Below are 68694 nucleotides of genomic sequence, written 5' to 3'. Positions count from 1 at the left end.
ACAAATACTTAGTTAAATGTACAAACAGAACAGGCAATTACCTACCCAGATGTATAAATAAATTATCAATTGAGTACATAAATAGACAAATAAATAATTCTGTAAATATGTAGTAAGATATATAGTAATTTAGATAAATATATAGATAGAGAGAACGTTTACTGTAATACAGACTAAACATGGGATACGTAAAGAGATAAACACATAGGTTGATATAAATAGAACAAATTGTGAGAAATAAATTGAAAAATTGACAGTCGGACAGACATTATCATAGGCCAACTACACAGCGAAATCTCTGACTATAATTAAAATCCATGATTGGTCCATGAATTTATGTATCAACCTTTGTCCACTGTAAATTCAGCTCTTGAATTCATTATGTTTGAAACCATAATTTGCAATATTGTATGTAAATCTTTGTATTTTTTAACCTTGTAAATTATTACAAATACAAATCTTAATAGTCAAATAGACATGACGATAATTACACGGCAAATAAGAAAATATAATCGATTAGAATACAATAATATCTATTTTAATTGTTAGATGAATTTACGCTTAAATTTTTATATTTTCTAAACACTTAGTTCAAATGCGAAATAAAAAGTATGCTAGTGAACGTTTACATACATAGAGATTAGCTAAGAAATTGTATATTTACATCTGTTCAACAATGCGAGCTGAAGTGGGCCAAATAGTGCAAATGAGAGACATTCCAAATTGACAATACGAGAAGGCCGAATTGAGAAGAATGAGTGTAAATACGAAGAAAGGAGTTTTAAAAAAATACGACCGAATAGGAGAAGAAAAGAGTCTTCTGTTCGGAATTAAATGTAAATTAACTGTGTCCCAATTAAACCCGTACGAGGTCAGCAGTCATTAAACGCCCACGGCGATTTACGGTACTGAATAAAAATTAAATAACCGGTGGAGATATACATACATCTATTATTTGCTCAAAGTTCTAAAAAAAAGACACAAAATAAAAACATTGCTATTTTAATATACACGTTTATTTACAAGGTAAATGTAATTTGTAGTTGTTCCTTGCTTTTTACGATTTCATGATCCGCCATTCTCCTGAACAATTTTGTTTCGGATAATACAATACTGTTCATTTTAATAATTCTTTGTTAAGCCGGTCTGAATAATTAAATTAATCAATTTTAATATTTAGGGTTAAATCTCTCTTTTTAAATAATTTCTGAGACATAAAAGCTTTATTATTTGTCTATAATTGATAACACTTTTCTCAAAAATTGTCAATATCGGGTAAAACGACTATCGATTTAAATTTTATCATCGTCACTATCATAGTTTTTAGCTTGATGCTTAATACTAGAAAAAAGATTCTTTTCTCTGGTATGATAATTTTCGGATTTTTGATGCACAGTACATGCAAAAGCTGTAAGCAACAATTTGAGCCTAACAGCCTTCTCGCAGTCCATCCGTAATTCCAGCTTTTGTAATTTATAATAAATTACTGGCAGGCATCGAAAATCACCCACCCTGGCTGTTAGCCAGACATGTGTCTTAATGTCGATTCACAAAAATCATTGACGTGACAGTGTCGCGACGGCCCTTATTCCCGGCCAGTGTTTCATCCGTGCCATGCAATGGACTCGAGCGGCAAAAATGGCAATGTTTTATGTGATGAACTTTTGATCTGCATGATTTTGGATGAAGAAGAGGAACACAACCGAGAAAACGGAAATGGGTCTATCCAGCATGGAACAAGTGAAGGACAGAAGGGGAATTTGCTACACTTTACACAGAATTAGTGGGCGATGGAGCAAAATTTTGCTTGTTGCATAACTTAAGACTTAATTTTCTTATTACTTTAAGAAATACGATGCACGCAAGTATAATTACGTTACTTCCCAAGTGGATTCGAGGAGTGAAAGTCGAGCACTAAAAAATTTACATTTACATGGAGGGAACGCAACGACAGATGCATTTCGTGTATGAGAAATATTCACTGATTATTTCAAATCTGATGCTGGATCTATCCCGCGGTTATCAAATGTACAACAACCTTAAAACAAGTTCTAATTGTAGCTCATAATTTATTGACAAATTACATAGGACATGCGTACTACATAAATTTATAATTTAGGGGAAAAGTATCAGGGCTCTGTACATCGTAAAGCAATCATCCGAAAATTTAAATACTTTAGGTATATATTGTAGAAACCTCGGATTCAAGTGGAGAATACCCTGTTGCTATTCATAATGTAAACACTACTGAAATATACAAATAATTTACTCACCATCTTGTTTTCATTCCTCCTCCAGAGAGTATTGTTGAAATCTGAGTCCATGTTTTTGAATTTACCTGATCAAACAACAGGATTATTTCGCACCCTCAATGACTTTTTCGTCATTCATGATGTACGGCCGTACAAAAATATAAAATAACGTCAACAAGAAATCCGACGATCGCGGTCCGGTGACGATGGAAGCACATTTGTTCAATTTTAAGCAGAATATTTTCAAACCTGCCGGTAATAAAATGCCGGTCCCGGTACTGGTGTGTGTGAATCGACCATTATCCGACAAGGTTGGGCTCTGGGTGTTGTCAACAGCTATGTCATTTCAGCTTGAACGCATGCATTTCCCAGATCCAAACACATTCACACTCTCGCTTCCACTTAAAATACATCCCTAACCATTCTTTCTTATTTACATAGCATTGACTCAGTTAGGGTGAATACGAGGGAGAGCTCGTGTATATAATCCTCCAATCACCCTTTACACCTGTTGTACAGGGTGTCTCGCTTCTGAATGCAATAACATCACCATCATATTCTACGCATTCAAATGAAAGAAAAAACACTTTATAAACCATGGGTTAATGAAGTAATTCAACTTTTCGGGTACCGCGGTAGACTACTTGTTGGTTTTGTCTAGACCCGCGGTCATGGGTTCGATTCCCACCGCCGCACCTAGCCAGTCTCTTCACACAACCCTCCCCCCCCCAAAAAAAAAAAAATCGGATCGCAATATATATATATAATATGCAAAGTTCTTAGGACCATTAAAAAAATGCACTGGGCAGAGCAAAATTTATTTATTTATTTCAAAGCTTTAACTTAATAAACAAGCACAAAAAATATGTGTTCTTTTTATGAAGTTAAATTTGGTATATAAATTTTACACAGGATAAAAATTAACCTCCATTCCCCCTTTTTCACACCGTCCCCACTTTTTTACCATTTACCATAAAATTTCTGCATTTTGGTTCGATTTAATTAAAGCAAAGGTATATCGCTAGAAAGCTTATTAAATGAAGAAGTTGTTTTTTTTTCTTTTTTCAAACAAGGGTTCGCAACAGCAGAGGGCATATCAACTCTTAGGGTGCCGGTGTTTTTGAAAAAAAGCCTATTTGTAAGAATGTTGAATTCGAATTCAAGGCCGCAGGATTCGAACCCGGGTCCTTTATCATAATAGAAAACGTGTTTATGAAATTTGAACCTCTACCGCTCTACCGTTAATTTTTCTATTGAGGATGCAAATTTAGTTTTTTTACTAATTTTAAATTTAGCAGTTTTTGAAAGATTAGGTTTTTAACAAAAATTAAATTGAATGTTCTAGAAGGATGCTAAAGAAAATTTCAATGTTTCATTGTTTGTTTTTTTTTTGCAAAAATTAATACTTCAAGAGCTGCGAGTAGATTTATGTCTAAAACCGTAGATAGTTTAAAAAAAAGTTGAATATCTGCAAAAAGTTATAGCTTATGCGATATTTTTCTTCCATTTGAGACGTAGAATATGGTGGTGAAGTAATTCATTCAATAAAGAGAAACCCTGTGAAACTCATCTAAGTGGGGGGGGTCAATGGGTACTCAATATTCCGCCATTGGCCCTCTCACACATTCACGCTAATAAATACATTTACTGTCAACACACGATATTGGCACAAAACTATCGGTATTATATACAATCAACACCTCTATGTCCTCCAAGAATCGGAACAGGGGACCCGATATTCACAATGCTTTATTTACTTTATTTTTTTGTTTTACTTTCATTTACTTATTTTCTCGTTTTTTCGCTTTATTGTATTGTGCTATTCTTTTGTTGCTTTATTTCTGTTTTAATTCACCTCCCGTCATTCATCCTTTGGAAGATGTGAGATTACCACAATGAATTGGCCAGCACGTTCTCCTGACATGAATGCTATAGAACACTTATGGGCTTATGGGACATCATAAAGAGACATCGGTTAGACATCGTTCGCCGCCTCAAAGTTAAGGCCCTCAGCGATGGTAGTGAATGTTCTTTCAAACCATCATAATTATATAATTTTTATTAAAATTCATACATTTCTGATTTCGTTTAATTTGGTTTACATTAGTATAAGTATGTTGTAATTAATATAATGATAAAACTTCATGCAGTTTAAATTAAACAACAAAATACGAGTGTTTTTGTAAATATATAGTAAATCATATAAATGTAATTTCAAATTGAAAAAAGTTTTTAAAAGTGGTGCACAAGTCAACATTTTGGTGATAGAATGAAAAATATTTTAACAGAGAAACAATAACTACAAATCTATTATCGACCAAGTTTACGTGAAATATTTTATCTCTTGATTAGGACTTTAAATTTAAAAGAATTTTACAGAATGATCCTCTAGAAGTAGTAGCTTGATGAAGACATAAAATGTATGGTTTTTATTTTTTTACGAAAATTTGATCTTACAAATAATACATTAATGGCTTGAAGTTTATGTTTTTCACCTACCCTCGTGTTGCTGCTGTTTTTGAAAAAAACAAAAACATTTATATGTCGGGTTATCACTTATACACCTATACCTCTAGATCTGCTAGGTAAACCATTAACTTTAAAACAAGTATCACAAGAAATACGACACCTTCCTTTTTAAAAAAATCGCCTGGTCATGATTTGATTACAGCTGAAGTTCTTCAAGAACTTCCCAAAAAGGCCGTCGTCTTTCTGACTTCTTTATTTGAAGCAATTTTGAGGACTACACATTTTCCCATATAATTGAAACTTTCTTACATCAAAATGATCCCAAAGCCCCATAAAATTTTAAACTCCCCACCTTCCTTCTAAATTACTCGAAAAATTAATTTACAAAAGAATTATCTCTATCGCTACTTCAAATAACATCTTACCAGACCATCAGTTTGGCTTTCCAACCCTCATTCTACTATTCAACAACTTCACAGATTTCATTACTACATGTCTCGAGCAGAAACTGTACGCCACTGTAGTGTTTCTAGATGTTTCTCAGGCCTTCCAGAAAGTATGATATGAGGGATTATTATACAAATTATTTTCTTTTTTACTCCAGGCCTATTATCTGTTTCTACCTTAAGGAGAGATTTTTCGCAGTAAACCAGAGATTAAAGACTTCTGAGATGGAAGAAGTGCTTGAAGGTGTGCCACAAGGGTCAATACTCGCTCCTCTGTTGTACACAATTTTTAGTGCTACATGCCCACAAATGAGATGATACACTTACCGTCATATACGCAGATGACACCACCATATTAACAAATCATCCCTCTACAAGCTTCACTTATGTTACAAAACCATGCATCAACAATTAAAAAAAAATAAAGCAATCTTTGGAAAATAAAGTTTAACACCTCAAAGTCACAACATATCATTTTTACGCTGTGATACTTGCCCTTGCATATACTTGTACAATGAACCTGTTCCTCAACCCGACAAAGTTAACCATTTAGGACTTGATAGAAGGCTAACTTGGAAAAAAAACACACTCAACAAACGATTTAAAATGCTTTATTACCTAATCATCCGACAATCAAAATTACCATTAAAATCAAAACATTCAACATACTTACTCAAACCTATTTGGATGTATGGGTACCAAGTTTACGAATCGGCCAAATATTCCAATATTCAAAGATAACAAAGTTTTCAATCCAAACTTTTAAGGCTAATTGGGCATCTTCACATGCCAACAGTTTTTTCATCAAAACACGTTATAGACATTTTCATAGTAAATTATAAAATCATACTACCACTCCATTCACTACAATTACCAAAACGAAAAGACGTACAGACTGAAAATGTGGATAAGAGACCTCGTAAATGATTAATAAGCCATGCAGGATGGTATAGGTCAGGAGCTTCCGACCCCAGTCTCAGATTTTAATTGCCAAATGAAAATGCGGAAGAATAAAGAATGGCAGGCCTACTGTGACTCCGCTCCGACTGGAAAATTTTATTTCTCTTTAAACCCAAACTTCAGGAAAAAGCTGTGGTTTACAATGACAAACATGAATAGGGAGGAATCAAGGGCAATCAACAGGCTTAGGAGAAACCATGGGATATGTGGAGTATATGTTCACAGAATACATGTACGTGATGATGATCTTTGCGAAACGTGTGGAATATCAGAGGATCTTGAGCACCTCATTACGACCTATGAAATATCTAAATAATAGAAAAAACTCTAATGGGGCGATATTAAGGGCTTGGAAAAACCAGTAAATTACAAGTCCCTCTTGGGCTGTGAAAGTTTAGAAGTTTATGAGGCGATTCTGGAGTATCTTCGGGCTGGTAAAATTCGAATTTAAGGCATCACCGTAGGGCGGATGCAGGGCGAGCATCCTGGGGTGGTCGGTTCGGCGAGTGCCGGCGGACGGTGGGTGGGGGAGGGTTTCCTGACCATATTGGCCTCCGTAGGTCTGGGAGATGTGAACTTTTCCACGTATCTCGATGTAGTGGTTTTATTCACATCTCCAGACGGACCTCCGTAAAAGAGATAATAAATAAAAGGTAAGCCTTCCTCTTCCCGGAGCTTGTCGGTTGCGGCTGGGCTGGGCCTCCTGGAGTCCCTATATATGCACCCGTCCTAAAACTATCTAACTATCAACTAATGTCTGTACAACAAGGCCATGTTATAGAAAAATAAATAAAATTATTAATATTTTTCAATTAATTAAGGTTTTTAGTTGAGATAAAAAGTCAGTGTCACGAGTGGGATTCGAACCCATGACCTTCGGCTAGATACGCCGCTACTCTACCACTTGAGCCATCGTGACTTCGAAGTTCGATCCACTCTGATACTAACTTCCCATCTCAACTCCACCTTTTGAATTGTCCCTCCTTTTTGCCATTTTTCAATCTCAATTTTTTATCTCAACTAAAAACCTTAATTAATTGAAAGATATTAAATTGGTCAAGCGGACCACGAAAACTAGCGAATTATTAATATCGTTTTATTAATCTAGACCGGCTACCAATAGGTAGCTTTCTCTATAACGCCCGTAATGCCACAATCATAAATTGAAATCCAAACTGCTGGTTGTATATAATACATATACAATTGTAAATAAAAATAAAAGAAGCAAAAAATAATTCGGGTTCTCATACAGGGCCGCTGGATTCGTCCCCTGGAACTTTACCTTACAATGATGAGTACCGTGTGAACGCCTTAACCGTTGCGGCCACCGACACCCTAAAGTTATAGTTAAGTTATGAATTCTGGCATATGTCGGCAGTAAGAATCAAAAAGATAAATTTCTATTTTTAATTCTCAATTTTGCGGAAATTGTATCAATACAATTTTACTGTATAAACAATCCAAGATATTTTACAAACAGTGTAAATTTTAATTTGATTATGATCCGTTTTTAAATCAACAAAATTTTTGTAACTTGAATTTTTTGATTTTGCTATCCTCGCTGTTTTGGTCTGTCAGACACGTTTCAGTGTTACTCGTGACAGTTTGTGGTCAACCTGCTTTTATCCCTGACCTACCATTGAACATGGTGAAAAATTGAAAAGCCACTGATCGAAACAACGAGGAAAAGCAAACCTCAAGAAGAAATTTCAGTACTGCTTGTCTTATATGAGAAATCTCAGCAAAATGACCGTAGATTTATTATATTTGTTAAAATCAGTCTAAAATAATTAATAATGTTTTGTATATAAAAGAAATGAATATTTTTAAATCCATTAGATTTCGTGGTCCGATTGGCCAATTAACCTCTATCAATTAATTAATCTTTATGTAAGGTATTGGTTATATATGGTATTATTTTTAAGGATGTACGTTGAGTAATATAGTAATTGAGCCTTCCGTCTCTGAAACTGAGCAGCTGTACAATGGATCCTACGTCGTCTTATGCCACGGTGAAGATACTTTCAATACAACGTGGCGAGGACCCGACGGCAATATCATCCAAAATAAATACGGAAGGTATATTTCAATTTATTATGTAAAAGTCAAATACCTAAGTGAATATTTTGTAGGGTTCACATCGAGGAGACGATGATCGAATTCGAACACCATTCACTTTTGGTTTTTCAAAACGTAATCACAGCCGACAGAGGCAAATACACCTGTACGTCGAACGTCCGTGGTGAATTGCAGCAGGCATCGTTCACCATGTCTGTTGTCAGTAGGTATCATTATTTCCAAAATACGTCTTTAAATTTCGTTAAATTTAGAATCCTTTTGCAAATTAAATCGTTCACACATCACACTTACTATAAGATGAATGGAAGTGTCTATATTTTATCAATCGTACTCGTCAGCTTTTCTGTCTTATGTCTTGCTTGTTTTTCATTATTACCCGGCAGAACCAGCGAGATTAAACGGGCCGATGGATCATTTAACATCCAATCGTTATTATTTACGTTACTTGCTTTTGTTTTTCATTTCCAGAACGTTTGTATTTTAATGAACCGTCGAGACATCAAAAACTGATCGAGGGCCACAACATGATGGTCATTTGCGACGCCCACGGTGACCCAACACCCAACGTCACCTGGTACTTCAACGACTATCCTTTATTTAAAAAACGTGGAGGTAATTGACAAAAAAATATTAAATTAATTTTATATATACGTTGTTTAAACGCAGCATTTGACACATTTTCTAAGATTAATATTGTAAAAAATATATAATTCCCGTCATTAAGGAGGGCTTAACACGATGTGTGTCGCGGACAAAGGGGTCGGAAACACTTTAAAATTAATTTTTTCATTAAGCCCTAACCACTTTTGGGCTTTTCTTTATTTTCACTAAAAGGTCAAGAATATAAAGAGAATGAGAACAAAGTGACAAATTACCGAAACTCGTTTTCCTGACGCGAAATGGTCAGAAATTAAATGCCAAACCGGTTCATCACCCCGTATACCCCAAGAAAAATCTCACAATATATATCAAATATAACATATTAACTTAATAATATTTATTGAAAATGGGTAATTTTGTTAAAACATAAATAACATACCTTTGGTATAAAGTAAGTTTTTTTCCTAGCATCCTTGGCAAGAAATCTGTTTGTCTTTTCTCTCCACCAAAAAAACCCCTGCATTTGTTTTAATTTTTGAACTGAACCTGAAATTTTATTTATATCAATTTGGGAAATAGTTTGATTAGTTCAAGGTAAATTCCCAATTCAATCCCAGGAAATTATAGCAGTACCTTCTTTGGTGTGCTCTTGGAAATGATTTTGGCTTTCCCCATGATCAACAAGCTTATTACTTTAATAAGGAGTCCACTTTTGTCCCACGTAACTGAACTTCAAAGAAATGAACCTCACTCTATAAACATTTATTAATTAATCTTTTATTTAGTGATGATTTTATATTCAAATTGAGAACCTGTACTTGTTTGTAAATTTTTTTCTAGTATAAAGCCAAATATACGAAACAAAATAGATTTATTTTTCAAATTAAAGTTAATTTGAACAGTTTAGTAAGGCTAATTAAGTAGTAGAAAATAATCTTAGTATAATTAAATTGTAGATCTACCTAAACATAATTCATAATTAATATAATTTTGCTAATATCTAATTCTGTGGCTGTTTCTGTTTTTTAAATTATATTATACAAGTAATATTCTTGTACGTACAGTAGAGTACACATGGACTTGGGTATTTATTCATAAAGTTTTCGACCCCTTGACATGAGTCTTCTTCAGTATTGTTGCAATTCATCGGGTAGCATTCGGGACATTTTAACGCCTCGGATAAATTTTAACAACTGAAGCGCTCTCTCAAATACCAGGATCTTAAAAATTATTGCACTAAGATTTAAAATAGATTAGTTTCTAATTAGTCCAATGTAATTGTTCATTGTTTAATAAATAAAATTAGCCCCAATCGTAATAATTATCGTGAAGTAGTTGAAATATATTTATTGAATAAATTGTTCTTCCTAGACGTAAAATTGTTAAGAGAAGTTTGCCACCGCATCGCATACATTTTAATGATTTTACGTGGTCATGGCGAGATTTTTATCATCATAAAAGCAGCAATAATTATTCGTAATTTTTAGGAACAAAACGATTTTCCCAGTTTCACCAAGGTCTACAAATTAGAAATGTCTCCTTGGAAGACGAGGGTTCCTATCTTTGCCAAGCCCTCCAGACGACTTTGAAGTCAACATTCGTCGAATATTTGCCAATATATGTTGAGGTGTTGTGTAAGTATTTAGTCTAACAAATCTAGTTAAAATAATCACGAATAATCTAGATTTTGATATTGCCTGGAAGAAAAAACAAATTCAATTTTGTAATTTTGGGTCATAATAACTAATGAATAATAGAATAACTAAGGTTAGATGGATTAGAAATTAATATATTTAAAATCTTAGAGCAATAATCGTTGATTATGACGCATAGCATCACTCAATCGGTCTTCAAAGAAATTAAAAACCATCTATTACAAACTTAATTATGCCATCTTTCAGATTGTTTTGTCATGATGATGACCCAAAATAGGTCGCAAGTTTGGCAGAACAATTGAATTTATTTTTTCATCCAGACCGTACCGAGATCCAGATTATTCCTGAATAAAAAAGTGGTCGATACATCTAACACGTGAAATGTATCATGACTGTCACGACAAAAATTTAAAACCTTTTATTGAAGAGTTTACAGAATTTATGAGAAATAGTCAGTTAACATTCTACAATAGCGTTATTTTTTACAGGCATATCTGATGTTTGTAGAAATCGTTACTTAATCTATTATTAAAATTTCATTTATTTTTTTGAAATTCTGTTTTTGTAAAGCCTAAGCAAAAGTGAATAAGTAAATTTAAAACTCAGTAAAAGATTTTTTTTTGCAAAAGCTGGTTCCATGCTAGCAATTCTTCGATTGTTTGACCACATACAACTCTTAGTTACGCGTTATTTGAACTAAAACAAAACTAAGATATTTCCTAACAAACTGAAAATTGTGTTTAATTTAAACAACCAGTTTTTAGAATGAGAATTCCTTTTGTGGAATTTACAAATACGATAGTTTGAGGTTTCAGTTCGAACCGAGATTATTAATGATAAATTCCTTGCTTATTAATTGACACAGGCTTTCTTCATCTTCATGTCCTTCAGATTTAATTTTGCTACGAAGAACGGGCAATATTTAATTACCCTCGCCTACATCAATTAGCATAAATTATAGAAAGTCAGAAAACGGTCGAGAAATACGGCACGCAAATTCATGTTAAAATTTCTAAACAAAAAGGGATTTGTAAAACAATTAATGGTCAAATAAACAAAATAGGGCTATCCAAACTGATACCACTTGCACGCAAAAGAACGGACCAGGCACGATCCATTTTTTTTAAACAGCTAGAATCAAATGGAATATGTGAAAATTAGATTATAATATCAAATAAAACGTAATTGTTTTAGCGAAAGATAATTTGGAAAAAAATTGTGAAATACAAACTAATTTTCTTCTTACACAATTGTAAACCTTAACAGGTTATTAATTATTAAACATTCTCACACTTTCAAATCGTAATTATTCAGTCACAATGTTTTCAATTATTTTCTTAAAGACGTAAGATAAGGAAGTGTGAATAAAAATTACGTCTACAGTGCACACTGCATGTTTCACATTACTATTACTAACAAGTATGCTACAAGACTACTTCGTATCGTATTTTTTTATTATTCAATGCACATTTTGTAATTAATAATAACCAAATAGTAAAAATATAATAAATATGTTACATTATTTTTGTATATTTATTTATTGTATATGTATTTATATATACCTACATACATTCATATTATATATATATATATATATATATATAAATCGATTAATATTCAATGCACATAATGTAATTAAGTATATATGTAAATATGTTACATTTTTTTTATATTTTACATTTTATATATATATATATATATGGAAATGTATGTACATACATATCTGTATATCTGTATCTTCACATCCATTTAGCCACCTCTACCTACATCTACTTACTTCTCCTATTTTCCGAATAGATTTTTTGATTTTTGATCCCGAAAAAAAGGAGGTTAAAATATGAAGACAAACAGATACATTCTAGATAGATAGATAAATAGATATATATAAAGATATGGATATGTAAGTAAATAGATGCAGTTAGAGCTAGATGGAAATATAAATAGACAGACAGGCAAAAAGGTAAACAGACGGAGACTAGATATGTAAGACAGATAGATACGTAAATATAGAGGCGAAACGACATATAAATACATAGACAGATAAATGAATGTAGAGAGAGATAGGCAAAATACCTTACAGATATTATATATATATATATATATATATATATATATATAAAATCAAATTGATAGACAGACAAGTAAATATACAGATAGCCATAATACTTATAGATAGATTTGTAGATATATAGACTTAGATATGTTTCTGAACATACTACCCAAACAAGGAAGTATGGTACCTCAATCTTAAAATTTGTACGTACAAAGAGATGGCGCTCTGTAGGTAAATTTATACATACGTTGATAGGTATATACACAGATACATATCTATATAAACACATAAGCAAACATAGACATATATGCATACATAGACAAATCGACAGTTAGAGAAATAGACTGAACTAGGTTGATATATAGATAAACGTATATGTAAATATGAATACTGAAAAACATACAGATCCATAGATAGATAGAGGGACAGAAAAAGAGAGAAATACATAGACAAGTATCTCACAGACAGATATGTAGATATGTAGACATAGACAGGGAGGAAGATAAACAAACAAATTCAATAAAAAAACAGTGAAATAGACAGCCGTACATGTGGATAAAATTGTAGATAAATAGAGAGTTAAATAGATAGACATACATACATCCATTTCAATATGTAAATAAATGGAAAGGTATTCACAGAATGAAGAAAACCACGCATATTTAAATGCACCGACAGAAATGAAGGCAGGTAGATATATAGATAGAGATGGTGATGGACAGACGGAAATATAAACAGGCATTCAGGTTTATAGATAGTAAATAGATAGATGATGGCAAACATAAAGGAAAGCAAATCGTCAAAGAGATATCTATGTAATTAACTATATAGATAGAGTAATAAAAATTGCTGCTTGTCAAATTTATGTGGGCTTGGGTTATTGAATGTTTGTATCCGTATATGTATATATATATATGAAACATAGAGGTACAAAGAAATATAAATAGATAGATAGATGGAAAGTAAAAAGATTAGCAGACATAGACATATAGGCAATTAGATAAATAGACCGATAAGTACATATTAATATATATATATNATTTGAACCTTCCTTGGCCAGGCTGTCCGCCTCCTCATTGCCATAGTGCCCCTTATGAGCAGGTATCCATATGAGGGTTACCCTATTCTCATACCTGGTGATACATATTAATATAATAGGCATATTAATAAATAAGTAAATATAGAAACTAAACGGCATAAAAATACATAGATAGTTGGAGCGAGAGAGAGAGAGCGAGAGGGGGTGAGGGAGGGACAGAGAGAGAGTGAGAGAGGGGGGAGAGTATCTGAGCCTGACAGGCAGAAGTATAGATAGACAGACAGATAGATAAAGAAACAGATTGATAGGTAGACAGTTAAATGTACAGTAAAATCGATAGGCATTCGTGTAGATGATTATTAGGTATAGAGATAGATAAACGGATAGACATATAGATATGTATTGCAATATATAAATAAACAGAAAATTATAGTCTATTAAGATAAAAGAAAGGTGTGCACAGACAGAAATTAAGATGGATTTATAGATTGCATGCACCATGCAAAGGCAAGGTGATTTACAGAAATGCACTGACCTACGGATACATACAAGTATGTAGATTGTAAGCAGATAGATGACATGATGAAAACATAAAGGAAGATACATAAATCTTCAAAGAGATATCTATATAGTTAGAACTGATGCCGGGTGTCGGCACTGCTACAACTGTTAAAAAGTTTAATTTCCCTACTTTCGAGTTTTTTCACTAGAGTTTGGAATAATTTTAAGTGAGAAAAATAATAAAACATCTCATAAATAATAAATTGGAACATTGAAATGCATGCAGAAAACCGAAGAATTCACACACAAATATGATTTCCTCGTCTACTAGTAATTGACAGAGAAATACTCTGAGGCGTGTCTAATATTTTTCCATCTACCACATATCACGAAAAAAGTTTCATTAAAAGCCCAAATTCCACATCTGTCGCCTCCCCTTTTAGACCCATTATCACAAATTTATTGTAGGTAGTACAATAAAAATTGCTGTTTGTCAAAATTTTATTTGAGCATAGGTTATCGCATGTTTTTATCATTAAAATTAAAAATTAAATTCATTACTTAATTAAATATTTTAAAAATCAAACAATATGTTTAAGAAAATTACTATACGTTTTTACTTCTAATAAAATTATTTAAACACATTTTCTGTAACAAAAACGTATTTTCTTGTCAGTACAGTTAAGGTTAACTATTTTGAAATGAAAAAAAAAAAAATCGTTAAATATTCATGAATCTTATGATCCAACTCTTTGTGTGTACAATGTTGTGTATGCAGTTCTCTTGGAGATTATATAATTTGGAAAGTTCTACTCAGGCTAAATCATTTTGCGATATACACGACGGTTTTAACTTTTTCCTGCTTACATAATGACCATGAAATTCAAGCCGTGATTAATATTATTATTTTGAATGTTGGGTTATGAGATTCAACTAGCCGATAGCGTTTGGCCATGAAAAAGTCCTTTAGATGGATAATTCTCTCTATTGTTAAGAGAAAACCAATTATTCGACAGATAAACCGAGATGGCCTCAGAGTTGGTCCAGCCGAGATAACGAAGCATACGGCTACCTAGGTGGAACGACCAACATAACATGTCATGCGGGTGGAAACCCTATACCGGGATACGCCTGGACTAAAGATAACCGGACATTGGACTTCTCCTACGCCCACGTTATTCAAGAGGAAAAACGTTCCATACTTCAAGTAAGATTGATTATTTTCCACTTTCATCCTTGAATAATTTTTTGCTTTTTGCACCAGGTGAGATTATTCCACAAAAGGGTGCTGGGCAAATACGAATGCATGGCGGACAACAGAGTAGGGAGAATATGGAAAACGTTCATACTCCGTGAGGGAAGAAAACCGGAAACCCCTATCAGGGTGAGGATCGCCGCAGTGACTGGGAACACAGCGCTGGTCGCTATCGACGCCTCAAACGAAAGAACGGCGATCGGATTTAGATTTGAGTTCGTTAAAGTTCACACTTTGGATTTCTCCCCAGCCTGGATACATCCAGATTACCAAGACGTCCCTATCAGTAAGTATGAGACTGCATATGTCGACTAGATGCTAAACACCAAGCAAAGGTTATCATTTAACCTTTCTACTTATTACTCTAACTCAATTTTTTACTTTAAAAATAAATGGGTGGTGATTAGTGACCGTTAATCGATAATTATTCAGAAATCGTGAGATGCGGTCTGGTGTGATGTAGGATTCAGAAAAACATTTTCTTTATCGTGCCAACGTTTCGATCTTCATTGAGATCATCTGAGTGAGTAGAAATACTTCGACTGAATATAAAAAATATATTTTGCATTGTATAAATTCACTTTTTCCACATCCTACATGTATTTGTTATATGTAAACAATGTTTGTAAATCTCAGGCCCTGAAGATGATCTCAATAAAGATCGAAACGTTGGCACGATAAAGAAAATGTTTTTCTGAATCCTACATCACACCAGACCGCATCTCACGATTTCTGAATAATTTCCAAAATATACTTTAAGGTAGCTAGTGAAGTGTAAATTAGAGAAAAAAATAAGAAGCCAAGAGACTCGGTGGCCGCAACTGTTAAGGTAATGATCCCGGGTTCTTACAAATGGGCTTTTTTCAAACACACCGACAGTCCGGGGGTTAAAACGACCTCTACTGTTACGAAACCAAATCATAAAAACCTACAAGAGAACTCGTAACTCGAGTTGCTAGGTGTGTACTTCAACATCAGTTACATGATAACAGTTGTATGAAATTATACAAAACTATGATAATATGACACTCGTGAAAAGAATGATGATAATGATGAATATGAATAGTAGGAAGTCAGGTTTTTTGTTCCCAAGCAATGCAGCCTTCTGGCTTACTATCCGCTAGTTCAGTGCAATCGACTCTTTCCTTCGCCGAGGGAGTGCTAATTGATTAACTGTTATTGCTGCAATTTCTTTCGCTGGGTTTTATATATATACATATCGCAGGATATGTTTCCATTGAGCGGTTGCTTCGCATTCGTAGTTGATATTGGTGGTTCTTCCTCCTCATTGCATAACCTACAAATCACGTCATCATTATACCGGATATTTAGTCAGATGCCGGTAAGTAGTCCTATCACTGCTCTGAGTTATAGTAGATGATGGGTTTTGTTCTGCGAATCGATGAATTCATGTACTGGGTCTATCTTCACTCGCGGGTTTTTTGTTTGCGTTATTCAAACTCGTTTCGGCATTGCACCATCTTCAGTGAGGAACTGTCTGTCACTTTGTCTGAGTATGGCTTATATAGTATTTGGTCTGTTGTTGGTCGCTGGGGGCGTTGCGTTGGGGATGTGGTGCACAATGGCCGTGCGCCGGTTCAACACGACCCTCGCTAACAGTAATTAAAGTGTATACAGACGTTGCATATCTTATACATTTTTGTTCTTTTTTAGGTCATTGGGTGACTATATTCCACTCCATTATTCAATTGAAGATGATATATTTTATTTTGTTCTGGTCTTGATGGTACATTCTTTATTATTAAATACAAGTTTTTACAGCTTTCAAACCGACCTCTTGAAATCACAGTAGATGATTTTCTCGTTTTTCGATATCGGCTTGGGCATTTCTACAGGCAGAATCAATGTCGAAATTGAACAATTTGCAACTCAATTTTTTTTCTTCCACGGAGACTCTTAGAGACCAATGAACAGGTGTCCTTTTCTTTATTCTGCTTTAGCGATGAATAAAATGATGCTATCCCATGACAATTTGATATTATTGTGACAATGTTGTCATCCACAAAAGGGGTTTAGGGTCATAAAAAATAATAATAATAAAATTTAAAAAATAAAATACACTAATGCCAAAGAATTATGGCTTTGAAGGTATGAAACATAAAATATTTTACAATTTAAAGTGAACTGTTCAAGATCCTTTTTTATGAACTAACACATTATCCTCTTGGGATTTCGTCATGTAAACATCTAATACTCATACGTAAATAGAAATTATTCAGAAATCGACTAACGGTCACTAATCACCACACACGTAAATAGAAATGTTGATTAACGATATTAAAGTAATAATTAATGAAAAACAGCATGAATTTTTATGGTTACCTGGTGTATTATCAGAGAAAATTATGAATTATATTGGCCAGTTTTCCAAAAAATCAAATACTCTTCGTCCTATCTATGTAAATTTGAATTACAATTCCACAATCATTCCGTAATAGTAGCTTTCCTATGGAAATTAATTGTTGTAATTATAAAGTTTTTCATCCTTTCAGCTGACGATCGTTATATGATAGTCGACCTGATACCCAACACACACTACAAACTGCGCGTTGCGACCAAATCCATTGCAGGCCTCAGCGACTTCACTGAAGAAATCGGTTTTACAACGTCAAAAGGTCCAAGACTATCTACGTCGTTTGCCCTGATCATCACATCAGTTATACTTAAAAAAATATTTTCCACATTGCACACCAATCCAACAATGTAATATAAAGGGAAATCGTGTAAATTTGTATTATAGTATACTTGTTTTTGTATGTTTTACACAAATGTACTTTATTCCGTAACATTTATAAATAAATTGTCGTATATGTATTGTAATAAATTTATCAATTCGCCTTATAATTACCTATCTACTTCAAGATAAGCTTAGCCTGTTTATGTAATACTTAAAAGGCTGTGAAGTTACTAATAAAATAACTTCTTAATGATATGTAAAACAGAAAGAAAAATTGCGTTTTCATAAGTCGGTGAGTACATTATCAACTAACGCCGTAAACATTTGATATAATAAGACTGATTTTGTGTTGAATGACGTTTTATGGAAAATAACGCAACTTTGGTGAAATCCCTGGAAATTTTGATGGAAAAATAATGATTTTTGCTAATGCTCGAGCCACAAATAAGAATTTTAAAAAAACGTAGGTTTGGTCATTGGTCATTCTCTGAGCGGCTACTGTGTATTCGAAAGCGCGAATTTTTCAACGGAAATTTTATTATCTTGACGAAAATTTAAAATAATTTGCGAAATAAAGGTCAGATTTGTATTTTAATGAGAAATTACGATTTTATGTGAAAAATTTTGATTTTCGTCTAAAATCACAAAAATGTTAACATCTCAAGAGACAAGATGGAAACCTCGTTCTGGAGGCTTTAACCTAGATTTTATTTAGTGAATCCATCAGGACGGTATTGACATTTAACCCTGTAACACCCTGTATAGTGTTTGTCATGTGTAACTTTTGTGTTTTTGTTAATTTATTATAATGAATGTAATTTATTAATAAAAAAGAAAGGAGTTGCTTAACCCAGAGGAATACCCTGAGGGAGTGGATGTGAACACTCTTCTAGGTTTGTGGTGATATATATTTACAGTAATCTATGTCTACTAGTGTGTAGTTAACAACTTAACAAATGGGGAAAAGCGGAGTCAATAATAGATTGAGACGCTCGAATAGCCGTAGGTTGAAAAATACGCGTGCAAGACCAGAAAAAAGGAGTAAAGGGGGCAAGCGATGACCTCAGCCGTTCCTCCGACCCTAAACTGGCCACATTATTATTACACCAATTTATTATTCTTTTTATCTAATATTTTTGGTTGAGATGAAAAATTAGTGTCACGAGCGAGATTCGAAACCACGACGTTCTCGGCTTAATACGCCGCTGCTCTAATCACTTGAGCTATCGTGTCTTCGATCCCCTTCGATATCAGCTCCTCATCTCAACCTTTACCCTTTCGAATTTTCCCTCTTTTTTGCCATATTTTTAATTCGAATCCCGCTCGTGACACTTATTTTTCATCTCAGCCAAAAAGCTTAGATAAAAAGAATTATTAATTAGAATATGGTCAATGGTGACCACTAAGCAAATATGGATTAATTTTCTTATTACAAGAAGTAATTACTTCACTCACAGCTCCCCGCGGCCATTTCATAAGTCGCTGAGAATCAAATCATGATTACAGACATTTGAAAACATGGTAAAAAAGCGGGAAAAATCGAAGGGTAGTGAATTGATATGAGTTGGTGTCTAAAAGGATTGAAGTCATGATAACTCACGTGGTTAGAGCGTGGGTTCGAATCCCGCTCATGACACTAATTTTTCATATCAACCAAAAACATTAGATAAAAATAATAATTAATTGGAATAACTGATATCGTCAATTATGACCATTAAGCAAATATGGATTATTATTATTACAATACACTAATAACAATTCAAACGGAATTGACGAGAATTCGGATGAAGCTTTGTGGGGGTTTAATGTCGATCAAAATACACATCATGATATCAAGACGGTTACTGTTTACGAGGCAAAACGGTTAATAATTTTTTAATTATTTTTCTTTATATTGTGATGCTAAATAATTTGAAATCGTATTTTAAAAAAAGCTGTGCATTCTGTGACAATGGCCGTCGCACATGGGTTAACCAAACGGCAAAATGTGACGACACGAACTTGTGGAAAGGTTTCTAAGTCGAGACGACCTTGTCGAAAATGTGGTTAACAAGAGGTAAACCGAGTGATTAGTTGTGTAAATATTATCATCTTTTTTAACGTCTGCTTAAAGAAAGAAGTTTCTTTCAAAAATTGTGATGCCGTTGGCCGCCGTTGGAAAATGAAAATGGACAAAGGCGAGAAAGTGATGATGCTGGACGCGATGCCTGATGATGGATCGCAAGCTGACAAAAGGTAACATTCAACGTTCATCTGTTTTGGCTTCTGTTGAGCTTCTTTGTTTCTGACGTTGACTGATCATCACTCCCGGCTTCAGATTCGTAGCCTGCGAAGGGACACTCGAAGAGGGAGACGCCGACTTGAACGAATTCCTTTCAAAAAGGATCAAACTAGAAGTGGAGAGCGACTGCGAAAATGGTAAAATTAACAATTTAATCAAAACCGGCGGACATTTAGACAAAACAATACATAAACTGCACCCAAATAAAAACCGAACACTTATATTTGTGTTTATTATACATAACAATTAGGCATAAAAATTAATAGCTGACTTAAAATGTAAAAATAACATTAATAACTTGGTGTTTCTCTTTATAGAGTGTTACTTATTATTTTACTCTCTTTCGTTTAAAAATAAAGGAAATGAATTCATGTTTATCCTTTGCAATGGTCTGTTATTAGCCCAAGTTGGTTATGCCTCACTCTACTAACCCTGATGGTCGATAGCAGTTTAAGGCCATCCAATTTTATTGGTCTTACCACATTGTGGAGCATACATTTAATGGCTAACTTGATAGGTAGTCTACTTAATGGTCCATAATGTAAGGAATCATCAAAAGGCTTTGGGAGAAGGGAGGCGTCCGACATCAGGTTCTCTACTACTGGAGAGGTATCGAGTACAAAGGCGCCTATTCACAACTGACCATCTCGCTTGGAACTTGAACAATGAGGGCTTTTCTCTTCACAGAGTGCCAGTTTAGTTTGTGATAACCAGATGGACTGTTTGTGATGCTTTGCTTCATGTGCCATGCGGGAGTCACAGCCCTTTCAAAGTCAGTTATGCTGTGGAATCAATGTCCATGCCTGTACATGGATCTTTACCTAAAATACATTGAGGAAGTAATAGAATCTATGGTCCCATTCAGACCATTTATCTGAGACTACTTCAGGTTAATGCATGGCACCTCAAATTGTCACTCCTGGAGGATGTAGCGTTTACAACAATGAATTGGCCAGCTCCTGGCATGATTACTATAGTACACTAATGTAGTTATATAACATGATATTTTTATCATCTTACATACCTACATAAGTGTGAGTTACAAGCATTGACAACTTCAAACTGTTCTTGCTAAAGAATGGGATTCTGTTTCACAAAATGAACTCCGATCACTTATTTATTCGCTTCCTAGGAGTCTTACCACGTATCTTAACCCTCCAAACTATATAAAAGAGTTTCAGCACTGGCTGGTTTCTCTCCTCCCTGTGTCCTGATCCGACAGATGACTTAAAAAGATGAGGCCATCATCTTTTTATATGGCTTGGAAGATTATAAGGCTGGGATGTTGGGAATAGTCATGGCTATTGTGTTGGTATGGAGGGATCGTTCAGAATGTAATTTAATTAGAATGCGTGTATGTATCAGTTGTTTGTTCATAAATGGAATTTTTAGATCTTCATAGATCATTTGTTTATTGACATAGCGTTGAACAACAGAGAACTTTGGATTGAAAAGATTCGTTGGATGTTGGAGGATATAATCAAGCCCCACGGTTTGACTCGTAAGTCCAAATTGGTCTGATAGGTGTTTTGTGCAGGGTTAGTTTGTTATATGTGACTGAGTAGTCATTAACTTTTATTGTTCTTGTCTTTATAATCTTATATGTGAGTTCCATGTACGTCTGCTATTTAAGTAAAGCCCAGCATAGAGGACTTGGTTGGTTATAGGTATTACCTTTTTTGAACCTGGAAGGCAGGTCTGTCTACTTTTTGGCTTTTATGCTCATTCAACCTGATCGCCACTGAGAACACCAGTTGGTAATGAGGTTCAGATGTTTCTAGGCAGGGGTTGGTGTGCGTAGAGATGATTGTGGTGTTGTCTGCATAGGTTTGGAGGTGTGTGTTTAGATGTGAATGTCAGCAGTGTATATACATGGTGTAGAGGATTGAGCCTAGTATACTTCCTTGTGAAATACCAACTCTGATTGGTGTGATGGGTAAAACATCAGTGCCAATTCTCTTACACTTTAAACCATCAGACAAAGGAATTCAGGATGAGATAGTATGTGTAAGGGAGTATAGTTTGAACTGATAAAGTAGGCCAGGGTTCCACACTCGGTCGAATACTTCCTTAATGTCTAAAAATACATTTGAGAAATATTGTTTTCTAGAGCCAAGGATATCGTGTTTACTACTCTGAAGCACTGCTGAACAGTAAAATAGATGGATTGAAATCCAAATCAATCGTTAGGAATTCAGTTTTCATAGTCGAATTAATCTTTTAAGAAGATTTAAAAATTTTGGACAGAATATGAATAGGGATTTGTGTGGTTTTGGTAATAAGATCGTGGCTCGGGGATTTCCTTTTTGGGAAGGCAGAAAATCTGAGACAAGACTTCTGTGGAGTAGATGGGCTTAGGAGGTAGAGCGAGAGGAAGAGAAGAGTCAAGGAAAAACAATGTACTACTTGCTTAAAAGGACACTAGGGCAATTTTCTAATTCCAAGTTTCCGGACAAATTATGGTGCTATCATTAATATTTTTGTATAATCTCATTAAAGTTAGACTTCTTGAAGAAGGGGAAAAATTGCCATTTTATTGATTTTAAATCAGCTTTTGATCTAGTTGATCATTCCTTGCTGAACCTCAAACTCTCCAATTTAGGCATTTCCTCGAAATTTATGAATGGCATTTCTAAATATTTTAAAGCATGTGCTGGTATGATGATCGATTGTATTTTAGATGGTGCACATCGGAGGTGTTAAATACTACTGTATGCAAATGACAGTCCTCATAGCAGATTATTTTCTTCCTATTATTTTTTTTTATTATATAAACTTTTTAGCACAGTATTTGTCAATAAAAATACCGTTTTTTTTTTATTTTTTAAATTTTTTTTTTAATTAATTATATTGTAGCTAAATTAGCTACAATAATGTAATACAACATAGCTACAAAGGTTTTTTTTTCTAAACACCAGCACCCCCAGGAGTTCATATGATCCTTTCGGTTGTAAACTGTAGTAAAAAAAATATATAAATAAAAATAACTACAGTTAAGGGGATACAATAACAATTACAACCATAAAATAACACTGAACTCTTAATTAATCAACCACATGAATGTAAGGACTAAAACACCAGTATAACAAGATGGTTTGTTGAAAATTTGGTCTTTTTTATTTTATTATTTATTTTGCTTGCGATAATTGCCATTTAGAATTGTTTTTAAGATTAAAAGTTGCATCTGGTTCCAGACATATCAGACCAGTTCAACAATGAATTTATTTCTGTTAATGGTGGTGTCTGCTTAGAAGAGACTGATTTGACAAAGTGAGTCAACAGTTTTGTTTTTTCATTTTCACGTTTATATTATTTTCATTATTAATCATTTTTATAGAGATGAAGGGATGATTATGCTGCACATGGACATTAGGGAGCCTTTATCTTCACTGAAGTATCTTCTAGAGGAGAAGCTAAAAACCGATCTAACCGATTACACATTTGCACTTCAAGATTCTCAAATCGTATTAATAAATTGTATAGTTAAAAATTTAATATGTTACTTGAATTTTTGATATTTTCCAGTTGGAAGGGCATAAAAACCTAGTCGACCAATGTGTACAAGGAGAGGGGCTCGTACAGGTAAATGTAGAGATTAAAAATGACTCAAAAGGAAAGCGTATAAACATAGCCGATGTTCTCAAACCCGCAGAAGAATATGTCGAAATCGGCCAAAGGCGTAAGAATTCATGACATATATTTTGTGTGCAGTAGATGATTTTATTGATATATTTTAGATGAGGAAGAACAGGAAGAGGAAGAAGGCGAAGAGGAAAAGGACAACGAGGTCATGAGGTTCATTGTCGACCCAAATTTCAAAAAAGACCAAATCAAACTTCAAATCCCTGAGGGTATTACTATTATTTTATTTTTTTTTTTTTTTTTTTTAATAAATAAAGTATTTATTCAGGCTTTTTGTAGACCCTATGAATTGGGACAAGTCACATGTACGACACTGGCTGCTTTGGGCCGTCAGGCAGTTCAACTTAACTGGAATTCAACTCTCTGACTGGGAAATGACCGGCGCCGAGCTCAACAAACTCACATCGACACAATTCCATGCCAAAGTCCCTAACGACCCTGAAAACCTTTTCTGGACACATTTTGAACTTTTAAGGAAATGTAAAATTGTCGGTGTGTATTTAAGTTTATTTTTATTTAAATGATAAAAGTAAAACATTTACTATTATACATGTTAACAGCGGTTAAGCCAACACAGAAGATTCCAGTGAAAATAAAACAAGAACAAGATGACGATGAAATGTCAACTCCAAAGAAAGAAGCTTTAGTGATTGGCAAAAATGAGAAAGTGATAAGAATGAGTAAAACACCAAAACTTTTTTACAAGGACTCTATTCTTCCTTATTCAGCTGGAATGTTCAGCGGTAAATTTCAATACATCATTTTTACGATTTCTTTCTCTGATTTAAATCGTATCAACAGGCAACCACAACGGTCAAATACAGCTGTGGCAATTCCTCCTGGAACTTCTTACAGACAAATCGCACAGGGATATTATTCAGTGGTTGCATGTAGAGGGCGAATTTAAGCTGATCAACCCCGATCATGTTGCTGCCCTTTGGGGCATTAGAAAAAACAAACCACACATGAATTACGAGAAGCTCAGCCGTGCTTTACGTTACTACTATGACGGTGACATGATCTCAAAGGTATAACTTCAACAAAAATTCAAATTATTGTTTCAAGCTGATTCAAAATAATGTTTTTTCAGGTCCATGGAAAGAGATTTGTGTACAAATTTGTCTGCGATTTGAAACAGCTAATCGGCTACAGCGCTTCCGAGCTGAACGCCCTGGTCATCGAAGCAGAAATGAAATCAAGGCAAAAATCGCTACTCAATTCCTTTCAAAACATTTTACCCCCTGATTATCTTTCATTGCTCACATGATATCCTTTATATTTTATAAAATTAGAAAGCCAAGGTTATAAACTTTTTTTCATATTTTAATTATAACAAAGTGTTGATTTTATATTTTTAAGAAATAGGAAAAAGTTTAAAATTTCATTTTAGCATTGAAATGTCCATCCAGAAGAAAAATATATCGTACATTTACAAAAAATGTAATTAAAATAAGTCAAAGAACATGTACCTGTTTTAATACAAATATATCTTTTGTTCTTTTTTTACATTTATTTTATTTTATGTTTTTGTTTTTTTTGTTTGTTTTTTTTAAATATATATTGGTTGATTTGAGTAAATAGCATGGCGAAATAAAAATATTAAAAAACGGAAAATTTCAACTTTCAAAATTAAAATTTTGTTGCGAAACCAGTGCCTATTCACAAGAAGCGGTGTGATACCAATCTCGTTGTCCCTTTGTTAGACTTTTTCAAATCCCTTCTGGTCCCACCCCTTAACTCCAGTGTACAAATCTATAATATTTAAATGCTCACTTAATAAAGGTAAAAATTATTGGGAAATTCATTATAGAATAAATGATATAACACAACAAGCAAATTTTTTAAAACTCAGAAAACCATGTTTGACGTGTAAGAGCATTGGAATGAAAATGAGAGTTAATAAATTATTTGATCTGGAAATCATCTTGTGATGTTCTATTTTTAAAATAAATTATACTCCTTTAATGCACCAATGAAAAGAGATTGTGATCAAATATGGTAAGTTCGCATCAATAAAAATCGATTTTTTTTTTTAAATAGCAATCGTTGATGGATGCTAAAATGTTTGCTGGAACACCCCACGTGAGATTCAAGTCCAAAGTATTTTTAAAATGGGCTTCCGGTAGATCCAAATTATACTTCATAGCAAAATAGTTGACTTTTTGCCCTTTAACAGGTGCATTGTTGAAAAACATTTTCCAGACATTAATTAAGACAAAAAATAGTAAACTGCAGTAAAATTCATCAATCTGTTAAAACCTTCTTTTCTCAAAAAGAGAAACTCCCATTGATTTACTTGTAATTTCCAAATTTAACAAAATATCAGATAAAGTGCAATTGTTGTTTTGTAGTGTTTGTTTTCTGTGTAAACACTTTGCGTGAGTACAAAAACTTTGAATGAGTCAAACATTTCTATCATTGTATAAATTCATTTTTTCACATTCTACGTGTATTTATATAATTTAAAGAATGTTTGTAAACCCCCGGCCCTGAAATGTCAATAAATATCAAAACGTTGGCACTATAAAATGTTTTTCTAACCTGCATAACACCAGCATCTCAGGATCTTCAAATAATCAATTATGTTTGTTTCTTAGTGACCTGTTGTTTCATAATTTGTTGAAGTTGTGAGGAGCAGTCAAGAATGAGGCGGTTTAGAAAAACACCTTTTTCATTTTTTTTGCCCACGTTTCAACCTTTGGGTCAACTTAAGGGCATAAAGTGTGGTGCAATTCTTGTGGTGTCATAATGGTTAAAATCAATGACACCACAAGAATAGCACCACACTTTATTTCCTGACGTTGACCCGAATAAAGGTCGAAACGCAGGCAAAAAAAATGAAAAAGGTGTTTTTCTAAACCGCCTCGTTTTTGACCATTCCTCACGACTTCAACAAATTATCAGTTAATTATACACAATTTTATTCACAAAGAAAAATTTGTGACACCTGCGGTTTTCGAACCCTGTTAAAATCTTATTTTCTCGGAAAGAGAAAAACTCCCATTTATTTAGTTGAAAATGTATGACATGACACCAAAAAGATTGTGTAACTTTGGCGGGAAAACTGGGAATTCAAATGCTACGCGTAATCATAAACAATGCTTGACAAAAAATAAAATGAAACAATAAATTATTGAATCAAGTGATAATATTCTATATCAAATTTTGTATTTTTTAATATAAAATGAATTTAAAATACAAGAAAAAAAAATTTTTTTGGTATTGATTTTTTGTGTAAATGGGGAAAGTTAAACGACCTGAGTATTGATTGCAGAACGTATTCTATGGAGTAGAAAAATCGGCTTTTTCCGTTGGTGTTTTTGTTATTATTCAGATTGTAATTTGTTTTTAAGGGTTGTTTTTTGTTGTACTTTTTGTTGAAAATCGTTGTTTTGTCGATGCTCGTGCTGACGGCGTCCCGTTCATGCAGGCCGTGCCCCGTCCCGTAACAGCTGGGCCTTTACGTCACTTTGATGAAAGTGCTAAATGCAAAACATCCTCTCAAGGGTGACTGTCTTGTGTGGTTAACATTTTATTTACTCCGTCTTTGTTTTTTTCCCCCAAAAGCCAAATTCCCAGTCTGCAAACGAAAATTGTTATACCAACGGCTTTCGAGATCCACGTGAGACACAGACAGCCGAGTCTCGTCCCGAGCCGAGAGAGACAAAAGGCCAAAATACGATCAGAATGAGCGAGCTGAGTCAGGAAGAGGTGAGTCTTTTACAACGGATGTTTTCCACTTATTAAAAAAAATCGGGAAAAACCAAAAATTGCCTATTCAGAATTGTACATTTTCATATTTATTAAGCCCCTGAGAAAATTTTTTCCCTATTTTTTTTTAACTTTTATTTTTTCCAACCCTTTTCTTTTAGTCTAAAAAAGACTCGTTTCTAATTTTCTTTTGTTTCGGGCCAAATAGATACGGAAGAAAAGGTTGGCGCGTTTGGCCGTGGTCGAGGCCTCGCCAGGATCGTCGAACGGAGCGCAGGTGCCGACGTCGCCGAGTTCATCGTCCTTGGCCGCGTCGCCAGTCACCCCCGGGCCGATCACGCCGATGAAGGGTGAGTACTTACCATTTAAACAAAATAAATAAATAAAAAAGCAAATCATAAAGGATAATTACACTTTCCAAGACCTTATTAATTAAAAAAAAAAAATTAGGGTTTATAATTTTTACCACATATACCTTGCCTGTTGCTCAATGGGCGCCCTGAGAATCGATTTTATCCTTATATTTTCTTTTATATACCAAACAAACAATCCAGACTGTTCAATAATTAACATTTATTCAGCTTATTGGTTTTAATCAATTCAACGGACTATATAATACTACAATAACATAGAATTTAACACTGTTAAAACGAAATGAAATTGCCTCGGATCAGGGTTTAGCCAATTTCATCAAATCCAGAGCTAAAAAATTTTTTTACAATCCTAAATTTCATAAAATTATTCTCTTATTATGACATTACTTTGAGACTTCGCCGTACCAAGCATAGCTTTACATGCAAGATTTATTTCTACCTTAATGACCTAAAAAATAAGGTATTTTTCTGATTGTGACGTTGCATTGAACATTTCGTTTGTTTTGATCATTGACATTTGTTTTAATCATTTTCTGGGCTAGATTCAAGTACCAAAACTTAAAAGTCGGCCTTTCAATATCAGCAGATATTTTTAAAAAATACTAACATTAAGACAGCTCACTTTTTGTAAATATGGTAATACATGGTAATTCTCACAGATTTATTGTTTACAACTTGGTCATTGGTAACTTTAGTCATAATAACAAATCTGTGACTAGAACCATCATTTACAAAAAGTTGATTTACATAGTTTTCACACCTCATTTCTGTTAAGACTACACCGTACCTAACATATCCTTACTTTTGACATTTATTAGTCAACTAAGTTTATTAATGGTTTTGTTTTATTTTTTAATTTAAATTTTTTTTTGTCACAATCATTGACAATTTATTCTTATCAATAAATGATAAGAATAATCATTTATTATTATTATTTTTTTTTTTTTTTTTTTTTTTTTTTTTTGTAACTGTGGTTGTAACAACGAATCTCTGAGTAGAACCAACATTTCCTAAAAATGAATTTACATACTCATCACACTTCATTTCTATTAAGACCCCACCATACCTAGCATAACCTTACCTTTGACATTTATTTCTCTGTTGCTAAACTATACAAAATAAACTATAAAACCGTTTTAATACTTTATTTTGATTTTGATTTTTTTTTTTTTGCAATCATTGTCATTTGTTTTAATCATTTTCTAGGTAGATTCAAGTATCAAAACTTGAAATTCGACCTTTACAAATCAACAGATATAGTTATAATTCAAAGTATCTAATGTTACCTTGACATTTATTTCTTTGTTACAAAAAATATACAGAATAATAAACTATAAGTTAAGTTTATTAATGGTTTTATTATTTTGATTTTTTTTCTTGCAATCATTGACATTTCTTTTTATCAGTTTTATTCATTTTCTGGGTAAAATTCAAGTATAAAAACTTAAAACTCGACCCTTCACAATCAATGATTTGTTATAATTCACAGTGTCCAGCATACTACATTGCGACAACTCACTTTTTGTAAATTATGGTTCCACTCACAGATTTGTTGTTTACAACTGGTAACTGTGGTTGTAACATCAAATCTGTGAGGAGAAACATCATTTACAAAAAATTAATTTACATAATCATACATCATTTGTATTAAGACTGTACTGTACCTAGCATGCTTTACCTGTGACATTACCCTGATTTTGACAATATTAGATTACATGTAAATACTACTTTACGTGAGTAGAATCTTCACTTAAAAAAAATAATGTACATACTTATTCGGAAATCCTGAGATGCAGTCTGGTGTGATGTAGGTTTCAGAAAACATTTTCTTATCGTGCCAACGTCTTATCTTTGTTGAGATCATCTTTAGGGCCTGGGATTTATAAACATTGTTTAAATTTAACAAATACATGTAGGATGTGGAAAAAAGTGAATTTATACAATGCAAAAAATATTTTTTTTAAATATATTCAAAGTATTTCTACTCACTCAAAGTGTTTGTTTTCTGCGTAATACTCTTCACACCTCATTTATATTAAGACTACACCATACCTAACATAATCTTACCTTTGACATTTATTTCTTTGTTATAAAAAAGTATAAAGCCTTTTTAATGCTTACATTATGTTGATTTTGTTTCCGTGTCATACCCATTGGCATTTGTTCTTATCAGTTTTAATCTCATTAACTTGGCTGGATTCAAGTATCCAAACTTAAAATTCAACCCAGTACAGTTCAACCCAATACATATATTATTATAATTAAAAGTTTCCAATCATTTTTATACTCAAGGCCTAAAATTCATTGATCATATGTGTTCACATACCAATATTTTATGGTTTTGACAATTTTTCCAAATTCAGGTTCCTAAAATAATTGGAAAATTTCAAATCCATGTACAAGGATTGACACAAGTTTAATTACCCAGATTGTGACAATTTTAGATTACATGTAAATACTTTGCAACTACATTGTACCCAACATAACCTTACACATGCCATTTGTTTCTATAGTGCAACAAATAAATTCAATTTAATTAGTTGAATTTAGAATTCAACCCTCCAAAATCAACAGATATTCTTATAATTAGATTTTTTTATACTATTTTTATCAATTTGAGAGCCTAAAATATAGAGTTCGAATTTGTGTTTCCATGCTGATTATGACATCATACCCAATGAAGTATGACTACACTGGACCCAACATAAATGTGACATTTATTACTAAGTTAAGGGCCTAAAAAATAATTGATTATTCCGATTATGATAAGTTTACTTATAAATACTACATTACAACTTCACTGTAACCAACATAAAATTGCCCCACTGTAAAATCAACAGTTATTATATTTGGTTCTGTAACATTTGATAATTTTGTAAACTTCAGACCTTCAATTTTTGTTTGTTTTACAAATTCTAAAATTCATTGATCAGTGTTGACACGGGTTTCAATGCCTTGATGTTATACCTTTAGTCTTCTTACGCCTACACCATACTCTACATAACCCTTCCAGACAATGAAGTTTTTTTTCTAGTAAAATAAAATAATCATTGCGTTTCTTAACATTTATGTATGTCATTTCCTTTGTTCAATAATTGGAACAATTCTGGGTTTCACTCATTGACATTTGTTCTTACCGGTTTTAATCTATTTGCTGGATTTGTTCTAATTATCAAAATTTAGAATTCAACCTTTCAAAATAAACAGATATTATAATTAGAAATTTAGGGTCATTTCTTATCAAGTCCAAGGCCTAAAATACACCAATCAAATTGGACAAGTATTTACATACCAGTAATTATTACTGATTATGCCATTATTAAGTATAAATAACATTACGACTAAAACAAAATCAACATCATGCCAACATATCGCTACACCAATTATGTATAACTTTATGAGACAGTGAATTTAACTGTCCAAAATCAATAGATATTGTCATACTTAAAATTGTTTCCACTCAGTACATCTTCATCTGTGTAAACCTTTGTTACATTGTTCACATAAGATAAGTTTCTTATACAATTTCAACAATTGTTAAAAATTTATGACATTATCTTATCTTCATTTCCTATAAGTTTAACTTATAAAATGACACAATTGGCAAAAACAAGATTTTTATACTTTTAACACTGAAATGGGGCTTGCAGTAAAAAAATCAGACTAGAAATACATTTTCCCCTCAGTTTCCTTGCTCTAATATTTGCTATGTCAGTGATGTGAAAAGATCAGGTCAAAATCCAAATAGTCAGTGGCTAATTTGCAATATTTTAGTTTGGCCCTGAAACTAAAGATCAACCTTTCTTAATATTGATCTCAGGGTTTCCTTTTAATGTTACTACGTCGGTCAATGAACTTGGTCGATAATATTGTCACTTACAGTGCCTCAAATAGTTACAAACAATTGTATTGAAATTGACTGTTGTCATTTATTTTTTTGCTGCCCAGCCATCATTCATGTTATCCATAATTTCAGTGCTGCTTTGTGAATTCACAATTTTTTCACCATGTTAGACATGTCAGTTTGTTAATTATTATATGTTTTTTTGCCTGAAAAATAGTAGCCTATAGAACAAAGTGTATTTACATTTAATATTTATCTGTGGGTTTCCTTGTTTTATTATTGTCGTTGTTTTTAAGATATCCATTGAGAGGTCAAAAAACAGAATACTTTGATTCTGCAAAACTCACAACAATTTTGTCTAAAGTGTAACATTTTAGCCTGTTATTATTTTAACCAATCATTTAAAAGTCATAATTTACAAAAAAAATCTAATTTAAATATATTTGCAGTTTAAAAAAAAAGAGTAAAGGTTTTTTCCATTTAGGGAAAAAATATAATCTACAGATTGTAATTACTGACAAGCTCTATAAAACAAAATTACACTAAACCAAATTGACAATAGTAGGCCTATTTTCATTTAATTGAACAAAGGAAAAAGTTTGATTCTACATAACCTGTAGTCAGTTTATTACTTGATAGTGGTTTTCATATTTAGTGTTATTAGTGGAAAGTTTTTAGTTGGTAAGCAAGTTATTAAACATTTGTCAACAATTTGAACATTAGCTTTCTGTTTAGGCCAGGCATTTTATACCTCCATATCATAAAATCAAATCAACAAACAATTAAATGTACGCTATTCTCTGAATATGACAAACAGTTTGGTGTGTGAATAAGACAGGCAACAAAGTTAAAACCAAGAACAAGTCTTTAACTCACAGGACACCCATTAAAGCTTTACAACTGAAATTATCGTTTAGGGACTTAAGATTTTTTTTTGTTCAAACCTGCCAAAATTTGAAACTTCTGAGCATATTTATTGCTTGAACAATTCAAAAAGCATACAAAAAGGAACATTAGCCTAATTTGTAGGAAAATGCTTCCCACATTGCAGTTTTTCAAACTTTTGAAAGTCTCGCTGCAGTAATTCTAGTTGGAAACATATGTGCAACAGTTATATACTTGGTGCTTTTTAGAAGTAGACAATAGTGTAAAAAAAATTCTTGAGTGTATGATGCAAGGCCTGTACATTTTGAGCTAAAAATAGCCATAGAAAAGTACAAATTATTTTTATTTTTCAGTCAATTGCCGCCCCTTTATATGTATACATATGCCTTTTATACTTGTAACATTTGTCAGTTGTGTATTGCTACATATCATGTTCTGTGTAATTCATTCAATGGTGCAATGCATATCTTTTTTCCCTGTATCTTGCAACGAGTACCAAGAAGGGGTCTACTGATATGCCGGAATCAGCTTCTCGCTTCATCTTTACCCTTTTCGAGTACCATGTTTTTGTTCATCTTCATTTTGTCCCTTCAGATTCTTTTCTCATTTCTTCTATGCATCTTGTTTATTTAATTCTATTGAAATACTATGGGCATGCCCCACTACTTTTTAAAAAACTAATATTCAGTGAATAATAGAAAGATCTGATCCCAATTCATTTTTAAAATCCAACTATAATAAACGATGTGATGAACGAACATAGTACATAGCAAACGGGAAAATTAGTTAACCACCTACCCTATAAGAAAACCCATCAATTGCCCACAGCACAGTTTACAATTTTATAAAATGGTGGATTCCTAATACACAAAACTGAAATTACGTGAAATTCTCTGTAAAAAATGTTTACCAGATACATCATCAAATAAAACAAACTATGTATAAAAACGCACACAATTTTGTAAGTCTTACTCTTTATTTCTTTGCAATAAAAATTATCTTTATATATTTCATCTGCTGATTTGCTGTAGAGTGATTTGAACATTCTTTTTGATTAGATCCAATTGATAATTGTGTGTTTGAATTGTCATTTTATTTTTTGTCTTCGATTTGAAACTTGCGTCAATTTTAAAACTGCCCAATAGTCGGAGCTTAATTGATATTAGAATAGAATCTCTAGACTTGAATTGTGTCGCAAAGATGCCTTAGGATTACGCGATTGCACGCAGAGTTCTGAGCAGATAGGAATATTAGTAGAAAAGCTAAGTTTTCCGACTGTTACTCTGCATGTTTTATAATAAACGTTGAGAAACTGAGCCAAGAATTAACATTATCCTAACCGAAATGGCACTATTTTCAGATTCAGCACCCTCGGAAATATTCACTCTCCCAGAAAAGAACAAACGGAAAAGAGCAATGTTCGAAGGTGTGTTAGAATTTCAAATCTATGTTTTCTCATCTCTCTCTTTTTTTTAATTTTTGTTAAATATTTTTTATTGTATATTATATACTTGTTTTTAAGTTTCACTATTTAAACTTAAAAGCGTGTGGACAGTAATTTTTTTGGCTCATTTATCATTTCAATTCTGATGAGATACTCAATAAAAACAAATAAATTTGTAGACTTTGTAGATTATCACTTACTTACATTGTGATCACTTGGAAATGTTGTTTTTTTATATTTTTATAAGTGATCTTTTTACTTTTAGTTATTTATATTCAATAAAACATATATGAGAGTATTTTAAATGTCACTGGCAATGAAATAAAAATGTTCTTATTCTTGAATTAATCCTTTTTTAAAGAAAACAATAACAATGACAGTGAAAAAACAATAACAAATTTTAACTGTTACATTATTGATTTTTCTCTTTATTGCTATTATTGTATTATCCAGGCAAAGTTTATGATGATCCGAAATCAACCACTTTCGATTTCTTTTCCCTTTACTTTTATTTCTTTTTGAAGAGCAGATTTCTGTTTGTAACTATGCCCAAGGGAAATATTGACTCATAGTCGGTTATGACGCTATTTCTGGTTCGCTATCCTCCGTTTTGACCTACAGCAATGTCCTTATCATCAAGGGCCCGTTAATCTTGTCGAAACTTTCAATTTGGCAAATTGCCTGAACAAAAATTACGCTGAATCGAAACAAGGGAATATTTATATTTTAAGTCGTAGCCATATCACAAATTATCATTGGTATTTTATTTATTTATATATACATTTGTTTTTACAGCTAGAAAGCAGGGATTTTTTTGTTTGCAATGCAAAATTGTTTACTTTTCTTTCTCTTCCTGGATTTCAGGAAAAACATTTTTATTTATACGTTTATATTAAATCGTACATTCCCCACACAAAACTATTATTAAGATTTTAGTTTAAAAAATTAATTAATTTTTTTAAAGATTTGTCAATATAGACAAGAGAGTCATTTTGTAAGTAAATTAAACCTAAATTATTAACTGTTGATATTTTTTAGTGGCTCTAGAAAGTCAATTGCTTTGTAATTTTGCATTTTTTGTTAATTTGTAATTTATTTTAGGTTTACAGAAAATAAGACATTTGTCTTAACTCCTCGCATTTTTTATTATCCTTGAAGTGATCACAATGTATAAAATGCTGTGAATAAGCTTTTGGCTTTTTTCAGCTTCACTAGCTTATATAGTAGTTTTATTAGTTCTTTTTGTTGTTTTGTTTTATTCTCAGCCTTTAAAACTTTGTCGGCTGTGATAATTGAAAAAGCGGCATTTTCAGAAATTGGCTTTCCACCATCGCTGTCCGGCCAGAAGAGTGATTCTCTCAGCACCGATTCATCACAGATGGAGGTCGAAGAAGTGTCCGAAGCAGAGAACTGCTCTGGCTCGAGGAGCGCCGGGGAGGGCAAAGGGACATCGTTGCAAATAGATGTTGATTCGGGTATCGAAAACATGGAAGTTGATGAATCCAAAGAAGCAAGGATCAGGGTAAAACAAATTCTGCAATAAATAATCATTTCTTTTGACTTAAGTAGATAAATTTTTAAGAACAATTTTTTTTCCTTATTTATCAAATTGGCCATGCATAAAGCACAAATATTAAACAGTTTTCAAAACAAAAACAAATTATAAATTAAAAGATAAATGTTATATTAAATATAATAATTAAAATAATAAAACGGAAATGAAGGGTTCTCTTTTTTTGTATTTTTTTTTTTTTATAATGAACAACTTTAGCGTTCTAGTTTTTTATATTTATTTTTGCAGACTATAAGCACAGGCAGTGAAGTTCCTGAAGAATATTTGCAAACGGTAGTGTCAAGAGTGTTGTGTGTCTCGTGGACAGAACAAGCCGAATCCACAATATATCTGCCCGAGACGGCCGCCGTCATGTCCGAAAGGCAGAAGGAGGAGCAGCAGACTGACATACAGGACCTGATAAGCCAGTGCCTGATGGAAGTTATGTGCCAGATCGCCTCAGGGGAAAACCCGCTTCCATCGCCGATTCTGTGCTCAACGCCGGACGACAACGTGGAGATGAAATCGCTTCCAGCTGTGCCAAACCCACCGTCACACGCTTCCACAACACTCACATACCTCACAGAATGCTATAGCCGCGTCGCCATCGAAGAGCGCAACCACCCAAAGGTAATGTTAATTAATATACGTCTGTAAAAGAATAATTAATATGGTCATTTATGACCATTAAACATATATGGATTCATATAAATTGTTCATCTTTTATAAATAAATGTTGAAAAATCGCCAACATTTTGTTTACAAGGGAAATAATAATACTTGCCAATAGAGATTTTTGGCAAGCACTCTTTTATGACTGTAGAGCAATACGATGAAAATATTCAATCGCATCTTAAGGCTTTGAAATGAAAATTTAAAAAAAAAATTAAATTTATGTTATTACAACTACAGTGGATTTGAGCTAGTCTGTAACAAATTGAGATCGAGACCTATTCAGCTTAATAAAGCTGGGTGCACACTAGGTCGGTGGGGCAGAGCGGCGGGTCAGAATTGTGAAGGTCTGCACACTATTTAGGAATTGCTCTCGGCCGCATTGGTCAAATTTTCCCGCTCCATTTGACTAGCGCTGCGGTTTGATTTTGCATTTGCAGGAGTCCCCACACGAAAATAACTGTATTCATAATAAATAATAGTGACAAGGAAACTATTTTTCTGGTCGTGGTCGCAGAGTTGGAATAGGAGGAAGAAAGACAAAAACAAAAATGAAAAGCATGGGTACATGAAATCAACACCAAACACCTTACATTTGGAGAATATCACCAGCTCTGCGCCATGCCGCCCTACCAACCTAGTGTGCAGGGTTACTTTCATTTCAATGTACTTTTCTTGGGGTCAATTCCACGCTGCACCACCCCACTGACCTAGTGTGCGCCCAGCTTTAGGTAGATCCAGAAATGTGGTATTTGTCAAATGCCGAGCAAAGGTTTGCCGAATCTTGACTAGTGGGTGCTTGGTTATCCGCCAAGCAACAATATTTGGTGCTCGCTACGCTTGGCTAATTGTCGATTTCCTTGTCTACTTCAAAGTGCACAAATATTTGTGAAGTAGCCAAACTTAAAGCATCCACAAATTCGGGAATCAACTGTGCTGTACGGATATCAACTTTAAACATCAATCAACGCTGCTATTTATTTATCTATAATAAACGATTCCTAACAAGTATAGATGTATTAATGAAAGAACATATCGTTGTTTCTGTTGGTTAGGAATGGATTGGAACTAGATTAGTACCAAACAGTGCACACAAACTTTTATTGCAACAGTTGCATTGTTCCCTTTGGAACTCATAAAGTAAACAATGCTTTAAATGCATTTCATTCAAATCATGATTACCGATTAATGCGTGTTTCTTAGTGACCTGTTGTTTCATAATTATTTGGATTCGTAAGGAGCGGTCAAGAATGAGGTAGTTTAGAAAAACACATTTTTCATTTTTTTCCAATGTTTCGACCTTTATTAGGGCCATCATCTTCAGAGTATAAAATGTGGTGCTATTCTTGTGGTGTCATGTTAGTTTTGTTTTCACAACACTTTCACACAAAATCAATATGACACCACAAGAATAGCACCACACCTTATGCCCTGAAGATGACCCGAACAAAGGTTGAAACATCGGCAAAAAAATAAAAAAGGTGTTTTTCTAAAATACCTCATTCTTGACCACTCCTCACGACTTCAACAAATTATTACCAGTTAAATTATTTGACACAACCCAAGAAGTTGAAAACGGAAACTGAGGAGATGTAAAGCCTTTTAATTTAGGCATTAAACAAGCGTATATCTTTAACAGGTATTTATTTTTTAAAATTATTTTCCCACTCCCGTCTCCACTGATTGACAGGCATATTTTTGTTGGCGATTTTGGGCTGTAACAGTTGTCAAGGTATTATGATTTCATAATTACAGTAGAAAAAGGAATAAGGAATTATCTTGTATCTTCCCATCACAGTATAATTAACTAATTTATTTATTAATTTACTGAGTGTATTTGCATTTCAGAAAAGCAGCGTCAAGCCGCTGAGCACAGTTCTAGCCGAAGTCAGGGCCCAGTGCGTACAGTTTACATCTCTCATGCTCCAGGATGTCGTCCTGGAGGAAGTCGATTTTACCGGGCCTGCTGGTTCGCTTTCGTCGCCTCTTCTCCAGCCTATTCTCATGCAGACCCTCCCAAGAGGCTTTCTCGTCGAGCTGTTGACACGCCTTCACAACAACCCGGAAACGCTTAGCAGAGTGTGTACATTTACAATTTCTAGATATGACGACAGCTTTTGTTTTTATACGTTGTTACTTTTTCCAGGTATTCAGCCCAGTTCTTCAAGGTTTGTTCAGAGTAATGCAGAGCGTTTCGCTTGTCGACGATGCTCACAGAAAGCCTCTTGAAGCTCTCGCTGAATTAGTCGACATCCGGTGCGGCCCCAATGGGGTCAGGCCAATCTGTTCTCTCATCACCAACCAGGTAAAATATCACAACTTAAAATTTAAAAAATAAACAAATACACTGATTGACAAAAAAAAAACTCGTTTCAGGTTCAGTTCCTGCCCTACACAGTGACAAATGCAGCAGGACGAGAAGTAACAAGGACTTCCTTCCTCGGCCCGTTTCTTTCTGTCTCAGTTTTCACGGAAGAGGACCCGAAAGTCGGTGACAGGTTCTTTTCAGGAAACTCTACAACAGATAAATCCCTTTATACAACCTTGCAAGGCGTTCTTGAAAATTCTAGAGTAAGTTTATAATACATCGTAATTTATGCAATATTTAGTAAATTTATTTTAGTCTAGATAAAAAATTCTTTTTGTTGTAACAATTTTTTATGTAGTAATTTGGTCGTTTTCGATCATCGCAGTGAGACTAAGCAGACCAGGCTGATCAGAAATGACCAAACTACAGTTTTGTCACCTTGCAGACCTCAACAAGATATCTCACTCTGTTTATTTGTAACAAGTCCAACTTTCAATTTATACATTTATCTATTAATTTCATTAAAAAAACTTATTTATATATTTAAAATACATTTTATTATATATTTAAAATGTCAAGTCTAGTGACAAGTTTTCTCTCCCTCATGATTTTTTGTGTGCTCTAAATCTATTGAGGTGATGCGTTTTAGTATCCAAAAATGAGTACTGAAAAGGTTAATGTATCACCATTAGTGTTTAATATAAAATTAATTTTTCAGGTCATCACACACAAAATTTTCCACGATATACTTGTTAATGGCTCATCGAGGGAGCCGATGCTAGCGTACATTGCAGCGCTTCTGCGCCGTAACGAAAAAAGGACTCAGATGCAAACTGACGACAAAGCTCTCGCCGGTGACGGCTTTATGATTAATTTACTCTCAATTATGCAGATGCTATCTGTTAAGGTAGCGGCAGATATAAAATTAGCGTTTTTGTGTTTAAAAAGAGAAAAGAAAATTAATGTAATTTTTATGTTTAAAGATAAAAATGGATAGGATCGATCCGTTGTACCTATTCCATCCGGCAAGTATGGTGGATGTGAAATACGATACTAGACTCAGATTCACATCGACGGAAGCACAGGATTGGCTCAACACATTGAGTAAGTCTTTTATTTTGCCTTATCGGTTTATTTTATTATTATAATTAAAATATTTTTACAGACAAGGAGATCTACTGGAGTGCACCTAAATTTTCAACTCAGTGCTGGTTTCTAACCCTCCACTGTCACAACATTGCTCTTATTCCAGCAATGCAACGTTACCAAAGAAGACTGCGTTCTCTCAGGGATCTACAAAAATTGGTAAATTACAAATATCTCTCAATAGAGGACTAATAGTTAGATTATATTGTAAGTGGGTGATGCTCTATGTGCTTATCACTAAGAGATAGGAGAACATTTAGTTTTTTATTTACTTTTTGTACGCACGAATGCAAGGATCAGAAATCCAAAAACGTTTATTCTCTGGAAAAGTCTTAATATTGTAATAAAAAAAGTAAAAATATAATTAAAAAAGGAGAAGTTGGTGGTCGCAACGGTTTAGATATCGCTGTAAGATAAAGGTCCTGGGTGCAAATCCAGCGAAGCTACATTCGAACCCCATACAAATGGGCATTGGTTCACACAGGGTTCATATAACCTCGTAATTGAATACCCTCATAAAAAAAGTCAAACAAACAACGCAAGTCAGTCAGGCACATGCTTATTTACAAGGGCTTAGCCCAAACGACGCTTGACAACATCAGCTCCCACACCCTTCAGCATCTTCCAGGATCTTTTTTCCTCAGCTTTCTGGATCCCCGACAGTTGGCTAAGTGACTTATCACAATGGCCAGGTCTTTGCTGACAGTATCCGTAGGTTGACTCCTCTCGTTCACTGTGGCAGATCTTGACTGCATGCTGTCTGACTCTGATTGGCTGAATCCGTCCTGTTCGCTTCTTCCATGACACTCAACAGTGGACTCCTTCTGCATTGAACTGCTCTTGACTCGCTCTCGGCCCTGGACAGTCTCTGCTGTTTCAGCTGCATCCTCTTGCTGACAGGCTGAATCAGTCCTTCTGTTAACTCCTCTCATTTGCTCTGGCTGCGGTTCACTCCTTTCGTTACTATGACCAACTGAGTCTACTGCTTCCGAGGCCCATTAATACAAAGCCCACCCAGCTGACACGCCACCCTAAATTTATGTTGTCCCTCATCTTGATGGGTCATGTCTGCAACTTGGAACCTCCCACACTAAATAACTCATTAACTTCAACCAGGTTTGTGCGGAATATTTCTTTGCCTCCCTATGGATGGACATCAGATCAGACATCAGAAACTTACGTTTGAAATACTTTACAAATATTACTAACATATACTAAGATAATTTCTTGATTACAATATGATTTGTTTCGCCATTTTAAGCAATTTTAATTTTTTTAAGGTGGACGAAATGATGAATAGTGAAGACCAGTGGAAGTCACTGCCATTGGCTGCTAGGAATAAGGAACTTATTAAAAGATGGAAGCATCAAATCAAGGTGAGTTTCTAAAGTTTTCTCATATTTTAAAAACAATCATTGAAATTATTGTTTGGTTTTCAGAAACTTGTAAGAAATAAGTCATGTGCGGAAGCAGGCCTACTCGATAAGACTTTAATACGCCGCTCATTAGTGTTTTACACGTCAGTCGCCGAATTTTTGCTCAGGGTGCTCACTGGGGAGCCTTATAAGTACAACCCGACGCTTCCACTGCCACAAGAGCCGCCGCAGATATTTTCAGCTTTACCCGAGTGGTACGTCGAGGACATCGCAGAATTCCTACTTTTCATTTTACAGTACGTATATTAAATTTATTTTATTAATGCAGTAATTAGACAGATTGAAATGGTATTTAAACAAGTTTCATTTTATAGATTTATGCCGACAGTAGCAGACGGTCTGGACGATACATTAGTCACATGGCTTCTCGTCTGCGTGTGCAGTCCTCAGTCAATAAGAAATCCGTACCTCGTAGCTAAAGTTGTTGAAGTCCTTTTTGTACTCCACTCTGGAATTCTTCCAAGGAATCTTCCTCTCCACCAACGAGTTATGAGTCATCCAATTTCAGAAACTCATCTGGCTTCTTATCTCATGAAATTTTATACCGGTAAAGTATATATGCACAAGTATGGTTAATGGATCATTATATTTGGATTTTTTTTCTGCAGATGTTGAAACAACTGGGTCCAGTTCTGAGTTTTATGACAAATTTACTATTAGGTATCACATAAACTTGATACTGAAAAGTATGTGGGAAAGTCCTGTCCATTGCGATTCAATTGTTAAAGAATCCAAGTAAGTTAGTTGTAACTTTTCTTTTTGTCTTTATTTTCAACATTTTTTTAAACAAATTTAATTTTTTTAGGTCAGGAAAGCAGTTTGTTAAGTTTATAAATATGTTAATGAATGACACGACTTTCTTGCTCGATGAAAGCTTAGAATCTTTAAAGGTGTGACAGTTAATCTTTTGAAATTACTCGTGATCGTGCAATAATGAAAATTCTTTTTGCGTTTGTGGTTTCAGAGGATACACGAAGTTCAAGAGTTGATCACCGATCAGAATCAATGGAGCCAGTTGTCTACAGAGCAACAGCAATCACGTACAAGGCAGTTATCAGCTGATGAAAGGCAATGCCGGTAAATACAAGGAATTATTTTGAATAGCAAAACATTTTTAAAATGTCAATATACTACATATTTATGCTTATGCAAAGTGCAATCCCATAAACTGGTGTATTTTATAACTTCCTTTCTTCTCAAAAAGAAAAGCCAAAAACAGAACATGTACATGTTTTTTACATGCACTCAAACTTGTCCACACATCACATTGGTGCTCGAGCCTTGCCTGTCCTTTTGGCCAGGCCTCCTACATTTCTCAGGACAGCACATGATTCTTTGGCCTCTTGCTGTAGGGACCCCGCACAAAGCTAATCCTGATTTTATTGATTTTGAAATTGTTTTCTTCTTATTTTCCACTAACATAGTGTGCGTATGTAGTGTGTGTACGTATTACATTCAATTTTCAATTGATGTATTGAATATGGTTACAACTTATTGGTTTATCCAGAAAATAATGCAGCTTTATTAAAAAAAAATTTAATTTAATTTAAAAAAATAAATAAATAAAATATAATAAAAAAAATAAAAAAACCCTCCATCAATCTCAAAGAATTTTGAGTCTTTATTATTAACAAATTCTGTAAACGCATTTTCTAACGACTTTTGATCAATAAATTTTTCTATGCTGTAAAACATTGACCAGATGTCTGAAAATGTGGTCGTTGATAGGTGAGAGGTCTGGAGAATAGGGATGGTGAGGCAGAACCAGATCCAACGTTTTCGTGTTGTCCCATGTGAGACATGGGGCCGAGCATAGTCTTGTAACATAATCGGCCTTTTCCGATTGTCCAAGGAAGGCTTTAATAATGCTAATTTCTAGTTCGTTCAATTTGAGAGCAGTACATTAAGAAGCTGTAGTAAGTCAGCCCAAATGAAACCCACCAAAGAGGTACCATCACCTTTTTTTGATAAGTTGGGCTGCTTCTCTGCTGTCCTTTGTTGAGCCACTGCCCAGAATGTTTGCTGTTAACGTAGAGAATCCACTTTTCATAACAAGTAACAATTCTAACCAGTAATGGTTCGTTTCTGTTTAGGCAAAGAACTGTTGCACAAACTTCATAACGACAATTTTTTTGGCGATGGTTTAATGCATGAGAAATGCAACTTTTGACCTTTTTCACCTTTCCAATTGCCTTAAGGTGGTCAGCGATGGTCGATTTGATAACTGGAGGATTCTCTGCAAGTGCTTGAACAGATGTCCTGGGATTTTGTTCGACTGAAGTTCGCAGAACATCATTTAAGGATGAAATCCTTCTATGACCTTCTTTGTCTTCAAGCTAAACTCTCCCTCCCAAAAATTTTTAAACCATCTCTGCTATCACCCCAGACTACATTAATGTTTCTGGCAGTTTTGGCACTGCTGATTTTAAACTTGTAAAATGAAATTATGAGAAAATTACACCTTAGCTTCTTAGTAAAGGCTGAATTATTCCCAAGTAACGAAATGCTACTGAGGTAAACAAACATTTTTGTTTAGAAGAGAGTTAAAAAGTGTTGACATTCATACAAAAAAATAATCTGTAAAATGTAAAGTTTATTATATAGAGGGGTAAATTTTCTGGACAACCCAATATTTAAAATATAAATGTACAATTCATATAGAGCAGGTGTGTGTTATAATTGTTTTCATTTTAGATCTTATTTAACTCTGGCAAAAGAGACGGTTGATATGTTCCACTACTTGACTGTTAAAATCAAAGAGCCATTTTTGAGGCCTGAGCTGGTCGGAAGGCTGTCAGCCATGCTGAACTTCAATCTGCAGCAGCTGTGCGGACCTAAATGTAAGAGATAATTTAAATTTTTTTTTTTTAATAAAGTTTATCATTTTTATACGCATGTGTTGTGTCTTCACAGGCAAGAATTTGAAGGTGCTCAAGCCAGACAAGTACGGTTGGGAGCCTAGGAAACTGTTAAGCCAGCTCGTTGACATCTACTTGCACTTAGACTGTGAAGAGTTTGCCGCTGCCATCGCCGCTGATGAGCGTTCATTCAGGAAAGAACTGTTCGAAGATGCCGGTACACGGTTACAAAGGTCGCTCATCAAGTCAACGACCGAAGTAGAAAAGTTCAGAGCTCTCACTAGAAGAGCGGCAGAAATAGCAATCATGAACATTAAGAAAGAAGTCGATTACAACGACGCACCTGAAGAATTCAGAGGTAATGATAAAATTAATATTAGTTTACTTGTTTTAAAATCAAGGTTAATAAATAAAAAAAAAAATTAAACTTTACAATATATTCATGGTTTAACACTCCGTCAGTTGCACATAGGTTATGCAGGATCTGTAAGATTCATTTGTCAAATTTTGATAATTAAAGGCAAAACTAGCCATTTCTTTATCTTTGGCCAAAATAAAATGCAAATAATGTTTTCATAATTTTTATTCAAACTTCTAAGCAAAATATAATTTAACAAAAATATTATGTACTTGAATATAATTTAGGAACATATTTTTTCTGACAGTCTTTGATTGATCGCAGTAAGTACTGAAAATAACGTGATACCAACTTAGAATAATAACGCGTCAGACTTAACAAAAGTTAATTATTAAACCTTGGTAAAAATCAGTCATATACATACATATATACGTGTGTATGTATATCTTCCAATTCATGGTGTCAACAACTTTCTTCCCGATTTACCTGTTGCAGGTATAAAATAACTGTCACTCTCTTCATCATCACTATCCAAACTTAACTCACCCTGTTTAGAATTTGAGTCTTCTTCATGCACCTCTATTTTTTCAGTTTCATCCGTAGGGTGTCCTTTTTAGATGTCACGGCTGAATTTCTCTTGAACCAATGACGTAATTTTAAAAAAAAGTTTGTAATATTTTTGAGTCTAGTTTAAAATTTTTTCCCTTTTTTGTAGAAAATTTATACAGGGTACCTCAGGCCCAGTTAACCTTCAAAATTTCCAATATGACCCTACATCATTTTAAAGGATTTTTTACCTTATGATTTTTCCTTCTCGAAGGTGGGATTATAGGTCATCTAAAAAAAAACAACAACCAGTTTTTTTTTCAATCCACAACGTTTCGGATTTATTTTAATCCTTCCTCAGGTGAGTTAACGCAGTGGTTAAAACAGTGGTCGTCAATCATTAATATTTTGTAACAGTTTATTTTAAAAAAGAGCCAGTGTGGTACATATTTAGGTCTTCAGACTCTGAACAAACAGTTTAATATTTTTCAAGATTTTTTTACCCTTAAAACAAGGGTACAGTCGGTTTTTAAATTGGTCAAAAAATAACAAGGTTGTTGCAAAAAGAAACCAGCGGCGTAATTTCGATGAGGAGCTGAATATTTTACCGTATATTTGCTAAAATTCGATTTTATGCCGTATCGCTGTCATCTTGTCCAGGGACTTCGGGACTCTGATTATGACAGGCGTGTAACGTTCCTTGCCCAAATGTCGATTTGGGAGGCTGAAGAAAAACTATGGACTGATGAATTCAAGTTCAAGGTGGTTCACAGTATCAACGTTTTTTGTGGACTACTTGAAAATAAATTAATGGGCCTTATTTGTTCAAAAATAATGTAAATGGTGCTGTTTCTCAATTTTTTGAGGGAGGTTTTACCAACAATATAAGATGTTCCTTTGCAACAATTACAATGGAGAGACAAGACGTTATTTGAATCGTCACTTCTGGGATAGGTGGATAGGACCTCATGGCCTGATCTGTTGGCCTCCTGAGTCACCTGATTTATTTCCACTTGACTATCCATGGGGACCATTTACAAAACAGTGTCTATGCCAATCATAACCCGACAACCTCAGTTAAAGATCTGCGGCAAAGGAAAGAAAATGCTTTGTAAATCCATCTCCCCTGACTCTATCTCTCTGAGCACCGTTGAAGAGAGGTTAAAACGAGCAAATCGTTGCATCCTTACAAGGCAGGCAGTTTGAACATGAAATGTGATTGAAAATAGCAAACCAAATGATTTTTTCCCCAAACTTTTTGCCATAAATTTGTCATTTTTTGACTGATTTAAAATTCGAATGCACATTGCTTTCAGCATAAAAAATCCTTTAAAATGATGTGTCAAGATGTATTGGACCGTATTTGAAATTTGGAAGTTGAACTGGACTGGAGGTACCTCGTATAATTTTTCTCTGAAAAAGGTAAAAATTTGAAACTAGACTAAAAAATATTGAACACGTATTTTTTGGTTTTTTGATAGGATCAATGGTTCAAGAGAAATTCAGCTGGGCCATCTAAAAAGGACACCCATGTTTAAGGCTATATATAAGGATATATAAGGAAAATATATAAGATGCATTAGGATATCCTCTCCATCCCTCCATTTAAGGGTCTTAATCTTTTCCATATGGATTTTCACCGGATCTCTTTGGGTTGACCCTGCAGAGCCAGAATTGCTGAAAAAAATTGTTTAAAGTGAGAATAATTACAAGTTTGTTCGCGCAGGATCTTGTGGATCCAAGTGAGGCCTAGTCGAACATCTTAGTAGAGTTCAAGGTCATTGTTACACTGAATTATGTGGATTCACTAGTCAGTGTGGAAGGAGAGCCCTCCATCGATCAACAATATTTTTCCTTCTCCGCCAGCACCATCCTTTGGTTCCACTCCTACCTTACCAATCGCCACCGAGCTGTCTCCCTTCTCAATGGCCTTATCTCCTCCTTCCTCCCTCTAAAATCTGGGGTGCCCCAAGGTTCTAGCATCTCTCCTATCCTTTTTTCCATTTATATCAATGATCTGCCCGACTCCATCCAGTCGTGTAACTATCACCTACATGCCGATGACTCCCAAAAATACATATCCTTCCGATCTTCACTCATCCATTCTTAAGATCCAAAAAGACCTAAACTCCATCAACGAATGGGTCCATAAAAATTCCCTAGTCCTTAATCCGTTCAAATCCACCACCATAATTATCGGGTCCAGGCAAGTATTTCCTAGGTTGCTTTCTTTTCCAGTCCATCCACATTCGTCGTCCTCCTTACATCATCCAATCCCTCCAATTCAACTCCTCACATCTCACTCGTAAGACCCGCTCATCCCCAATCGACCTTATCCTTCCGCAACATATAACCCATACCTTCGAAAGATCCTTTCTGATCCGAGCCAATAAACTCTGGAACTCCCTTCTCCTTTCTATTTGTCACGCTGCCTCCTTTTCCTACTTTAAATCCCACCTGTATAATCACCTCCTCTCCCTCCAAGCAGAGACCTCACGTTAATATTTGTTTTTTTGTTTAATATTCTCGTAATTTTGTCTTCTGTCCTGTCTTATTGGTATACATTGTGCCAAGATTTCTATCTTTTTTTTTACTTTTAACTTCATAGAAGGAACTTCTTTTATTTATTTCATGTAAATTATTCTTAGGGGACACCAGTCCAAGAATAAAGTTATTTTCTTCTTCAATATCTAGTTGTTCAGAAAAAAACAGATCTCTGAGATCCTTGGCGACTGACGTCATGTTAAGTATTAAATAAGTTGGCTTATAAAGAAAACCACCAGCGGCCAAAAAATAATAGTTCAGTTATTAAACAAGATATTTTGTTGTCTATCAATTAATTGTTTGATTATTAAATCAAATGAAATTTAAATTGTGAGATTTCTCCTTCATGTCTGTGGGGATTTGAACCTGTAATTTAGTCCCAAGCCCAATGTTGAAGAGGCACAATGCCAACATGTGACTCAGACGAAAATGATCGACTACAGCTAAATACAAATTATTAGGTAATGACTGAATCCTTTATCATAGAGGTTTTTCCAAGCTTATGACACGAAGCATTTATGCGTTGGTTGAGAATAACCGCCAATTGCATCAAATTTCTTCAGACGGTTTCCAAAGAGGAAAGGAAGAGGAACAATCTGCAAATAATAATTTTTGAAGTTTTTATGCAAAGACGGTTGAGAAGAAAAATTAGTGTCACGGAAGGATTCTTAAATTCACTGAAGCAGTTACATTACGATCATTTTGGTCTGCAAGACTTGTACTGGGTAGTACATCAAAAAGGGACACTATTAATAAAAGAATGCAGGCAAATACAAAGATAGTGTAAATGGAAATCCATCTGACAGACTAAACAGATAAACAACCAAAATGATCGGTAATGATTGAACAACGGGGTTCATCACCCTGCAGACCTCATGGAGAAGAAGTCCCACAATATGATATCAGTTTGCAAATTTATAACCGTACCTTAGCTCAGTTTTTAGTTATACCAGTCTTTAAATTAAAAAAAAAATCTGTGTTTTAGATCCTTTAATGGACACTTTAATGGATGACCCAGTTTTATTGCCTAGTGGTAAAGTAATGGATCGATATGTGATCATAAGGCATTTACTTAATTCATCGACAGACCCTTTCAGCAGGCAGCCATTGTCCGAAGATATGCTGCTTCCTGGTAAGTCAGTTTGCACAAATTTCATTGTAAATTATTAATTAATTAATTAATTTTTGTAGCAACTGAACTGAAAGAGAGGATACAGGCATGGAAAAAGGAAAAAGAGAGCAATATCAAGATGTGAAAGTTTTCCACCCCTTTTGCGGGGACATAACGCAATCTGTTGATCTATGTGTAAATATGAAGGGTGTTAATAAGTGGGGAGGGTGGTATCAAGAAAGGAAGCACAAAGTCCGAGGGCAGCTTAATAATATCTGTAAATAAAGGAAAACAAGTCCGTTGAAGGATGAGAAAACATGTCAAAATATTTAACATGGATCGATTAAATGACCAAACAGTGCCTTCTAAAGTGTAATTAATGTAATTTGTGTATTCCGTTGGCCGTTACGGGTCAGTTATCCTACCACGTCCAAGCCCTCTCCCGGCTTAAAAATAACAAACCCAAAACCCAATGTGATTTTTCTTTTGTGAACTCTCCTGCCTGTAAATATCCTCAACGTACTAATTATAGCAGTATAATATAAATATTGTCTGGTCGCTTAATTGTCTATCTCTCTAGAGCATTATAATGTGAAAACGTGTATATTTGTATTACGTCAGAAATATTGTGATAGTATGCACTATTTATAACGTGATAAAGGAAGAAAAATATTTGTAATTTGATATAATTATATATGTATATATATCGGTATATTTATATATACATATATATGTATAAATATTGATTTGACATTTTTACTTTCTATATTTGAATTGTAAAAAAATGAGACTTTATTTAATACGTAATCAATTTTTATGAAAAATTCAGTTTTAGGCATTTTTTTTTTTTAAATACAGATAGTTTATTTTTTAGATCTGTTTAATCGTGTATTTGCTGGCTTTATATAGATTGATGGGGAATAATACTGCCATCATTATAAAAAATAAACAAGATATACTATGTATATAACATAAATGTGTCATATGTACACTCGTATGGCCCTTTATTTAGTGTTTAAATACAAATATAAACCTTGATGTAATTGCATTATCTCTCTTACTTTACCACCTTTTCCCTTGAAAAAAGTTATCCAACCCTTTTTAGCGACAGACAAATAATTAATCGCCATAATATGATGACCAAAGTCTATCTCAAACAGTCCGATAAAAGTCATACAAACTTATAAATTTTGAGCTTTGTTCTTTAAAAAAACCCGATGTACGACTTTATGTATAAGGTTTACAAATGTTTTGTTAAAATAATAAAATTGAATAATAATTAAATTGTTTTGAAATTTAATAATGTGTTTTCCTTATCCTAATTTAGCAAAAAAAAAAAAGTAATTGTTTTGTTTTAATGTTTGATAGTTACTTCTGTCTAACCTTGCTGTTTTTTGTTGATTCAGCAGCGTTTTCCCATCTTAATATTTGGTTGATTTCTACAGAGTCTATGATCTGTGTTTTGTTTTAATTGAATTTGTTCAAAAAGTGGAGGAATGGAAAAGATCAAGTGAAAGTAAAAGCTAGAAATATGTGGAAAAAAACATCACAAGGGAAGAACAAGGGAATGTAAAAGCAAGAAATATAAAAAAAATTCACAATCGAACAAGTGAAAGAAAAGGCTAGAAATATGTAGGGAAAAAATTCACAAGAGAAGAACAAATGAAAGTAAAGGCTAGAAATATATGGAAAAAAATTCACAACAGAACAAGTGAAAAAAAAGACTAGAAATATGTGGAAAAAAATTCACAAGAGAATTTTCAACATTGAGTTATAAGATGTACTGCTACTTTAGATCCAAACTAGTTTTGGCAAAATTGTTAAGAAATTATTAATTACAGTAATATTTGGCAACCGAGGTAGCTCGTAACATTTGCACTATGGTCGGTGATGAAAGAAGTAAGTGTTCAAAAATGATCTAAAAATGTTTAAAAATATACTCCACCAAACTCAAAGCATCACCTTTTGTAGATGAATTCGTTTTTCATTCATTTAAATGTGACAGTTTCATTTAGTGAACCAATGATCCGACCTGGTGTTACTGTTCTGGATGCATTTTTCGTCACATGTGGCAATCCGGTTGGGAAAAAAGTCAAGCAAGAACTCTATTGGTTTCATAACTTCTGGATATTCAAGTCTTGTGTGAGGATTCCTCGTCAAGCGTTTGTCAACGTACAGTACGAGATACCACACCACCTCTTAGCTGGGAGGGAATATTATTTAAAAAGACTGGAGGGAAGATCTTTTTATGGAAAGTGAAGGTTATGAGGGTGGATTTGTCTGTATTGAGTTTTCTTAATTTCTTTTCATACCAATCTAGTAGTGTGAGGGATTCAAAGTTTCGAGTGGAAATGAAAGGATTGGAGTCAGAAGCGCTGTACCATCTGCAAATGTGAATGTGGTAATTTCAGCAAGTGATGGGATGTCTGCTGCATAAACCTGGTATAGTGTTGAGGCCAGAACGCAACCCTGAACAACCCCAACAATGGTCAGGGAAACATTCTATGAGGGAATTTTGTTCAACGATTCGGAAAAACGGTCAGTGAGATAACTGCAGTATGAGGTGGCGGGAAAGATGCCTTTGAGCATGAATATCAAGCTCAAACTCAATGAAAAGCTTGGCTTATCTAATCTCCTATTTTCCACTCTTATACAATTAATCACAACTTGTTAGCCAGAGTAGCTTGTATTAGAGATCTTTGATAGTAATCTTACCTTTAAGCTACACTTAAAAGAAATCAAAAATCGCCCTTTAAAATGCTTGGTTTCATCATCCGAAGTATCTATCAGTTCAAAAATCCTTCTTGCTATGTCCATCTATGTAATTCACTTGTTTGACCTACTCTTGAATATGTCTCAATCATCTGGAATCCGCACTATTACGCTGATATAAAACTTCATAGAACTGTTCAAAATAAATTCCTTCATACATTGTATTTCAAATTAAGCTGTCACAATGATAAATCCTCTCTCATGCTCTGATTAAATCTTACTTCAATATTTCTGATCTTAGCTGCAGAAGTATTTTGAGATTATTTTTGTATTTTCAAATTAATAATTGTATCGATTCCCCCGAAATCCTTGGTAAACTCCAATTTTATATACCTCCTTGCCACCTCAGAAATCAGAAAATATTTTTTATTGATTATAAAAAAACATGATGCATCGCATGATGATAGAATGTTACAACATATGAAATACTATAATTATTCTTTTTATGTCTTGCTTGAAATTAAAAAGACAAAGACCTTCAGCTTTACGGGTTCAAATTTCGCTCTTGACACTAACTTTTTCATCGTAACCAAGACCAAAAAGAATAATTAATTGACGTAAGTAATTTGGTCAAATTAGACCAATAAACATAAATGGATTAATATGAAATACAGTTGATTTGTTTAAAGCTTCTGTTTCCTTGTTAAAACGGCAGTTACTTCAAACATAATAATTTCATTTAGTAAACAAAGCTAAAAATGTACTATGCATGTAGTTATAATGCTTTATTATATTATTATTATTATTATTATTTGTATAATTCCTAGACGTTATAATTGTATAGACAGGGTGTTTAATTACAAGGATTTTATTGTCTTTTTCAATGATGTATAGTGTAGTGTTTTATTCTCGATTAATGTTGATTTACTTTTAAGCATTGTAATGTATTTTTTTCCTCACTTTTGTATACGTTTTTTTAAGAAATGGATTTTCGACCCGTAAAAATAAAATAAATAAATAAATTCAATAGTTTCGTGGTCCGCTTGACCAATTAATATCTTACAATTAATTAAGGTTTTCAGTTGAGATAAAAAAAGTCAATGGCACGAGCGGGATTCGAACCCACGAAAATTCAAAAGGTGTGGTTGAGATGGGAGGTTGGTGTCCGAGTGGATCGAGGTCACGATAGCTCATGTGGTAGAGCAGCGGCGTATCTAGCCGAAGATCGTGGGTTCGAATCCTGCTCGTGCCATTGACTTTTTTATCTCAACCAAAAACCTTAATTAATTGCAATATATTAATTGGTCAAGCGGACCACGAAATTAGTGAATTTAATGATTTAAAATGAAGTATACTTCATAAAGCTCTCCGTGGCCAGTTCATTTGTCGTCGAGAATCCAATCGGATTACACGACATTTGAAAAATGGCAAAAATGAGGGAAAATTCAAAAGGTGCGGTTGAGATGGGAAGTTAGTGTCCGAGTGGATCGAGGTCACGATAACTCAAGTGGTAGAGCAGTGGCGTATCGAGCCGAAGATCGTGGGTTCGAGTACCGCTCGTGCCATTGACTTTTTTATCTCAACTGAAAACCTTAATTAATTATAAATAAATAAAGTAAATTATGTCCCAAGTACAGCACTGCCCCAACTCAGAAAAGAAGAGATAATGTCCCCCAGACAATGGCATTGTTTGATAGGTGAAAGGCAGTAGCGAAAACCAAATTGATGGTCGGGATTTATATTTTGAGTATTTAGAATTTCGAAATTTAACTACCTTCAGTGGTAGGTGTTTTTTAAAATTTAATTTATATCTATTACTCCATTTAGGATATATGATTTTTTAATCTATTTTGCTTTTATCTGAAATTCTGCTGTTTATCTGAATATTACTATATAATATTATCTGTCGATCTGTTTAATTTTCTATTATTGGAACTTTCTTACAACCTATCTATTTGTCTATATTTCTGTCGGTAAGACCATAAAGGTGAAAACAACCCCCGAAGTGGGTAAATTAGCGAGGATAGGACCAGGATGATTGAAAATGACCAGTAAACTAGTCTTTCAAAAAAAAAAAAGTATACGAATTTTTTAATATTGTAGTTATGCTTGTTACAGGACTTTTCCCTCACTCCAGGTAGTCTTTGTTAACAATAGTCGTTATTTTTATTTCAATTTTATCGATTGTATTATTTATAAATTCCTCGGGTAGATATTTTTTATGCTAATGAAATGGTTATGAATAGAAATAATTTTGTAGAATAAGCACAGAGATGCCCAGAGGTGGGATAAAAGGCGGGGGATGAGAGCGGTACGTGAAGACGGTCCGTTTATTTATTCCGAAAAGAAATTGAGCACGGCGGCTCACGTACTCGCGAATGTTTTACTTTAATTTCCGAGGGAGCTGCCTGTTTTTTGAATGATGCCTCGAAGTGGGCCGCTTAATATTCATGAGGAGCCGACGGACAGGAGTCTTCCGTATGGACACGCCGCCCTGAGAACTGAAATGCAAATTACAAGGGGAGTATTGATTCGGGAAAACAGACATAGGAGTAAGGAGTGAGGAGGAGTGAATGGGAAGACGGGTGGGTGGAAGGAGGTTCCTCCTCAGCAGATAATTATTGTTCGAAGGAGAAGGAGAACCGAGAGTGAGAAACATCCAGGCGTTACTTATGACCATATACCATCTAGTGGATACCCGGCATAAACCCCATAGGAGCCCGTTTCAGACGATCCTCCACAGAATGCGGTCCTGGCACCAATACTGCTGAGAATAGGAAAATATTTCACTCCCTCATCTGCGAATTGACGACGAATGATGACTGACAGCACGGACTCAACCGCAGCATTTTGAGAATCGCCTCATATTCAAACCAAAGATGCTGTGTTTATAATTTTTATTTGACGAGTTGAGGCGCCCAGCTGCTAATAACCGAGGTCTGTAAAGAGACCTACCAAATATTACTCCAATTTTGTTCGCCAAAATTGGCTCAAATGATGACTTTTGGCTCTCAGAGGTACAACCTGTGAAATTATCTCCTGCGTTTGTCCTGCTAATATATTCAAAAAACTCTCTTACAAATGTTCTAATTATTGTATGTCTCCATGTTAAGGCCGATTGAAAATAAGGCCAAGTTATATTTTATTGCAAAATGAGTTCTGTGAAAAAATAAACTACCAGACAAATATTTTTGGTTCTTCTGGCTAGAAACATTTTGAAAAATGCTTGAAAGCTTATTTCAACTTAGCAAATATTTATTTTGATTTGAAATTAATTGAAAGTTTATCATTTACTGATCAAAGAAGGACATGCTGTTTTTTTATATAAATTATTATGTATTTTGAGAAGCACCATTTAAAACAAACCAATATTTGCTTAGTGGTCATAATTGACCATATTAATTATTCCAATTAATTATTCTTTTTATCGAAGGATTTTCGTTGAAATGAAAAGTGAGGGTCACGAGCGGGATTCGAACCCCCGACTTTCGGCTCAATACGCCGCTGCTTTAAACACTCTAGTCATGATTCAAGTGGTTAGAGCAGCAGCGTATTGAGCCGAAGGTCGTGGGTTCGAATCCCGCTCGTGAACTCATTTTTCATCTCAATCAAAAACCTTAGATAAAAATAATAATTAATTGATTTAAAACAAATTGCGTCCAACATAAGACCCACTTTTTTACGGATCTCCTTCTTCCAACGTGTAAGGTTTAAATATACTAAAGAATACTGATTGCAAGTTGAACGTTAATTCAGCTTATGCAGATTCTACCGTTAACTTCGATGCCAATCTTGAAATTATTACAAAGTTCGAAGTGTTGTTCTTAAAAGAAAGTTATTACAGAGGTCAGAAGGTTACAGAGGTGACATGTGAGTCCCGAAATATATTCGATATATGCACGATGTAGTTAATATTTCAAGTTTTTAACAAACCTGACCACTGATTGTATGAACAACAACTTTAATAATAATAAGAAAAAATGGATACATCTAAAATTAAGTAATAAGGAAGCGTTTAAGTTTATAAATCATTCCCGGCTGCCAGGCACAATGAGAAGCCTGTGCTACATTTAACAAAACTAAACTGATTGTTTAAAGGGGCAATATTCTGACCTTAGGTACTTAATAGTAAAGAATAGACTTTTTGCAAGCTTCAGAGATAAAAAATCTTCATAAGGTCGCTAAAATGGTGTGGATTATGCATCAGCCCGTCGAACCTATATTTAAGGTCAGTTGCCTAGTCATGATTGCCATATTTTGCTTCGCTAGTACCACCGAAATGGGCATGTCCAAAATGTACTCAGAGGACCTGGAAGAACTCCGCTCTGGGCAATTGAAAGTTGGAGTTCAAAGAACCTGGTCATTTCCGATCATTTTGGTCTTACCTCGCTGGTTTGGACTGCCAGACGACTTTTCTCCATCTTCGGTTTTTTCGTAGTGTTGGTCAGTGCGCTTACTCGTGTTTATGTCGGTTCTAGATACCATAACAAACAACAAACCCTCAACCGAAAGCCGAAACGTACCGAAAAGACTAGGTAGACTGGGATGAACCTAAACGACCAAGCTACAGGTTCATCATCCTGCGGGCCTCAAGAAGACATCTCAAAGCAAATACACTGCCTATGTTGCTTTATTGTTCGAAAATTTGTCAAACTCTACAAATCCATGATTGAATAGGACTTGAATCTGGTGTGATATTCAAAATGGGAGTGTATTTTTTAAGATTTAGCAATGTTGTAATATAATTCACTAGTTTCGTGGTCCGCTTGACCAATTAATATCTTACTATTAATTAAGGTTTTCAGTTGAGATAAAAAAATCAATGGCACGAGCGGGATTCAAATCGACGATCTTCGGCTTGATACGCCACTGCTCTACCACTTGAGTTATCGTGACCTCGATCTACTCGGACACTAACTTCCCATCTCAACCGCACCTTTTGAATTTTCCCTCCTTTTTGCCATTTTTCAAATGTCGTGTAATCAATTTGATTCTCGGCGACAAATAAAATGGCCACGGAGAGCTTTAGTGAAGTATACTTCATTGGAGGGAAAATTCGAAAGATGTGGTTGAGATGGGAAGTTAGTGAGTGTCCGAGTGGATCGAGGTCACGATAGCTCAAGTGGTAGAGCAGCGTCGTATCAAGCCGAAGATCGTGGGTTCGAATCCCGCTCGTGCCATTGACTTTTTATCTCAACTGAAAACCTTAATTAATTGTAAGATTGTAATATAAGTTCAGCATTTTCAATGCGTTCTGGGGTCGTTTTTTTATTTCTCTGTCCAAATTTATCCAACTGATTATCCGTTGCTATTGCTGTATGCATTATAACAGGAAGTATTTTTCTCGGTAAATTGGGTTAGTGGTGTGGAAATTAGGAATTGTGTATGAGTTAATAAAATTGAATAAGTTTTTGTGAGACATTTAGTTGAAGAATGTGAGGCGTTGAACCTTTAATTTCGTATACTTACCATGTTCCGCTTCTGTCTCAGTAGTTCGTCATGTTCAATGCTGCATTTGTTGTACAAATTTCATACATTAGTTAATTTTTTACTTTGATCTTGAATATAATTCAATCGAGTGAAGTTTGAATCTAAAAACCCTAACAATGATTCAATGGTGAATGTTGGTTCGTTTTAAGGCAGGCAATCAAGCCTCTTCCTTAAAATCCAATTGCACTTAAGAGAAGCCACTCCTGCAATATCCAGGAGCTGTTCGCCCGACGGTTATTATCATACAGAATTAGTAAACGATCTTTATAAATTAACTATCACCTCCCGGCCGTGCTGTGTGGGAGGGTAGCCAAATTGCTTAAGGTGGCAGGCCCTCCAAAGGTCATTGCGGTAATCACAACCTTTCATATTAATAACTTAACCCCCCGCTCGGGCCGGCGTCCTCTCAGATCCCGGGAGCCCAATTTCCAAGGGGGTCGAACCCACCCTCAAATCGAACACTTTCCCTTATTAAAATTTGAAATATTTTTCCCCCGGCCGGTTGGGCAAAATTAGGAAACAGGACTGTTAATTATGGTAAAATATGTATTGAGATGTTAGCGCCCGAGATGTAGGAGTTTTAGTGTAGTTCGAAATTGTAATCGACCTTATTACCGTTCCATCAACATTCCGGCGGCTAGTGAGAGATGTATTATTTGATGGAATTTATTACCATAACTTAATAATTTAATGCAAGGAGGCAAATCGAATCTTTAACGAGACACATCTTCAACACATCGAAGTTTCAAAGCGGCCCAGGGTTTGCAATTTAAATAATAATGTGAATGAGACGACCTTTGGCCCGACTCACCTTGAAAACTTCGAGAACAATTTAGTCAATTAAAAAAACACTATACGGTGACAGTTCGACATAAGCACAATATAATAGTTTACACTTTCCTCTGACATAAGCTGCTCACATTAATCAACATAATAAATTGGACAATATATATGGAGAAATTCAGATAACTATTGCACCCCTTCAAAACTTATTGTATCCTCCTTTTCTAAGTTTACAGTACACTGATATTCATGATGATGATGATTGATAGTAGTTAATTAATTAAGGTTTTAAGTTGAGATTAAAATCAGCGTCATGAGCGGGATTCGAACCCACGACCTTCGGCTTGATACGCCGCTCGTGACACTGACTTTTTTATCTCAACTTAAAACCTTAATTAATTAAATGATATTAATTGGTCAAGCGGACCACGAAAAATAGTAAATTGATACTAGTTTTTGATTCTCACGCATTGCAGATTTCTAGCTTATTGTACTGCCCTGGGTCCTTAGTTTAGTGCAATCGACTCGATCCTTCTCTTAAGGAGTACTAGGTCATTGACTGTCGTCGCTACAATTTCTTTAACTGGGTTTTCTTTGCGTACCAGGCTATGTCTCCATTGAGCAGTTGCTTCGCATTCAACGATGATATGGGTGGCTGTTTCTTCCTCTTTATTGACCTTACAAATAGGGTCATCATTGAATATACTCATGTTATGAAGATGTTTTCTCTAGTGCCAGTGACCACTATATAATCGTATCACTCCTCTGAGTTAGCCCTACCTAACTTAGCAGTCTTTTTGCCCGTCTTGATGAAGGTTGCTTTAACATAAACGTACAGTGTATTGCACTTCTAGGGTTTATTCATTTCTTCATTTGTATTTTTTTGGGTTCATTCTGTGATGGAGCGTTCTGTGTTTGTTTTTGTTATACCAAGAATGTTCAGGGTCTAACAGATCCTCCTCTGGCCAGTGTGTCTGCCTTTTCGATTCTCAAAAGTTCTTTGTACTCAAGATATCACCAGTTGTTGTGGTCCACAGGTTTTGGAGATTTTGGATGCACTCATTACTTCAACAAAAGGCTATCCGTTCATGTGAAGACGTTTTTGCCAGTGTAACCTCTTTTAAAAGTTTCCAAAGCAGAAGCACCTTGTGTCTTTGTACCCAAGATATCATCAGGTTGTTGCGGTTGCTCAGGTTTTGGAGATTTTGGACAATCTCACTACTTCAAAAATCACTGATTAATTTTGATGTGATTTTTTCACATGCTAATGCTTTAATAGTTGTTTGGCAATCCGATAGTGAAGACTTTTTTGCCAGTATATCCTTTCTAATAAATTTTCTAAGGCACAAGCAATGATGACATTTATTTCTACTTGAAAGACTGAAGAGCACGTCCTTATTATTTTATTGCTCATGTTTTGCACTTGTACAAAAACACCTGATACCACATCATTGTATCTTTATTCTTTTTAGTCTGTTGAAACTTTATAGTATGTTGTAAGGTATGTTTCCGGAATCATGTAGTCAGTCCCCATCTAAGATGGGTGTCTGATTTTATTAATTAGTTAGTTTTAATGTTTAGTTCCCATCCATTTCAATTGTTTCTGATGTTTTGGTAGCCCTTAGAAGGGCTGGTGTTCTTTTTGTAGCAGTGAGACGATGAATCGAGGCCGGGACCGTGTGACGTTGGTAGTGGTCCTTGACCGAGAGAAACGTTTGGTTGAGGTCCGGGGCAGTGAGTCGGTTGACTCTGTAGCGGTTGAAGGGACTTAGGTGCAGCAGTTAGCCAGTATAGCCAAGTCGGCTGTGTTGAGATGGCGAGATCCAGGCTAATGCTGCCAGTATCCTTATTGTTGTTGTTATCGTGCTCCATTAGTGATGGGGAGTGCTCGTCGGATAGATGAGTCTCGAGCCTCAAGGCGTGCAGTGAGATCTTATCGGGCAGACGAGTCTGAAGTCAGTGCCCCTGTGAAATACAGGGTTGCCAGTCTTTGTACCCTGCGTAATTTTTAGGTAGCTTGTTTGTGCTGAGCTTAGTAAGCCATACGATACTTTGGGTCTTTAGACTCAGTCAATGAGCCATTTTCAGTTTTAGTCCCAAGATTTGCGTAAAGTTCTTGCCCTAGTCACATATTAATATTATTAAACTCACTAATTTCGTGGTCCGCATGACCAATTAATATATTACGATTAATTAAGGTTTTTAGTTGAGATAAAAAAGTCAATGGCATGAGCGGGACTCGAACCCACGATCTTCGGCTTGATACGCCGCTGCGAATTTTGAATTTTACCTCCTTTTTGCCATTTTTCAACTAAAAACCTTAATTAATTTTAATATATTAATTGTTCAAGCGGACCACGAAATTAGTGAATTTAATGATTTAAAATGAAGTATACTTCACTAAAGCTCTCCGTGGCCAGTTCATTTGTCGTCGAGAATCCAATCCATTACACGACATTTGAAAAATGGCAAAAAGGAGGTAAAATTCAAAAGGTGCGGTTGAGATGGGAAGTTGGTGTAGCGCTGGTAGAGCAGCGGCGTATCAAGCCGAAGATCGTGGATTCGAAACCCGCTCGTGCCATTGACTTTTTTATCTCAACTAAAAACCTTAATTAATTTTAATATATTAATATTATTGTTTGCACCAGTTTTTAACGGTATATCCTCCACTGTCGTCCTTAAGATCGTAAAATAATGGGATTCTGCTCACGTCTATTAGTAAAGATAGTCTTTATCTTTGCAGAATCTACCACTTGACACTAATATTTTTCAAACGTTCATCGAGTCTGCCGACCTTTACTATTTGAAATTCTGAGTTTTTTCAATTCCTTTTCAAATGCTTTCTAAAATTTCTTTCTCTTACTAAACTTGCAAAGATTGTTTGATTGTGTTTAGTAAAATAATTCCATTTCAGCTTTCCTCTATCTTGTGACTGGAATACACAGCTTTCATTTGTTTCGTGTGTTTTTAAGTTATGATTCTTCTTTCTGAATGCATTTATAATTTTAGGTTCATTCAAAACCCATAAATATATAGGGAATGAAGTGTCAAAATTTTTAAACTTTCCCTGCAATGTTTCTGATACTCAAATTATCTTTTTTTTGGTAAATTTTTGATTGTTGCTTATACATTGCTAGAAAACAAAATTATATTAGTAGATCTTTCAAATGTGATTAGAAAACGGTTTTTACACAGTCATAGCACTAACTCTAATGCCAGCGCTGCACCCGGAGGACGTGCCATGAGATACCAGTCAATGCTGGCACTCAGTGTGAGGGGTTAAGGGGCAAAGAGGCCTCGAGGACATCGTCGATTAAGGTAACGTGGAGGGTTCTCGGGAAGAAGATATGTCTAAAGTGGTCTTGTATCAGGTTAGTTTAGTATTGACGGTCAACATGGATGTCAGTACTAGAAGCCTTCTTAGTTGACCAAGACATTTGCCTAAGTATGTGACCTGAATAGAAATCGGTATCACTTTGTTGTTAATGTACATTGGAGGACATGACTGTTTTTTCAATGTGTGCACTAAGTACATTCAGTCTTGTTCTCCACTTTTTGCACTAGATTTCGCTATGCAAGGTGTACTTGTATGTTCGACATAGGATGGGAGTTGAGGACAAAATTGCGGTATCGTTCGCCTAGGTAGTGAAGATGGTATTAGGGTCAAGTTGGTCAGTCGTATCGATTATATAAAGGATGGTACCAAGAATGATCCCTTTTGGGATGCAGGCTTGTATCTGTCGTCCGAGAACTCATTGCCGCACCTCTCTCTGAAACAGCGGTTGGTTAGGTACGAGTTCACATAAGATAATAAGGAGTTATCTAACTCTCAATGCCCTTCTCTACACAGAAAAGCCAGCTTTTGCTGTTGGTGTGTAGCCCCACACCAACAAACAATAAATTAAGATTGACTATACGAGAGAAAACTGTATGTATGTATATGTACACTTACTGAAATTTTGCAGTGGACTCCTACGCCATTTTAGAACATCAAAAAGATTAAAAAATTAATTAAATAAATATTCCGCTAATAAACAAGAAGTGAATAAATATTAGAACATTTTTTTAGTTTTCTTCCGACTCCTGTGAATGAGCTATCTATACAGAAGTACAAGAGATTTTAAAGACTTACCCAAATTTTGGCAAAGTAGACCCCAACGCAATTTTGGAACAATAAATAGGGTAAACAATTAATTACTTAATTAATTATGTACTCAGCTAATAAGCAAGAAGTGAACAAATATTAGAGAATTTTTTTTCATTTTTTTCCGACTCCTGTGAATGAACTAGATAGCTCAAAAATGCAAGAGATTTTAAACACAAATAACAAATATTATAGCATTTTTTTCAGTTTTTTCAGCTATTTGTATAATAATAAATATTTTTCGAACAATAAATTAATTTTTGTAAAATAATTTACGTTAGGATGTGGGCGTTATCCTCCCTTGAAAAATAGAAATGCGATGATCGTAATGAATTTCGAAGAAATATTAATCTAGCATCAAAAGGTAATTTTGTTTCACAGAAAAATTACGTAAATATAAGTAGTAATAATAATTAATATGTTAGTAATAAAAGTTAACGAGTGGCTTGATCTTATTAGGTTGAATGCCCCAAAAATGTAAAAAAAAAATTGAAATGGGTGGCGATATTTTATATTGAAAATTATTAATTTTTTAATTAAGGTTTTTAGTTGAGATAAAAAGGTCAATGGCACGAGCGGGATTCGAACCCACGATCTTGCCGCTGCTACTTGAGCTATTGTGACCTCAATCCACTCGGACACTAGCTTCCCATCTCAACCCCACCTTTTTGAATTTTCCCTCCTTTTTGCCATTTTTCAATCTCGATCGTGCCATTGACTTTTTTATCTCAACTAAAAACCTTAATTAATTGTAATATATTAATTGGTCAAGCGGACCACGAAATTAGTGAATTATTAATTTTATTGTTACTAAAACACCGCTGGACTGAAGAAATTGTAAATAAATGGGATGAAGAAGGAGTTGTGAACTTACCTGAAGAAGAACGATAAATCTTATCTTGGTCATTTTTTCACCTCCTCGTTTGACAAAAGAAAGTTCTGGCCGTATTGATTTAATTGTTCGAAGACATTTTGAGAAACTTGAATCGTAAATGCAAATTTGCAGATATTTGCGGATTTCGAGGGAGGCGAAAGGAAGACTGGCCGATGGGGGCGGCGAAGGCTCAACAGGTGCTCCGGCAAATAACCTACTAAATAACTCCACTCGAGAGATCCACAGGCCTATTCGAATTTCCCGGAGAATATATGTGAAAAGGGGGCGGCTTCCACATTCCGGTCTGTGAGCGAGGGGCGGTAAGAATCGGGACAAATTGGGCCAAACAACCGCACAAAAACTTGCTCGAATCACCCTCATCCGGTTGGTGACGACCCTTCCAACTTTTACCCTCCTCCAATCGGACAATTCCTCAATGCCCTCACTCGACTGTATTTCCTGAAATACGTTTTAAACCTGCCTTGTATTTACGGTTTATGTGAAAAGCAATCAGAAGATTTTTTTTTAGACGCGATAACGTTTACGTGGTAGTATGACAAATTACCGCAGACTATTAAAATTCTATTTTTAATAAAAAATTATATATTAGATACTATACTGCATTCTTATGAGAACCGTCAAAGGAAACACATCTTACAAAATCAATTCTTTTTGTAAAATTACAAAATAATTACTAGGTGAACTGAGAAGCTCAGAGAGCATGATTGGTAGATGTAGATGTACTAGTCGGGGTGTGCAATATACTCGCTCTTTAAGAGCTGTAGTATCCCCCGTTCTGTGCCTACCGCACACCGGTGATTCCTATTTCATCAAGGTATTTGAATAGTATGACAGTTTTCAGAGGTTGGATTTCTTCTATGGTCACACTGTACGTCCCAAAGCATTTCCTCCTGCGGTCAAGTATAACGCTACAGTTTGTTAATAGGTGTGTAGTTGTCTCCTATGCTTTTTTGCATTTTCTGCACCGTCTTGGGTTACGCCAATCTTCTTTAAATGTACGTTTAGTTTGCAGTGTCCTGTTAAGAATCCTTCTAGGATTCGCAGTTTTTCCTGCTTCCCTTGATACATTGTATTACTTCTTTCCTTCCAACATTTGTTATGACGTTCTTGTTAATAAATTGTTTGTGTCCAATGAGGGAGTTCCATGCTTCCCCCATTTTCTTTTTATCCTTCTGTCTGTGGTATTCGTTGATAGTGTGAGTTCCTATGCCACAAAAGGGTTCGGGTCCCATCAGCGGTAAAGCAGCTCCTTTTCTTGCCAAGGTGTCTTCTTTCTCGTTGCCTTCTACTCCCACAAGTCTTGGGATCAGCAGAGGCTGACTTTGTTCAGCATACATAGTATGCTTAATTTGATTTTGCAGTTCAACACCATCTTTGAACTAATGATGTTTGAGCTTAGTGCTTTGTTGGCTGCTTGGTCATCTGACATGATAGCTATTTTCTTGTTTTTGTACCCTTAATTCAAGTTGAATTGAATACATCTCTCGATTGCGTAGACCTCAGCTGGGACCATATTGGTGTATTTTCTCATGGGTTCTGGAATCGAATTCTCCTACCTTCTAGATTCATCTGTGTACCAACAGATGGTGCCGTTCTTAAAGGAGGTAGGTGTTTTCCTATCGTTCCCATTCTTTTTTGGTACCTAAGTTTATTTGGAAATTTTGATTAAATCAAACATACAGTTCATGTCGTCTCTTGGAACCATGATTATTGGATGGTTATCGTTATGTTGTGCTAACTCTCCATTTTAGTTTTATTTCTGAGGTAGGTTTCTTTTTAATGATATTAACGATTTCTGTGCTGTCCTCATTACTAAGTGGAGTAGGGGGATAAATCCCGGTATCTTATCCATACCAACTGTGGGATGTGATTCCTTCTCTTCCGTTATATAGATGCATACAAGTCTGTATTTTTGTGCATTCTTTTCGTTTTGTTATTTGTTCTGCTTTATCGGCCCAGGCTATGATTACGTATGCAAGAATAGGTCGTACCATGATAGTGTACATCCAAAGCAGGGTTTCCGGTCTACATCCCCAGTTTTCCTCGCTATTCTTCTGCGCTACATCAAAACTCGCCTTCATGGTGGTGGAACCGACATCCTTAACATCCTAAAATGTCAGTGTTTTATGTAGTGTAACGCCCAGATATTTGACCTCTTTTTTTATTTCTATCACAGTATTCTTGAGTGTTATTTGCCTCATGTGATCCAATTTTCTTTTCCGTGTAAAATCGAATATGATTGTTTTGTTAGGTTTGATTCCTAAGCCAGCGGTTTTACACATTTCTTCTGTGATTTTTTAGCCGATGGTAGGATTAGACTGACTTCCCTTAAACCATCCAATATTTGAATTTTGATTGCCTCGGATTGCTTTGCAGTTTCTTTATGGCACTAAGGTTGCCGACATTTAAAATAAATTAATAGGCAAACCAGTTTGAATCAATTGTTTGTTGCCCCTATTACTGACACGTAGTAACCCTTGGTCATCTTTGATCCTTTGGTTTAATCTTACCAACAATTTGTACTACTTTAGTCTGCCACATAAGCTGATCAATGATTTTCACATTTTCACCCGTACGTAGAAGGTAGGAACATTGATGATACATATTATCAATTTACATGATGTCGAATGTAAACATGTTAAAAATAATGATCCTAATCTGGATTAAAGTGAGTCTAGGTTAACAATTGGATTTTTCTTGAATTGTTAGAAGTTTTTTTAGTCAGGAGACATCAGTTCCATTGATCGGACTCATCGCAATTCTTATGACCAAATATTATTCTTGGTAGACCTTGTGTTTATAGTATAAATACAGAAAAGGCAAAAAGCTTCATCCCAGCTTGATCAATCAAAGATCCATCGGTTAAGCCATGTCTGGAAAGTTGTACCATCCCCGACCCAGTAATTTTCCGACGCGGATTTCGATGAATATTTATGAGTTTGCCCATGTGGACGTGCGAGGTGTCTTTTTATCGCCGGGCCCATCTGTCGTCGCGGACAAAGGCGTTTTCCTGTTTTAATCTCAATTACAACGAGTCCCCCGACGGAACGCTAATTCATGTTAATCCCGGGACGGCTCGTGCGTGTTCGCACGTTCGGAAGAAGCACCTTTCCCGTCCGTTAATTGTAATTCGTTTTTACACCGGGGAGGAGAAGAGAGAAACCCCTTTTGTTTAACCCGAGGCAGATGCGAGCCGGCAGTTGTTTGGCCCCCTTTAGAACAAAAGCGCCCATCAACGGGGTTCGAAAAAAAGAAAAAAATGAACGGCACGAGCCCAGTTTGCCTTCTACCTCCGCCCCAGCATCCTCTCCTGCAGAAAAAGGGAAATTCTCATGTAAGTATTTGGAGTGGATCTGGAAATAATGGACTCTCATCCCTGGAGGCACGAATCTTAATGAGACGTCTATGGTGAGTTTGTCTCCTTCATGTGCCGACCAAAGACCGTAATTAAATCAAAACTTAACTCTTTTTCCACCTGCCTTGTTACATCATACTTCATAAATTTAATTTAGACAGCAATTGGCTTGTCCGAACTACCCACCAAAGTTAGGCTTGGTCAATTAACTTAAAACCTCTTACTCATTCTTAAATAAATTCGCTTTTATACACATACACAAGTAGAGTGATGGAGAACTTGATATTCCTCTACTATTCTGTACACAAACTAATCAAAGTAAGGGTCGAAGGAGTATTCGACATAAGCGCCTTCAACCGAACTTTCTCGCTATGTACATGTAGATGTACTGAGGGTTGAGTAATATACTGTGAAAGCTATTGTATCCGTTCTATTCTTATAGAACACCGGGTTAGCTCTAGTTTATCAGGAAATTTGATTAGTAGGCCATGCACGTGTAGGGAGCAAACGTGACGTTTGTTAGTAGGTGTGTTGGTGTCTCCTCTGCTTCTTTGTAGAATCTGCACGTATTTTGTTGGGTTATACCAATATTCTTCAGATGGCCGTTCAGTCTGTAGTGTCGTGTTAAGAATCCTGTTAGGATTCGCAGTTTTTTCTTCTTTCTTTAATGCATTCTGTTGTTCCTTTCCTTCTAAATTCTGCTTGAAAGTTCTTGGATTGTTTATGTTCAATGAGCGAATTCCACTGTTTCCTCAATTTGATTTTGTCGTTTTGTCAGAGATATCGTTGATACAGTAACTCATACTTAATACAGTAACCCTGAACCAAGGGAGTTTATTTTTGTGTATGCACCATTTATACTATTACATGCTTTTGAAAAATTAGTTCAGTACAATGCAATGGTCTTGAATCTTCTTTAACATTATTCTGTTAGTACTACACTCTAATTTACGTGATTATAAACTTTTCAAAAGAATTTACTGTTTTTAACTTAGTTACTTATTATGTTTATTATTATTTTATTAAATCAACTTAAAATCCATGTTGTTGATAAATTCATTGTATTTAGTGGTCTGTTGACCAAATTACTTCTTTCAATTAATTAATCTTTTTACGTAAGGTTTGGTTGAAATGAAAATGTTAGCGTCATGAGCGGGATTCGAACCCACGACCTTCGGCTCAATACGCCCATGCTCTACCACTATCGTGACTTCGATCCACTCGGGCACCAACTTCCCATCTCAACCTTTCGAATTTTTCTTTTTATGTAAGGTTTTGGTTGAAATGAAATTTTGTGACCGAGTGGATCGAAGTCATGATAGCTCACGTGGTTAGAGCATCGGCGTATTGAGCCGGAGGTCGTGTGTTCGAAAACCTCTCGTGACTTTTTTCATTTCAACCAAAACCTTACATAAAAAGATTAATTAGTTGTTGATAAAGTTAAGGAAATCTTCAGTGAAATTCTTTAATAATTCCTTCAGTGATGGGGGCCATGATCTTCCTTGAAGGGTCTTTTTTTTTGTTTTGTTTGGGAGCTGTCGGTCGCATTTCACCTTTCTTCGCTCCCCAAAGCCTTGGCTGATTCTTCGCATTGATTTTTTAGATTGATAGTGTGAATCACATGCCAATCATATGCCCATAAGGGCTCAGGACCTATCGGCAGTATAGCAGCCAATTTTCTTTGCACTCTACTTCCAGATGTCCTTGGGACCCAGCAGAGGGTGTCTTTATTTTGCATACCTAAACTGATTAGTTTATTTTTGCATTTCAGCACTATCTCTAAGCTAAGGATGTTTGAACTTAGTGCTTTGATGGTTGCTATCTGACACGATAGCTATATTCGTGTTTTTGTATCTATTGTTCAAGTTGAACTGAGTTTATCCCCACGGGCTCTGAGTATTGAATTCCAGGACCCAACTCTTAATTCTACGTTCCATAACCGTCAGTGTACCAGCAGATGGTGCCGCTCTCAACCGAACGGGTTTCCCTCTTTTCCATTCTTTTTTCGTAGTTAAATATGTTTGGAAATTTTGCTAGAACTCAAACATCCTGTTCACGTTGTCTCTTGAGTATCGGATGTTCCTTCATTATGCTGTATCTCTCCTTTTTAGTTTTAGACCTGTTGGAGGTTTCTCTTTCATAATATTAATTCATGCCAGAACAAACACAAACAACAACTGTTAAAAAAATCCTTTTTCCTCGAAAAATCGGAACAGTAGTCTCGAAATTTGGCTGTAGTTATCACGCACAATTCTCATATCGGGTCGTATTCTTACTCCTCTCTATATGTAACCAATAAATAATACCCTTCAATTTTGTAAGATACATCGATAAACATTTCTCTACATGCCCGCCATATTATAATCGGGTTTAGGCCTAAAAATTAGTGTTCTAGTGTCGACCGCATATGGCCTATTCTGAGTCGAGTAAGAAGACTTTTTCTACGACTGTTATTCGTGTTATGTGTGTTTTGGCATATGTTGGCGTGTGGACGTATCAGATTAAGTTTGTTTTATCCCTGACCACCAGGTTTCTTGATAGAAGCCTGCATCGATTAAATCCTTCAGGAACAACATTGTGACACTCACGAATCTCA

At 34.8% G+C, this 68694-nt stretch overlaps 3 protein-coding genes across 7 annotated transcripts; all 3 read left to right on the top strand.

Annotated features, from left to right (window-relative positions):
• Positions 1-8052: 8052 nt before the first annotated feature.
• On the top strand, positions 8053-18204 carry LOC106670730 (neural cell adhesion molecule 2-like; the record flags this gene model as incomplete). The annotated part of the gene is made up of 7 exons (XM_024229847.1): positions 8053-8206; positions 8260-8408; positions 8675-8818; positions 10294-10440; positions 15071-15261; positions 15319-15595; positions 17823-18204. Coding segments are annotated over 7 exons (1277 nt in total), but the record flags the coding sequence as incomplete, so codon positions are not given.
• Positions 18205-20045: 1841 nt separating this feature from the next.
• Positions 20046-25276, top strand: LOC106670729 (DNA-binding protein Ets97D). Of its 4 annotated transcripts, none has more exons than XM_014401300.2 (10): positions 20046-20242; positions 20325-20425; positions 23540-23558; positions 23626-23752; positions 23814-23967; positions 24026-24139; positions 24210-24422; positions 24491-24673; positions 24732-24958; positions 25021-25276. In XM_014401300.2, exons 1-10 carry the CDS (start codon positions 20169-20171, stop codon positions 25195-25197), a joined length of 1389 nt encoding a protein of 462 aa, XP_014256786.1. In that variant the 5' UTR covers positions 20046-20168; the 3' UTR covers positions 25198-25276. The 4 variants fall into 4 exon arrangements, with proteins under 4 accessions (XP_014256786.1, XP_024085613.1, XP_014256787.1 ...); XM_024229845.1 differs by having other exon boundaries at positions 20047-20242; positions 23483-23558; XM_014401301.2 differs by having other exon boundaries at positions 20047-20242; positions 23459-23558.
• A 2111-nt stretch (positions 25277-27387) lies between these two features.
• LOC106670735 (ubiquitin conjugation factor E4 B) lies at positions 27388-49321 on the top strand. 2 transcript variants are annotated; one of them, XM_014401304.2, is made up of 21 exons: positions 27388-27641; positions 27850-27991; positions 34105-34170; positions 35502-35710; positions 35990-36370; positions 38261-38491; positions 38559-38717; positions 38789-38983; positions 39439-39627; positions 39704-39824; positions 39886-40025; positions 41147-41242; positions 41306-41538; positions 41617-41849; positions 41911-42037; positions 42108-42192; positions 42267-42379; positions 43997-44142; positions 44216-44518; positions 48594-48740; positions 48800-49321. In XM_014401304.2, exons 1-21 carry the CDS (start codon positions 27618-27620, stop codon positions 48862-48864), a joined length of 3405 nt encoding a protein of 1134 aa, XP_014256790.1. In that variant the 5' UTR covers positions 27388-27617; the 3' UTR covers positions 48865-49321. The 2 variants fall into 2 exon arrangements, with proteins under 2 accessions (XP_014256790.1, XP_014256792.1); XM_014401306.2 differs by lacking the exon at positions 34105-34170.
• The last annotated feature ends 19373 nt before the right edge of the window (positions 49322-68694 follow it).

This window comes from Cimex lectularius, unplaced genomic scaffold (genome assembly GCF_000648675.2).
Source record: "Cimex lectularius strain Harlan isolate CLEC.00 unplaced genomic scaffold, Clec_2.1 scaffold487, whole genome shotgun sequence".
In the NCBI taxonomy this organism is placed as follows: Eukaryota; Metazoa; Arthropoda; class Insecta; order Hemiptera; family Cimicidae; genus Cimex; species Cimex lectularius.
The sequence above is the reverse complement of the archived record's forward strand: the minus strand, read 5'-3'. Positions and strand labels throughout refer to the sequence as shown.

Excerpts from the sequence above, each read along its gene's own strand:
- LOC106670729 (XM_024229845.1), top strand. The coding sequence starts at position 20,169 with ATGAAAATGGACAAAGGCGAGAAAGTGATGATGCTGGACGCGATGCCT. Across the intron at positions 24,140-24,209 it reads CAAACTTCAAATCCCTGAGG|ACCCTATGAATTGGGACAAG; the intron begins GTATTACTATTA and ends GGCTTTTTGTAG. Across the intron at positions 24,423-24,490 it reads AAGGAAATGTAAAATTGTCG|CGGTTAAGCCAACACAGAAG; the intron begins GTGTGTATTTAA and ends ACATGTTAACAG.
- LOC106670735 (XM_014401304.2), top strand. The coding sequence starts at position 27,618 with ATGAGCGAGCTGAGTCAGGAAGAG. Across the intron at positions 39,825-39,885 it reads GGATTGGCTCAACACATTGA|ACAAGGAGATCTACTGGAGT; the intron begins GTAAGTCTTTTA and ends ATATTTTTACAG. Across the intron at positions 41,539-41,616 it reads TTCCTACTTTTCATTTTACA|ATTTATGCCGACAGTAGCAG; the intron begins GTACGTATATTA and ends TTCATTTTATAG.